At 47.8% G+C, this 68,023-nt stretch overlaps 1 protein-coding gene and 2 pseudogenes across 2 annotated transcripts; 2 read left to right on the forward strand and 1 right to left on the reverse strand.

Moving 5' to 3' along the window:
* Nucleotides 1-13,268: 13,268 nt before the first annotated feature.
* Nucleotides 13,269-35,402, reverse strand: Smtnl2 (smoothelin-like 2). 2 transcript variants are annotated; one of them, XM_005399680.2, is made up of 8 exons: nucleotides 34,923-35,402; nucleotides 27,166-27,253; nucleotides 26,484-26,723; nucleotides 25,739-25,814; nucleotides 23,957-24,136; nucleotides 22,801-22,918; nucleotides 22,321-22,472; nucleotides 13,269-14,455 (listed from the first exon to the last, which is right to left on the reverse strand). In XM_005399680.2, the coding sequence occupies exons 1-8, from the start codon at nucleotides 35,310-35,312 to the stop codon at nucleotides 14,329-14,331; spliced, it is 1,371 nt and encodes a 456-aa protein (XP_005399737.1). In that variant the 5' UTR covers nucleotides 35,313-35,402; the 3' UTR covers nucleotides 13,269-14,328. The 2 variants fall into 2 exon arrangements, with proteins under 2 accessions (XP_005399737.1, XP_005399738.1); XM_005399681.2 differs by lacking the exon at nucleotides 34,923-35,402 and adding an exon at nucleotides 33,902-34,077.
* Nucleotides 35,403-36,912: 1,510 nt separating this feature from the next.
* LOC102011101 lies at nucleotides 36,913-45,645 on the forward strand (annotated as a pseudogene).
* A 1,188-nt stretch (nucleotides 45,646-46,833) lies between these two features.
* LOC102014125 lies at nucleotides 46,834-50,135 on the forward strand (annotated as a pseudogene).
* Nucleotides 50,136-68,023: the final 17,888 nt, after the last annotated feature.

Genomic DNA, 68,023 nt, shown 5'->3' on the forward strand with positions numbered 1-68,023 from the left:
AGTTCCTGATAGTGTTTATATTGTTTGACCAATGTTACATGCCTATGTCTGGTAAACTGAGCAACTACTTTGAAGATAACAATATGTAATACAATAACCATTGTTTATTTCTTATCATCTTGTTTTGAAATTCTATATTGTTTTTAATTGGATTTTTATTCTTTTTAAAATAAAAAAAAGCTGGTTTGCTGCCTGATACAGTTGAGATCTGAAATGTCCCCAAGACCCATGTGTTAACAAGGCTTTGTCCCCAGCCTGCGATACTATTGTAAAGTAGCGGAATCTTTAATAGGCAGGGCCTAGTGGGAAAAGGTTGGGTCACAGGGACTTGCCCTTGAAGGGGATATTACAGCTGTGGCCACTTCTTGTCCCTCTTTCTGTCACCTAGCTGCCATGAGGTGAGTAATCCTCCTCTGCCACACACTCCCACCATGACGTACTGTGCTGCCGTAGGCCTGAGGCAACAGAGTCCAGTGACCCTGGACTGAAACCCCTGAAACTGTGAGGCAAAATAAACCTTCCCTCCTTATAAATTAATAATCTCAGAGGTTTTGTTACGGTAAAGGAAAGCTAACACAGTGCCCAAAAAACTTACAATAGAAATTTTAAAATATAGATTGAGTATGCCTTATTTTAAATTCCTTATTTTGAATGCCCTGAATCAGAACTATATCAGGGTTTTTTAGATTTTGAAATATTTGCATAGACTTCACTGGTTGAGCATCCTGAATCTCAAAATACAAAATCTGAAACTGTCCAAAGTCAGGAATTTTTGTGGTATCATTCCAGCATTCAAAAAGTTTCAGACTTCGGAGCATTTGAGATTTAAAATGTTCAGATTAGGTCTTTCAACTTGTAATAATAACTGATGAAATAGAACAATGAGGACTGGTTCTGGAAGTCCAAATGCCAGCTAATAAGAATTCTGTAAGGAGAGAAGAAGGAAAAGTGAAAATGGAAGGAAACTATAACAAAAACAATGCCATTTCCCAGAGCTGAAGGAAATGAGGCTCCAGCTTGACAGCCTCACTAAGTACCAAATATACCTAAAGACCCATACAAGGCCGGACATGGTGGCTCGTGCCTGTAACCCTGCCCTTGGGCAGCTGAGGCAGAAAGATTGTTGTGAGCTTAAGGCCAGCCTGAACTACAGAGTGAGACCCTGTCTCAAAAAACAAAACAAAACAAAACAAAAGACCCACACCAAGAGATATCACAAACTCCAGAATACCCAAAATAAAGAAAAAATTTTCAAAGCTTCCAGAGGGAACAAGCCACACAAAAGATCAAGTCTCAGATTATATTGCACTTCTCAATAGCCATGCCAAAAATTAGAAAATGATGCCTTCTTGGAAGGCAAAAAAAAAAACAAAAAAAACAAAACAAAAAAAAACCATATATATATATGGGATAACTGTACTGCTGATGTCTGATGGTATATTGAAAGGAACAGTTAATGCTTAAAATTTTTTATATTTTGACCAATTTTCCATGCTTATATCTGGTACTTTGAGCAACTGATTTGAAGACAGCAATATGCAATGGAACAAGCACTGGTGAATTCCTACCATCTTGTCTAGTGAAACTGTATTGTCTCTAATGTCTTTTTAAATTATTGTGTTCTTATTCTCTTTAATGGTTTGATCAGTCTTCCATTCTTACATCTGGTAATCTGAGCAATGCAGTTGAAGATAACAATGTGTACTATAACAAGCACTGTTAATTCCTATCATTTTGTTTTGAAACCCTGTGTCACTTTTAATGTTCTTGATTTGTTTTATTTATGTCTGTGATGTTGGTATGTTGCTTTTGTTGTTGTTCTTTTTACTGCTCTCTTTAAAATAAAAAAAAAAAAAATGATGCCTTCTAACCTAACTGTAAAGATGATTTTCAGCCTAGAATATTTGTAACCAGATGATCAACATCATATGAAAGTGGAATAAAAGCATTTCAGACAAAGACTCAAATTTTACCTCACAGGTAAAATTAACCCACTTAAGTAGTTACTGCAGTATATGTACCAACAAAAAGAGATAGTAAATAATAAGGATGATGCAAAACTTGGATTTATGGGATACCACAGAGGAGAGCAATGACACAAACTTCAAGAATGCCAGCAGATGGAGAGTGCAGGGCAGAGCAAAAGCATGGCAGGCATCCGGAGGGAGGCACGCACTGAGTCAAAGAAAGTGATGTGATTGAGGACATAGCAAATTGCATCCAGAAACATCGACGCACTGGGTGGGAGAGGGGGAGAAACTGATTAAGAGACAACTAAGCAAATATAAAGCAAAAAACAATGATTAGCTCCAGGAAATGAGAGAGTGACTCATACTAGGAGCCTAATGTAGAAGTGAGCCTAGAGCATTCAAGGATTTGTGAGACGAGGGAAAGTGGAACTAAGGAGAAAGAAAGATTAGGCAGTGAAGTCAGAGAAAAAGGAAGGGCCCGGCCATGGAGGCCTTATGGACCGCTGTGAGACGTGGGCATTTTCTCTGAGTGAAACAGGAGCTGCTACAGGGTTTAAGCAGAGAGGTGATGTGACCTAACTTGCCTCTTATCAATACTGTTTTGTCCCCGATGTGTTGAGAGTAAAGTATAGGAGGGAATAGGAGGAAGCAAGTTACTATTGTGGTTGGGAGGTGGCTCCACCAGGGATTAGTGGACCAGGGAGCTAGCACTGCAGGTGGCAAAGTGATCAGATTCCAGATTAACTTTGAAGGCAGAGCCAAAATATTTCTAGACATGTTTGATGTGAGGTATGAAAGAGAGAAGATTCAAAAGTGCTCTGAGCAAAGCCAAGGGTGAAGTTGCAGTCGCATGTGATGGGGACACCACAGCTGGACCAATGTTGCTGAACCAATCTGAACAGAGTGGTATCAAACAAGAATCGGTTATAGTTATTAGCTTTGGGGTCCCAGCAGTTGACTGGGCTCAGCAAGGTGGTTCTCACTTGGCGGCTGGTAATAGAGTCATCTCGAAGCCCTCCTCACATGTCTGGTGCCTCTGCCAGAGATTCAGAGTTGGGGCTGGACCAGCTCAGGCTCCCGGGACTTCTCTCTATATCTTATGTAAACTTTCCAGCCTGGCAACTTCAGAATAGCTAGATTTCTCTTGTGGAGGCTCAAGAATCCAAAGAGGCAGGTCCCATAAAGAGAGGAAAGCTTTTATGACCCGGCATCAGAAGCAACCCCGCATCACTTCAGTGATGTCACCACGTTGAAGGAGGGAGGGAACCAGATCCGCCCCCCTGATGGGAGAAGAGGCAGAGAATTCGTGACTGTTTTAAAACCCTCCAACAGCAGGTTTGGAGGGAGAAGATAAACTTCCAGATGGGGGGCATGACGAGTTGAACACTGTTTGCATAGTCCTAATAAAGTAAACATTCACTATCAATTTAACCACGGTTGTGATAAGACCACACTGCAGGGCAATTGAGCGGAAGGAAGCGGTGGGGTCACTGTATGGAGAGCCAAGTTTTCATCCCCTGTAGCAGGAAACCAATGGGCGTATGCAAAGGAAAAGCCATGAAAGAAGAACAAAGCATTGTCAATTAAAAATAAAGATAAACCAGGTATGGCATCCCAGCACATGGGAGGCGGGGGCAGGAGGATCTGCAAGTTCAAGGCCAGCACAGGCTACACAGTGAGTTCAAGACTAGCCTGAACTACACAGCAAGACCTTGTCTCAAAGAAACTAAAGAAAAGAAATCTGAGATAAATACAAAGGGAAATACTACACAAAAGAGGTAAGGATGGTTCCTTCTAGGAGAAAGATGGGAGGAATATGAAGAAAAGGGAAGGGAATTAGTGTTTTTTAATACTATTGGAGAGAGAGAGAGAGAGAGAGAGAGAGAGTGTGTGTGTGTGTGTGTGTGTGTGTGTGTGTGTGTGCCTGTGTGAGACTGAGGATTGAATCCAAGGCCTTCCCACTGAGCTCCATCCCCAGAGTGCTCAGATTGTGGGAGGACACCATGCCCATCAGATCAACCCGCCCCTTCAGATCAACCCGCCAGGACCAGTGCAGCTTTTCCAGCTTCCCATGCATCTTGCTAAGCCTCTCCCCAGTCCTTGGAAGCCGGTGGGGCAGGGCTGATGCAAAGGAAACTATGGTCTGGCGGTTTACATACTCATTAAAATGTAAAGTGGAGACAAGAAGCCAGGCCTCCCGGCTTTCAGTTTTACGGTCTCTCAACAATAAAAAAGGTGGCCGCTGTCACTGAGGATGATAGTGTTGGGATGGGATGGAGGCCGAGGCAGGGGAGGGTCAGGTTCCCGGAAGAAAAGTCCATCCTTCTAAATTAAGTGCATTATTTTTCCTGAATAAAAACACACCTGTCATGAAATCCACTACACCAAAAAGATACTTGATACAGCAACTATGACGGCCCCTGGCTGAAAATACTCCATTTCTCCTTAGTCACCCTCCAACAGGACAGTGTAAGCTTGCTGGATAAAGTAACAGAAAGAAACAAGCATATGTCTTGTGAAATGACCCCCTCGGCTAGGAGGAAAGTTGCTGCCAGGGGCAGGGGCAAGGGGACAAGGTCTGGACAGAACCAGGGTTTCTCCTGTCCTCAGAGTGACCTAGAGAATCAGACCCTAAGGGGGAGGCCTGGGAGAATAGGGGGAAACGCCGCTGTGGAAAGCCGGATGAGCCTTTTGCAGCCTGCAGAGAATGTGGTTATGTATGTACAAAGTCCTGCTCTGGTTATGTCAAAGCCCATTTAAAGTGATTTCAGTGGCCGGCAGTCCCCAAACTTGCCAACGTACAATGACACAGTTGCCATAACGTTGGAGCAATTTCCATGGTGGGCAAAATAATCCTGTGGCAGCCGGGTCCTCAGGATCCTCCACACACACCCCCCAGAGAAATGCTGTCCAAGACTTTGAGAGCAGCAGGAAGAGACCCAAGCAAAGTCCTTCTTTGGACCTAGGATAACAGAGTGGACTCCACAAACCACCGCATCCTCTCCTGCTCTGTGACTCTGCCGCGTGCCCCATGGCTAATCCCATCCGCTTTGCTGGGCTACTCTAGGACCCACCTATTTATTCTGCTGGGGTGGTGTTTTGTTCATCAAGAAGGAATGTTCATCAATAGAACATTCCTTGGCTCCCAAAACAAGTGGAGGGGAAGCTGTGTTCTGCCTCCCTCTCATGGGCCTTGCTGTTTGACAAATCACAGCAGCTTCCAATGGGGCCTCTGGCCTGCCTTCTCTCCAAGCCTCAGCATTCTAACCTAACTGCGATTTCCTTTCTTTCTTTTCCAGTTTCATCATAATGACTGAAGGGAGGAGACTGGTGCTTTCCCGTGACACAATTAGTATTTGTTGTCCGTGAAGTGATGCTGTCCCTTGGGGCTGAAATCTGAACCTTTTAACCACTAGGGGTTCTAGTGGAGCCTCAAGAAGCTAAGTAACAGCTTGCTGCCCTTGGCTTCATATATTCACATCTGCTAAATAAAGGAATGCCACCTGGAGCGCGACCCCAAGCCCCAACAGCTCCTTCCCACTGACTGATTCTGAAAATTCTAGAAGTGAAGCAATCTTTTGGTTTTTTGAGACAGGGTCTCACTGTGTAGCCCAAGCCGGCCTCAAACTCAATCCTCTTGCTTCAGCCTCTTGAGTGCTGAGACTGCAGATGTGTGCAACCTCACCCCAGTGAAAGTGAAGCAATCTTGAATAAGAAGGCCAAACTGGAAACAAACTCAACAGCATCTTCGAGAGCTCCTGTCTCAGCCTTCCAGAGTTCTGGGATGACAGGTAGGCACTATGATGCCCGGCTCTACGGCTGAAAGTAAGCACTTGACCTTCGGAAAGTAGGACTGGCCAGCCATTTCTTCCTGCCTTTAGCGGATTCCTAGCAATCTGCTGACAGCAGCATCAGCCCTCCATTCAGAACAGGACCTGGAGCACCTGCCAGACCAAGCAGCAAGCCTGTAGTCCAGGGTTAAACGAGACCAGTGAGTAACAGTGCCCTGGAAACAGCCGGTAGAGGGGTATCAGTGAAGGCTTCCCCAAGGAAATGATGTTTACACTGAACTCTGACTAACAAGTAGGAGGGATACAAGTGAAAGGAACAGAGGAAACAGGTGAGAGCTGGGCTGGAGAAACCTGGCCAGGTTAAGTGGCCTTCAGCGCACCACTAAGAAATTGCTTGTCCCTAGGACAATTGAAACGCATTCAATAGAGAGGGTGCCAGGACCTTCAGAGGGTCTTTCACTCTAGTTCCCACAGAGTGAACGGTTAGAGGACAAGGACTGCAGGCCTAGAGGCCAGATCAGAAGTGAGTGATTCTAACTCAGGTGAGAAGGGATAGGCACTGGATAAGGCACCAGGCAGTGTAGATGGATGGAGGGCCACAGAAATCTTCCTAGTATATGAAGGGCTCTCAAAAATCAAGGGAAGACAGAAAATGGGCCAAAGACAAAAGGCTCCAGAGAAAAAGATATGTGAGTAGACCATACACATGAGAATTCGCTCATCCACACTCAAGAGAAATACAAATTGAAACTACACTGACAAAACTCAGAAGTCTGACACTTGCCATGGGGAAAAGCAGACATTCTCGTGGGACTGCAAAATGGTACATCTTCTATGAAGAGGAATTTGACAATACCTAACAAAATTATATATATACTTTAACCTAGCAGTGTCATTTCTGGGAGATGACCCTGAAGTTACACCCCACAAATGCAAAACAACATATGCATGAAGCTGTTAACCAGCACTATTTGTCATAGTGAGATACTGGAAATTACCTAGTTGCCCTTGCATGGGAGACTGGCTGAATAAACTGTGAACTATCCTACAGGGGAGTGCTGTGCATGCATTTTGCAAAGATAAGGAAGATCCCTGTGAAATGGTTTCACATGTTAATATAAATAAAAGATGCTAGGCTGGGGATATATATCAGGGACAGAGTGCTTGCTTGGCACATGTAAGGTCCTAGGTTTGACTCCCAGAACCACCAAAAAATAAAATAAAAAGTAGTGCTATACCTTGGATCTGGAATGTCCCCCAATGCCCCATGTGTCAAAAGCGTGGTCTGCACCCCATGCCACTATTGGGAGGCGGCAGAACCTGTGAAAGGCGGGGTCTGGTGGGAAGGTGTGGCCTCTAAAGGGATGGCAGAACCCTGGGCTCTCCCGCTCCCTCACCTCCTTGCCATGCGGTCAGTGATGTTTTGCTCCACCACCATGATAAGCTGCCCCACCAAAGGCCCAAAAGCAATGTGCCCAACCAGCAAAGGACTAAAATTTCCAAAGCTGGATACTAGAATAGACCTGTCTTCTTTATAAGTACATTTATCTCAGGTTATTTGTTATAGCAACAGCAGGGTGACTAACACAGTGAGGTAAAGAGTTTAGTCATTTCCTGGATCCATACAGGATTGGTTCCAGGATTCTCTTCAGCTGCCAGAATCTGCAGATACTCAAGTCTCTTATGTGAAATGGCACAGTGTTTGCACAGGACCTGTGCCCCTCCTCCCATATATTTTAAGTCATCTCTAAACTACTTCTACTAACTAGTGCAGCATTACATAAATAGTTGTGATGCTCCTTTGTTTAGGAGACAATGACAAGGAAAGGTCTGTACTTGTGTAGCATAGGTATACTTTTTTTCCAAATATTTTCAACCTATGGTTGGTTGAATCCACAGATGGAGAAGCCATGGGTGTGGTGGGCCAACTGTGTATCTTTTGCTGTGCTATCTTTTGTGTAAGAAAGAAAGGAAAATAAAAACATAGGTGTGTATTTTAGCTATGGTTGTGGAAAGAAGGGAGGAAGAAAGAGGGAAAGAAGAAAGACACATAAGCGGAGATAAACCAGAAAGGGACTATGAATGGGAGTATACCTTTTTATATCATTTTGACTTTCATACTGGGTAAAGAATTTGCATATTCAAAAATAAACTAAAATGATGGAAATAAACCTCCAATTGAACACAAACAGAAACAAATGAACATAGCTTCAGATAAAGTTCATAACAAGACTTCTAAGAGAAAAAATAATGCAGCTAATTATTTGTTTGTTTGCTTGTTGTTTGAGACAGGGTCACACTATGTAGTGCAGGCTGGCCTTGAACTCAACTCACTATGTAGCCCAGGTTGGCCTCAAATTCATGATAATCCTCCTGCCTCTACCTCCCGAATGCTGAGATTACAGGCAAGTGCCACCACACCTAGCCACAGGTAACTTGGATCTACCCTGTGCACTCTTGCTGAAGATATTCTAAGGGCATGGTGGCAGACACCTATAATCTCAGCACTTTGGAGGCTGAGGCAGGAGGACTGCAAGTTCAAATCCTCCACCTGGGCTACATAGCAAGTTCAAAGCTGGTCTAGACTACATAGCCAAACCCTGTCTCAAGAGAAGGAGGAGAAAGAGAAAGAGGAAGAAGAGGGAGGGGAGGAAGAAGAGGAGGAGGGGCAGGAGGAGGAGTTTTAGAAGTTGTTATTTTTGTTGTTCTGGGGGTGGGAGGTGGTGCAAAGAAGTCCCAAACCCTACTGGGTTTGTTCTTAGCAGTGGTATCAGTTTAAAAATTCTGAAACTATTTTCTGTGTATTGTAGTATGGAAGAAATTCAGAAATACATTGAAATTGTTTCAAATCAGTATTAGAGGAGAAAAGGTGAAATAAACACTGCAGGGTGAAGCTTGTGGTGCTGAGTTTAAATGGGAGATATCTGTAAAGTCCCCTCCATATAAAATTCCTGAGCACTATTCACTGAAGAACATGATACCCAGTTGTAATGGGTACACCTAGTTCTTGGATCTTGATTGAGAAATACTACTCCTCACTATAAGAGACTAGTATTGCCTGAGGAAATGGCTGATTCCAAAGTTGGGGCAAGAAAAGTCAAAGGTCAGTCTGGGGCATCCGTACCAGAAATCAAGGAAGAGCTCAAAAACTCCTGAGGCCATGGAAAGCACACAAGGGCTGTCTTCTCTCACAGGACAAACCACACTTTGAGCATCAAAAAGAATGGACAATATGGGATCGCAACACATCAACTTTTTAAAAAGTCCATGAATCCATAGCAACACTCAAAAACCAAAGTTCAGGGAGGGGAAGAAAGATCTTTACAGAAGAATACCAGCTATAAATATAAAAGAAATTATAGGATTTGTAAATTCATCCCTTGATATACAGATTTAGGTGAAAATCATCAACTGACACCCCTATGGGTACAGGAGGAAAGGCTGTTGGGTGTGTTAGCTTTCTGTCACTGTGACAAAATACCTGAAGAAGTCAATTCAGTGAAAGAACAGTTTACTTTGGCTCACGGTTTCAGGGGTCTGTGTCCACGGTCAGCTGGATCCACAGCAGAAATGTCATGGTGGGAGATCGTTGGGGAGGAATGATGTGTACCTCACCACACCAAGGAAGTAGAGAGAAAAGGAAGATCCAGAGATGAAGGAACTGGGACTCAGATACTGTCCCCAAGCTCAATCCCTATGATCCACCCCCTTCAACTAGGTCCCACCTCCCCATAATGCCATCAAATTGTTCTTTCATCAATGTATTAATTCACTTACTGAAGTTAGAGCCCTCATGAGACAGTTAGTTGCCCAAGCCCATCACCAGCCAAGCCTTCAACACAATGAGTCTTTCGAGGTACATATATCCAAACCATAATATGGGGGAACAAGAGCATCACAGAATGGTCTCAAGAGCATCACAGAATTCTCATTACAGTGGGAAAGGATGCAATGAGTGGTCCGGTGAACACCAGCTGACCACAGGGCTACCAAGAGGTGATCCCACTGCCTTGTTCCTCCTGTGATACTACATAAATATCCATCCACCAAGATAGCATCTATGTCTGATGTGATTCATCAGAATTTATTCAGAATGAAATAGGCTTATTGATATTGAATGTATTATTCATCACAACTGGTTCTGGTCAGCTGAAGTCAACCAATGACCAAGCAATGTGAGAAACTAGTAATTGATCTTATTGATCAGTCTAAATATTTTTTCTAAACCAACAAAACTTAATACTTTTAGAACTGCGAAAAAAATATAGACTGTAGGATCATCTGCAAGGCAACTGGCTGGGCTCCCCAAAATAGTGCTGTGGATAATAGATAATAAATACAAAGAAGGGACTGTTCTAGACTTTAAAAAAACTAAAAGGGGAAGTAAAAATGATTAAGACTTTATATATATACTATGTATATACTATATATATAAAGTATATATATCTATTCCCCAAGAATATAATTATTATCTATTACAAACACATACTAAGAATTTTAAATAAAATAAAAGAAACTAAAGACCTATCACAACCAAATGCACTGTGTGAACTTTGTGCGTGTGGGAACAATTGGGGGAATTTTAATAGATGGATCATGCATCAGAAGACTGAATGTTTAATTCTTAGATGTGCTAACATATTGCTCATGAAAGAGGATGCTCCTATTCTTGGAAGATCCTTGCTAAAGTATGCGGGGGTGATTTTCATGATTATCTGTGCCTTCTAAATGGCTCAGAAATAAAGAGAAAAACAATTTTATTACGAAGGGAGAACACCAACCAACAAAATGTTAACAAAGGGATACAGATGTTCATGGAACTACTGTTGCCACATTTCTGTAAATTGAAAATTTTTTTCAAATTGAAACCTTGGAAAAAACTAATAGCTCTGACGCTTCAGGACAGTTAATAGAAAAGAAATCTACAGCTCCTGTTGGCAAGGGTCTTGTGTGTGCCCTCTTCCTAATACATGGAGGGAAGCAAGGGAACTGCTTTTGGAGCAGGGATCCCAGTGCCCAAGTGACGGGGTAGGGGCGAGGAAGACTTCCAAGTGTCCAGCATGGGCAACCAGGTGGTGATGGTGCTGCCATTTACTGAAGTCAAACGCCTGAGGAGACAAGGTTTTGTGGGGGGGCAGGGGGGAAGGGACAAAATATTCAATTTTGGACATGCACAGACTTCCCCCACCTCCCACACAAGACTTGGGTTACAAAGCCCGCTTCTCCCACTTGCTCCCTGGAGACTACAGTCTGTGACCTTATTGGGTTGAGTCTGCCCAAGTGCTTTTTCTTATTTGGAGCTTGTTAGGGAGGAGGCAGGACTTAGAGAAATTTTTTTCAGTACCGGAATCCAGGACCTCATGCCAGCGTTTGCCACGCAAGCGCTCTACCGCTGAGCTCCATCGCCAGTACCTTAGGAATTCTTAACACGCTCTTTCAAAGGACGGTGATAAGATCAAAGGCGATAAAAAGAAACCCAATCCAAATTTTAAAAGCAGGAGAGATGAGATAGCTCAAAAACGATCACAACAACCAGGCGCAATAGCACACACTTGTAATCCCAGCTACTTGGGAGGTTGAGGCAGAAGGACTGTAAATTCTAGGCTAGCCTGGACAGCTAGATACAGTATGTCTCCAAAAGAAAAAAGTCTTTTTAAAGGGCTGGTGGTGTGACTCAGCGACAGAGTGCTTGCCGAGCATGCAAGAGGCCATTGGTTTAACTCCTAATAGTGCAGGGGCAAAAAAAGGCAAAAAGAATGAATCATATCAAGTACAGTTATCATTTAGCTGAAGCTGATTCTTAAGATGAGGGAGCATAGGTAAGAGAGGGGGACAGTAGGAATCCAGTTGATCCCCTCAGTGAGTATCATCAAGTCATCAGAATGAGTTGCTTGCCTGTCACTAGGCAGAGAAACCCAAAGCCAGAGTCAGTTCTGCTGCACTGGTATATGTCCCACCCAAACTAACCAACTGAATCAGCATTTTCAGCAATAATGTGGCGTCATATAGACCGGCCATAATGGCAGAAAATAAAGTGTTCCCTCATGCTGGTCTCCTCTAGTTACAGAGTCCTGACCACTGCCATAGGGAAAGCTGAGAACTTTTCATCATCCAACACATTTGCAAAATTCATTGGCTTTAACAAACTGTTCCCCAAACACCTGGCCTGTACGTTCTCCTCTAACCAGCCTGGGCTATATCATATTCAGAGGGCACTTATAGGCTCTCGTGTGCCTGGAAAAATATCCACCAGCTGTCAGAATAGCTTACACCCATCTCAGCTCTGGTGAAACGTTCACTTCAGGGAAACACAGTGACCTGTTTGGTCAGATTTAGTAAGTTTTAACAAAATCCAGGCAAAGGAATGAATCTATCTGGAAAAACAGAAGTTTTACAAGCAGCTCCAAGAAATAATTATCTCAGAAGAAGTTAAAAAAAAAAAAAAAAAAAAAAAAAGATGTGAAACCCTCCATATCATTGTAGAAGGCAAGGAGGGATCAGCTTCCCCAAATAGGGAACTTTCTGGTGATCCCAGCTGAAAAATTTCCAAATTTGTCTTGAGATTGTAAGGTCTTCCTGCACCCCTCCCCGCAGTGCCCCGAACCTTGATGCTTTGTGTTAAGAGGTTTAAAATTCATTAACTTTCATCATCCCTTGTACGATCCACCCAAAGACCAAGACTAGAACATCAAGGAGCCAGCTTATCTAGTGCATGTCTTTCTGAAGGTAAAACACAAGGGACTTCATAAGTTTGAGGGAACCGTCCCTCATTCCAGCAAGATCTGCTGTATTTTGTGTGCAGAGGTTCAAGGCCATCTCTGCAAGTCAGAGGAGCTCCATTCAACATGTGTGAGTACTCTGTAACATATAGGCGTGCTTTTTATAGGGGCCTTGCATTCCCACACTGGCTTTAGGTTTGAAACCCTAAGCCCCAGAATGTGTCTCTGCTAATAATAGGGCTCACCTTCCCAAGCCTGCAAGCAGCTAGAGAGCTAGAAAGAGAATGGTTCCCACCGTGGAAGAATCCAAAAAATGGGGCAAGGCTACAGCCTGAACAAACAAATCCACTGAAACTTTTGTTCACCCCCTTGCAAGCTCTGCCATGGAGTCCTGACTCCCCAAGGAGCTTCTGCCCCCTGACTCCCAACACAAAGGCACAGGAGCACAGTGTTCAGAGCCCAGTGCATGAGATGAAGACCTTAAAGGGATGTTTTAGAAGTCTGGCAAAAACCCAATCCAATCCAATTATAAAGAGATTCAGAGTAAGCAGCTGTAGCTTTACAGAACCTGAAGATTTCTCTATTAAAACTCTACCACCAAACAACTGCGAAATGAATCCAGCACATCTCAATATGCTTCTATCAAAGGGACCACCCCAGGGGCAGGCCGGGGAGGGTGGGGGGCTCAGTCGTAGAGCACTCGCCCCATCTGCACAAGGCCCTGACTTTTGTCCCCAGTGCTGCAAGAGGGAAAAAAAAAAAAAAAAAAAAAGGACCACTCCAAAATCTTCTGTTGTGGGCCACTTTTTAATCATAAAACATTTGTCAGCCTCCAAGGGACGGATGTATAAGAAGGAACTTTCTGTTCACACTCCTTCGACATGAAGATGGGCAGCTGACAGATAAATTTGGACACAGCAAATGTCATTTTCAACTTCCTGCGCAAGTGATTTAAGCACAAGAGCATTAAAGGTAGGATGTAGGTAGATCTTCATTCGAACATGTACAAAGTCTCTTATTCTCAATACCCATATCTCTCAAACAGAAATAAACAAATCTCACGCCAAGTTTGACACATTTTTTATGTACACATAAAAGGGTCAGTGATACAGATGGAATTACGTTATAAATACCTTCAGCGAGTCCCCTAAAAAAAGATGTGAATTTAAAACTCTCTCAGCACAGGGCCTGTCACTTCCCAAGAGTGTGACCTTCTGTAGAGAGAGGGAAGAAGAGCCCTTTAGAACCATCTCCTCAGGCGGCAGAGGTGACTTGAAGGTGACTTTAATCACACCAGGACTTGGGTGTGATTAAACTGTTTCTTCCCAAGCCCTGGGTCTTCTTTGTCAGGCTGCTGATTAAACGGTCTCTGTTTCCTGGCAACGGCCCAGAGGGAGGGAGGAAGGGACCTACAATAGTGTGAGGAAGTAAAAGACTCTGGGTATTTTGATTAAAAAAAAAAAAACAAAAAAACACTTGGTAATCAATGGAACACTGTCGGCCAATGTATCAAATTCACCAGAGGGAAAACCCGTAATTCAGCATTCCGTAATCTACACAGGCGAGCAAGTCTTTAGGAAAACCATTACTTAGCACCAATTTCTGTCTCTCTGGGAATTTTCCCATTTCCTTTGAGCCCTTAGCTGTGACAGGGCCATCAGGGCACTCGGCCATACTTTTCATCAGTAACACAGCCGGGCGTGGAGGGGCACAGAGTCACCACCAGAGGACAAACAGCCAGCTCACACCACAGGCAACCCTTCTAGAGGGTCACCCTGACTTGGGGAACACAAGCAGCCCCACAGTCTCCTCCTTGAGGGGCTTTTTGGCTCTCCAGACCCCTGGGCTTTACTCAAAGCGACGCAGGTGGTTGTACAGCGACTGGACGTAGGTGAAGACGCACATGGGGTCCGGCTTGCGGCCCATCACCATCATGTCCTCCACTTCGATGAGCCGCTCGCAGTTGGCCAGGTTCCTGGAGCAGAGAAGCCGCCATCAGAATACGGTCCCACCCACAGCCACCCAACCACAACAAGACCAGATCCCTGTTCCCAAAGGAGACTCCTCTACCCATGCACCACCTATAAAGTTCACACAGTTCCTTTGCTTTTGCTTTTGTTTAGAGACAAGGTCTTGCTATATAGTTCAGGCTGCTCTTGAATTAACTATATAGCGCAGGCTGGCCTGGAACTTGCAGCAATCCTCCTGCCTCAGCCTCCTGACTGCTAGGATTACAGGCATGTGCCACCACGCCTGGTAATTTTTTGATTTACATAGACTTACCTTTTTCTTCTTCAGTACTGGTAATTGAACACGAGGATGCTCTGCCTCTGTGCTATATCCCCAGGCCCTTTTTATTTTGAGACAGGTTTCCCTAAACTGTCCAGCTTAGGTTCAAATTTGTAATCCTCCTGCCTCAGGCTCCCAGAGGGCTAGGATCATACCATGCCCAGCTTACAATTGATATTTTGACTGAAATACTTACTTTATTTAAATTTTCAGTGAAATCAAGCTTATGTAACAAAATTAAATACACATCAACTTCATACAGAAAATCAGCGTGATTTATAAAAAAAATATAAGTAATTAAGCAAAAAATAAAGTCAACTATTTGCCTCCTATAACAGCATTTTTAAACTTTTTAAAAAACTACAACCTTCAGCCAGGTGTGGCGGCACACGCCTGTAATCCCAGCACTCAGGAGGCTGAGGCAGGAGGATCACCATGAGTTCAAGGCCAGCCTAGGCTACATAGTAAGTTCAAGGCCAGGCAACATAACATAGCGAGATCTTGCCTCAAAAAGCAAAATGTAAATAAATAAATAAATAAATATAAATAAAATTATGGCCTTCAGTAAGGAAGATACTTTCCAACATGTTTTAGTACACACCTACATACACATATACACACACTCAACCTGTCTTAAATTGAAAATATTAAGGAAAAACTGCATCTACAGTGAACATGTACAGACTTTTTTTTTTTTTTTGCCTCTAATTGTTCCCCAAACCATAATGGATAACAACCATTTACATTGAATTTACATTGCATCAGGTATTGTAAGTCACCTAGAGGTGATTGAAAGTACATAGGAAGATGTACATAGGTTACAGGTAATCTATGCTATTTTATATAAGGGACTTGAGCATCTGTGGATTTTGTGGGGGTCCTGAACCAGTCTCCTGTGAATAATGAAGGATGACTGTATGCAGAGATAAACCATCAAAGAAATTCTAACCTTTACAACTGCCAGTATTTTCTCTATATTTCATATTTATCTCCCTCCCCCTTTTATAAATATTGGTCATGAACCGCTAAGCTGATAGGTCAGAACTAGCGGTTGAAAAAATTGCTCAAAATTGCCTTGTCGCCAACCTCCAGCACTGAGGTCCTGGGATACACTGGTTTAACTTTCAGCCCACAGGCACAGACCTGTATGTAAACCACGAGCATCTCTGTCTTTGGGCGCAGAAGGAGGGAGGCTGGCAACCTCCAGGAGGTGGGAGGATGAACATCAACAGTCAAGACCTGCAGCCCTGCACAGCTCAGCACTGAGTTCTAACCTAACAGTGGGTGTCCACTCAAATGCAAGCAATGCCCACCACATCCTCTGCTCTGTTTACCACGTCCCTGGGCCTCCGGGGTGCAGACACAGCCAGCCAACGCCACACAGAACCAAACAGGCAACACAACTGCCTTGGTGTGCTCATCAGAACCAGCCTCTCTGCAGCTATATGCACTTCCCTTCCGAGGACTCCTTGGTCTTTTTTCCCCCAAGGTTAATGAGTTGATGAGTGTCATGGTTCAAATCCCACCTGCATCTCTTATACTTGAATTCCAGGAGCCTCAGTTTCCCCATCTTGTATAACAGCCACCTCACAGAGTGATATGAGGATTAATGAGCTAGTCCATGAAAATCAGTTGAAAGAGCTCCGTGGACTTCGAGATGATTATGATTAATGTTTTTATGACTATGCCCTGCTTTAAGAAGCAGGGTGGCTCATGGAGGGCAGACGCTGAACGTAAAATCTAAACAGCTGGTCTCAGATCCTGACCCTGCCAAACACCTACTTCACCTTTCTGTGCCCATTTCCTGGACAGGAAATCAGAGCACATCTCTGTTCTCGCTCCCAGTGGGTTTGTTGTCAGCTGTGCTTCTGCAGCGTGTCCTTATACGCCCTGTTTCCCCAGAGAGCTCCGCCAGAGAAGAGAGCCCAGCAAGCAGCCCAGACTCCTTGGGCTGCCCCAGAGCTTTCAGCATAACTCAAGCTGCACTTTCTACCAGGACACCGCACCGGGCAGCTCCCAGGGCTGTGCGATCCTGAGACAAAGCCTGTAATATTACCACTGGCCCTGCTCTGCGGCGCTGGCCAGAGGCCAGGCCCCCTATCAGAAAGCAAATGTCAAGGCGAAATGGAGACATCTGTCCCGGATCCTGTCCCCGCCTCCCCTTCGGAGTTAGAGCGGGCAGTCTGTAAGGGAATCCAATGGCTTCCTGTGGTAACAGCGGGTTTGGCCCCATCACTGGACACCCTTTCTCCCAGGAAAAGGCTGTGGCAGGGTTCAGTATCAGAGAAGCCAGCCCTCTGACCAGGGCACGCACACAGAGGAGCTTGTGGACAGAGACTAAGAAATCTGAGTTCTTCAGAGAGCCTGGGGAGCTCTGCCCACCGTATAGAGCCCTCACTAGGTATCTGGTGCCCTCCTGCTCACCTGTGTCCCAGGAGAACCTCTTCTCACTCGTTCTCTCCCCCCTCCTGCCCTCAAAAGCCCTCTCTTCTCAGAGAACCTCAGATGTGGACAAGAAGGCCCCGTGTGAACCCAGGTTACCACCACCCCATGGTAGCCTCAGTTGTCGCCCAAGTTAGGCAAAGACAGCATTAGAATCCTAGGACCTCTGCCTTGGAAAAGAACTCAAATATCATCCCATCCAAACACCCTGATCAAAAGCACATCACCTCTAGAGACCCTACCTCAGCTTGCTCACCTCTAGGTATGGGAAAAAAACCAAAAAGTTCTTCCAAGGATCATTCCAACCCCTCTGCAAATGGCTCGGCCATGAGAAAATTGTCCGTTATGTTACTGATGCTATTTTTGCCTCTGTACTTTCTACCTGTAATTCTACAAGGTTATTCTCAGTGTACTTTGTTTTTTCCCTACAAAAAAGCCCTTTACACAGTGGAAGAGAACCTTCATATCCATGTCTGTCTGAAATGAAATCCCTCGGCTGTTCTCATCCTGGTCTCTCTAGTGCCCTTCATGAAGGCACAGAGCTGTTGGCATTTTCTAGGTTCACCCAGCCTATGCAAAGGAAAACCGGTAGACACCTCCCCAACCTCATCCTAGCAGCTGCATGCACCTTCCAACCAACGACCCCCTGCCCTGTCAAGGCAGCAAGTTTTGGAAATCTGGATGGTCACCGGGATAGCAGCAAAGGTCATAAACTGGTGTCACCCTCCACTACCCAGACAACAAGCCATGATCAAAGTTGCCCAGCAGGCAACCAGGAGACTGGGCCACAATCCAGCTGGTTCCTACTCCACAGCTATTTTTAAATCAAGCAGATGAGAGTATGGGGGTCCTTGAGAAGGGGGGGTCACAGCATGTACCACACAGCCACAATCTCTCTGTTCCCTCTTTTCCTTGCCCCATGCTCCCTCTGCCCTGCACCCCTTCTCCTGGGGAGCTCTGAGTTCTCCTTCTGATAGGACAGTATCTCTGTCTTAGAGGCCTCTGCACGGCCCATGCCACAGCCTTGGGGACATCTGCCTTCTACCTCTGCTTGTTGCTGCAGACAGAGCAGTCTCCCTCAAAGACAGGTGCCAGCCACAATGGAAACAAGATTCCTAGAAGCTACAGACCTAGGCTGAACACGAGTCCAGGGACAGGATATGAGAAAAAGGAAATGACAGCAACCACTGACTTTGGTCAAAATATTTAAATCTCAAAATATCAGCAGCCCCCTATAATCCCAGTACTCTGGCGCAGAAGGACTACAAGTTCAAGCCCAAGTCCAAACTGAACAACTTAGCGAGACACCATCTCGAAATAATAAATTTTTTAAAAAGGGGTAGGGGTCTAGCTCAGTGTAAAGGTCCTGAGTTTAATCCCCAGTACTGAAAACAAACAAACAAAAAAGAAAACTCCTGCCCCAATTGCCTTTCATAATTTTTTAAAAAGCCTTCATAAAAATGATTCAAGTTTGTTTTAAACAATTCAAACTTCACAGTGAAGTCCAAAAGAGAAGGTGCAAATCACTTCCAGTACAACAGAGCAAGAGCCAAGGTTAACACTGCCATACTGTCACGGACGTGCTTAAACCCTACCTTATGGGGGCTGGGACAGGCGTTTACAGAATTCTCTACTATTCCCATCTATTGTGATTTTCAGCTACTATAGGGCCGGCCTGCAAGGAACATGAAGGAGGGGCTTGGGGGTTATTTTTATTTTTTTTTAAGCCTGCTCTAAATGCAGTCCAGGATACCAGGGCTTGGACTGCTGCCTCCTGTCTTGTTTTAGACCAAGACACATGGGTACTACAAATAGCCTGGAAGCCCCGTCTGCTGGGGCAGAACCCAAGAGCAGGACACATTCCATGCAGGGCAAGCGTGAAGCCTCAGGTCAGGCTCCACGTCCCATGTCCTGTGCTCTGCGCTGGGAGAAGTAGGAGGAAAGGTACAGAGGGGTCAGCGTCCACCTGGCTCAGCCCCTTCCATAAAAGGGGCTGGTTCTCCCTAGTTCCAGGCCCTGAACACCTGGCAGGCCAGGGAAGCTCACCCTGCTGTCAACACCACATCACTCACACAGATTAGGCCACAAGGAATCTCTCGGCCCAGAAACGACAGGGGGGAGGGGCAGCGCCATTTTACTCCAAAGTTTCCACATAAGTCTTTGTGCCTGGAAGGCACCTGTTCACGGGTTTTGGCCAAATTTCCTTCCTGATGCTGGGTGGATGCACAGTTTGGAGACCTCGTGTCTTCCTCTTCCTTCCAAAGTTCGTGCCTTGACCGGATCCCAGGTTCTTCTCATCTGCTGCTTACTCCTAAAACTGCCATTCTTAGCTCAGTCCTCTGCCTGCCTGGCTCTTGATGGGTTTCACCAGCCCCACGTATGTGCTCAGGTTTTGCTGGCAAACCTAAGAACCATATCCTGAAGATGCCGATCACCAAGATCCTCAAGCAGGTGTTCCTGTGCCTTCTTGCCTTTCCCAACCAGCCAATTATCCAAGAAACCAGGAGATCCAAGCAGCTGTCCTCCCAAGAGGCCTCAGATAGGCAGGCTGTCTTCCCACCCTTCTCTGCCCCATTACCTGGGAGATAATCTCAGGGATGACTCATAAAGGGAGGTACACCCCCCAGGCTCTGAGCAAGCTCCCCACACAGGCCTGCAGTGGATGCCCCTCCCTACACCCTGGAGTCAGCAAAAAAGCCAGACCTCAGCTCAATAGCCCCATCACACCCTCCGCTCTTCCCCAGCCGGGAGCAGGTTCAGGCACAGGGAGGCACAGGCAAGGTTTCACCCGTTTGCTCTGGGAGGAAGGAAGGCAAAGCCTGGACCAGCCTCCAGCACACCCCACCCCCAGGCTGGGAATGGAAGAAACATCTGTTTAGAGTCTGGAGGCTCCGTGGACTCAAACCTCATGTTGGGAAAACACAGCCTTGGAACCACTCTGGTTCTGGCTGCCAAGGGAGGCTGTGCTCCCTGCAAGCTGGGGAAAGAGGTCACCACCCGATGGCCCATGGTATCCCTCCCCTTTGTCCACAGTTGACGGTGACCAAGCTAGCCAGGGCATGAACTTGCCCTGCTTAGCCCACCGGACTGCGAGGGTAAAGAACTCTGAAAGCGCAGCATGGCCTCCCCCAGCTGGGTGGGCCTTGGGTGCCCGCGTGGGAGCCCTGATCCTGCACATTCTAACAGTCTGGTTTTTGACAGTTGCCATTTCTGAGTTCCAAGCAGCTGGGCCTCCTCCTGTGAGCCCCGCCTCCATCATGCCTCGACGCTTGGCGCGACTCCACCATCGTCTGGATCCAGTTGCATAACACACTCAGCCAAAGCTGTTTCTGCTATTAGGATGACAACTAATCCCAAGCAGCCAAGAGAGAGAAGGCTTTTAAAGTATACAAGGAGTTCTTATGACCCCAAGGGGGCTGAGAGTCCCAGTGCGTCACCGGAGACAACACAATGGGCCAACACTGATATTCCAAATCCTCAGGCCCAGGAGCTTAGAGCCAGACACTCCATTCTGCGCCCAAAGCATGAGCTATCCAGGCTACAGGCAGGCTCACAATACCAAGTGTGGGTTACCATACCCCAAGCATGACCCCTTCCCCGGCCAGACTCGGGGCCTGGCATAGGGGCCAGGAATGGAATGAGCAGGGCAGGCAAGGCCTCAGGCGAGGCTTCTTTCACCCCAAAGGGCCCATGAGGAGCACACGAGCACTCAGGCCGGAATCAAACACGGTCCCTCGAGGACAGACTCGGTCTGACAACACGCAGCACAAAGGCAGCGGAGAAGATGAACACTCCCTGGGAAACTCAGCTTTGGAGTCCACCTGCCTGCTGTCTGACCCGTGGACAACTCAGCACCACTTGCCTGTCTGTGCCTGCTCTGGGGACTGTGAGGGCCACCGTGATGGCTCCCCTGCCCTCTCTCTTCTGCCAGGGTCAGCCAGCAAGAGGCCCCGGTGAGAGGGCAGGAGGAGAGTGAAGTTAGAGCACATGGCCGGTGGCTCCCTCTCTACCAGCACTGCGGCTGTGTCCATTTGCCAAAGCCATCAGAAGGCCTCTGCACGATGCCCGTGTCCTCTCCAGCTCTGGCAGCTGCAGGCAGGGGCCTGGTGACTGCTGCACACACGCTGCTGTGACCCCAGGGCTGCTGCTGCTGCCCTGCCCTGCCGCACTTCTCTCACTGCGGCCCACATCTCTGTGAAGAGTCCCTTTATGAAACTCTCCACCCAGGTGGGATGCACACCCATCCCCTGCCAGGGCCCTGCTGGACAGATCTCGCTTGGCCAACACTCCTGATGCTCTAGGGGTTGCCCCTGGATAATAACCTACTCCCAAATGGGTTTCCCAAGCACAGCCTGATCCCAGAACTCGTTCCTCCTCCCCATGCCGCCTTTTGTCCTGAGGCCTGGCCCTTGGGATAATGGTGCTGAGAGGCAGTAAGTCTGTAATAGGCATTGGGATCATGTGGGACCCGCCCTTATGAAGGGGTTAATGTAGTTCCCACAAGAGTGGACCAGTTGTCTTGAGAACAGGTTGCTGAAAAATACACAGCTCTCTTCCCCGCTCCATGGGCAGAGCCCGCTGGCCCTTCCACTTCCCACCATGAGCTGAAGCAGCACAAGGGCCTCGCCAGATGAGCAGATGCCACCACCATGATTTTGGGCTTCCAGTCCCCAGAACTGTGAGCTAGAATAAACCTGTTTTCTTTATAAATTACCTAGTATCAGCTATTCTGTTATAGCAATAGGAAACACACTAAGATAGGCAATTTCATTGTAAATGCTAGAACAGTGTTTAGGGAAGAAAAATCTATTTTTGAAATGTCCCAGATACCATCTGGTTTCTTGCTGGGCAGCAGTTGGGCTCTTCCAAGCAACACATCTTTCCACCAGCCTGAGAAGAAGACCCATTTCCCTGGGGACCCTGTCCTTCTGGCCCATCACACCCTGTCTATGAATGGTCTCCTAGACTGCAGACACAGGAAGGCAGACCTATGGCCTCAAGGTCCCTCAGCTCTTTGGACAGTTGCTTATGTCCTAGATCCCACCTGGGCAGGAGTCAGGCTCAGGGTCTGAGCTACGGCTAGGGACCAGCAGGATTTGCCACACTCACTCAGCCATGGTGAAGGCCAGCTCAAAGTTCTTTTGCCGCTGTGTGGGGCTCAGGGCATTGTAGTCAAAGGCGTCAGGGAAGAAGGAGTGCACCAGGGCACAGAAAGCCATTCCGTCGCTCCAGCTGGAGGAGAAGTTCTGCAGGTCCACGTGCTGTGAGCAGAGCAAGTGGGCATCGGTGGGGATGATGACCTCAGCTCCCCACACCCAATTCAGTCCCACAAGCAGATTCTCCTAGGCCTTCCCTAAGGCCCACCATCCACCCTGCCCAGCAGCAGATGTCATCACCAGACTCCATCCCTTCAGGTGTGCTACACTGGTCTGCTTGGGACTAAATCTGGATTCTTTGTATTTCTAACTACTTGTGGCGGGTGGCTAGGATGATTTCTCTGGCTCCTGCCTTATCCCTCGAGCCTTGGGCAGCCCAGAGGCATAAAGGCAAGGCGCAATAATGTCTGGTCTGACCGTGGGCTGGGCTTACCTGGTAGCCCAGGGTCTTGCTGCGGCACCACTCCAGCAGGATCTGCTTGATGCTGCTGGCACTGGCCACACCAAAGCTCTGTGACCGCTTCAGCTTAGCCCGAGCTTCACCTTTGCCCCTGTGGAGAGAAGGCAGCCCTGCTGTGGGGGCCAAAGGGAGCATATTCCCATGCCACCCAAGAAGACGTCCCTGGTGTGCTCGCTCAAGGCGGACATTGGTCAGCGCCAGTCACCACCCACACAGCCCCCTTTGACACTGGCTGGCAGGAGAGTCCTCCCCCTTCCAGGCCTCCAAGACCCTGTGTGTCTCCCATAGCAGGAGGCAGGGGTCACTGGGGAACCCTGAGACACAGGACCTGAGCCAGCATGGCCTCATCCTGGACCACTTTCTTTCTCCCGTCCTCCTCTGCACCTCCCGCAGATAACGACCTCCCTTCTGGATGGCTCTCTCTTAGCCAGATGGGTGATCTCTTCCTTGGGGCCCTACGACACTTCTTAATGGCCTTGGTCAGGTTGCCTGGGGTTGGGGGAAGCTTCTTGGATCTGACTCCCTCACTGCAGTCCAGCTGTCATCCGTCATCACATAAAACCTGGGTCGCAATCTGCACACAGCAGGTGCCAATAGCATGAAGTGCCAAGATGACTAGATAAATATGCAAAGGCAGGCTGTAGCCCAAGGACACCTTTGCTAAAAGAGCAGGTAGTAACCAATAAGGTCCTGCTGGTGTCACATCTTAAATCCTCAGGCAAGTCCAGCCCCTCAGTGGAGCACCCAGCACCAGCTAGGACCCCCAACCCCTGTAGGTTCCCCCAGTTATCCCCCAAAACTGGAGGAGCCACAGCCCACAAGGAGTTCAGGTGAGGAGGCTTGGGAACACCCGGGGCGCTGAGGACCAGGGTGCCACAGAATGGACAGGAGAGGTCCTCACCAGGCCTGTTCTGGCTCCCTGCCCCACAACCCTCACCTCCCCACAACTAGGGCCCCCCCGACCCACCTCCAGCCCACCCTGTGATCCAGACCTGACCTCGATTTTACCAGAGAGGTCCGATCCTGGGGAACAGGACAGGGCCCGGCCTTCCTATGCCTGCCTATCCGCCCCGAGGCTGGGTTGGGCCTACTCTGGGGCACAAGCTTGATGGGTGCGGCAGATCCATACTTGCCCACTGTATCCTGCTCCCACTTCTCAAACAACGCCTTCCGGGCCTGTGCCCCCGAGGTGCGGGGCAGCGTCTGTGACCTCACCAGCTCCCTTCGACGCTCCCCCTGGTGAGGGGCCTGAGTTGTGGCCGGCAGCTGTGGGGACAAAGGCGACTGGGGTGGCGTCACCAACGGTGGGCTAAGGAGAGAAGCACCAAGTCAGAAACACAGAGTCAGGCATCCCTGGCTTCCCCGAGCCTCGATCTGGCCCCGCACTCTGTGTGAGGGACTGGAGCCTTTTACCCCGGTGTCCAACTGGTTTGGCAGGTTTCTGAACCGAGCTACTGTCTGAAGCCACCAGGCCCAGTGGGGAGGAAGGGTGGGCCCCCCTCTGGGCATAACCCCCCTTTGGTGGGTGTCAGTGCCTGGGGAGGCAGGGGGACAGCCTTCTCATGCAAGAGGTGCACCCAGAGCCAGCCCTGCCAGGACAGGCCTCCCTCCTCGCTACCACTCCATAACACCCCCTTTGTTTCCCCCTGGAAACAGGGTCACAATTCTTCTTTTATTATTAACAGGGAGAGGGAGCCCACCCCACCATCCCACCCCCAGTTTCACCCACAGTTCAGCGGGTCTGGGGAGCACAGGAGGTCTGCACCATAGGGAAGCCCTGCACCATGGGGAAGCCCTGCTGCCTGCCCCAGCCCACAGGCCTCTACAGGCACCTGCTCAGAGAAAGTAGAAGGTCCTCCCACCCTACTTCCTTCCCTGGAAGCTAACACACACACACACACACACACACACACACACACAACACTGCAATCTTCTCTTTTTTAAATGCTAGGGGTCAAACCCAGGGCCTCATGCATTCTAGGAAAATGCTCTATCATGAGCTATATCCTAGCTGGGTTTGTTTGTTTGTTTGTTTACTTGTTTGGAACCCAGGACCTGCACTATGCCACAACCCTAGCTCTTTTTTTTTAATTTTAATTTTTATTTTTATTTTAATTTTGAGACAGGGTCTCACTATGTTACACAGGCTATCCTCAGCCTTGCAGTCTCCTGCTTCAGCTTCCCCAGTAGCTGGGACTGCACATCTGCAATCTTTTTTTAAATGGCAGCAAGGTTTTTACATTTTATTAAAGGTAGGAAAATAAAAGTGCTCTGCAGAGTGCAGACCAATTAAAGGTAGGAACAGAAGTACACCTGGCAGAGTGCAGAGTGGGTCACTGACAAAGAGAGAACACAGAAGTAATGAGGTTAATGGTGACTCTCTTTTGTGTCCTCCATTCTGACATCAGATCCAGGCCATCCTATCAAAAACCTGCCTGATTTTGCAGCAGAAGAGTTAAAAATAGCATTTTCTGATTGGTCCCAGGTGCAGGACTTGCAACCATTTTTCTGTGCATGTGTCCTGGATTTCTGTGATTGACACATCATGCCTACTTGACCAGATGGCCAACCATGCCCTAATCTCCTGCCTCATTTTACCTTAAGAGACATAAGTTCCCATGATTCTTCAAAAGATGCCAAGGGTCTACACCTGCAATCTTTTAACTGGCTTGCTTCAAAGGGCCCACAGGGAAGTGAGGCTGGAGCCACGCTTCTCTAAACAAACCTCTCCACCAAGCCAGTGGCCTCACTTCACCCTCAGCCTCAACTTGCTCCTACCCTATCCACTAACCCAGCTGCCTTAGCTCTCCAGAGCCCCAACTTCCAGGAAGCCAGGGAGCTTCCTGCAGGGGATCTGGACAGCCCAGCCCCAGGCAATGCAGGGAGCCCCCCTGGGGAGCAAGGAACTCACCTGTCCTTGCACTTGCCTGCTGTCACTCCCCTGTAGCCAAAGCTTGGCAAAGACCGAGTGAAGGAAGAATTCTTCTCTGCAGGATGAAAGAAGGAAACAACACACATAGCCTCGGAAGGCCAGCCACAGCTCCCTGCCTTTGGCCAAGCCCTGCTCCATTTACCCAGAATCACTTGGGGAACAAGAAGGAACCCCTAGGCTAAGCTAGCCCTGCCTCAGAGAACTGAGGAGAAAGAAGGATGGAGACATACAGCAGTGACATCAAAGAGGTCTCTAAATTGTCAGTTACCCTGTTTCAGGGTACAGACCCCAAGGCCTCTTATGCTGTGTGACCAGCAGACACTGTCTCCAAACTGTCCTTTGGAACCCCATATCACTCCAGGCCAGGACACATCACTGAGGCTGATCACAGGCCTGAGACAGGCCAGGGAGCTGAGGGGCCATGGTACTTGGGAAGGGGACTGTGCCAATGTGCAAGGTAACCAGGGCCTTGACCGTTCATGAAAGCCATAGCCATCCCACAGAGGATGACCCCACTTCACGGTATCTCTGAAAGGGAATTTGGCAAGGTCAGACCCCCCTGCTCCATCAGAGCAGGTGGAGTAAAGGAAGGGGTCACAGTGATAGGCAGAGGTGGGCTGGGGCTTGGCCTGGGTTTCCTGAGTCTCCTGCACCCCCCAGCCCCTGCCCTCCCTCTCCCACCGTGAGGTGGGCAGACCCCCATGCCGTGCTCTCTTGTTCATACCAGTGGTACTGGGAGTCCACGGGTTGGTGTCCTCCTTGGTGCTGGGGCTAAAGCCCCCCAGAATGGCAGCAGATGTGGGTGACAGAGCAGCCACTGAGGTTTCCCCAGAGAACTTCTCAGAGACACGGGTGACAGCTGTGACCGGCTGGTGGGGCAACTGCAAGGGGAGGCTCACAGGGCGAGGCTTGGGAGACTCTGGTGCTGAGGTTTGGGCTCCCTCGGTGGGGCCATCGCCTGGACCTGGAATGTGGGACCAGGAGAGGTAGGTCAACTGTGGGGGCCACAGGAGCCTCAGACCCACCACCCAGGAGGGCTCCAGCTCTCTGAGCCCTTCTCTTCCAGGAAGACCTCCCTGACTGTTCCAGCTTCCTGACCTCCCTTACTGAGGACATCTTGCTGCTCTAGCTGGAGAGGTACTAGTTGGCTTATCAGTCCACTTGCTTTAATATTTGGACAACGCCTCAGCCCCTGCTTGTTTTTCTCCACAAATAGGGAGCCTCACTACCTTCTAAGCTCTCCCATTTCCCTTTGTTTAAAAAGTTGTGCTATACCCTGACTGAGGCTACTATCCTAGAATCCTCTCTGCCTGCTGGGGTTTACACTCACGTTCCCCACCACCCTCAGCCAAAGGATGGCTAGCACAAATGCCTGGCTGAGACCCCGACCCCCCCTTAGCCCCTACCTGCACCTGGCTGGTGTCCATTCTCAATGACGCATGAGTTTGAAGTTTGTCTCCTCTCAGGATCACTGGCTTCATCATGATCCACACTCTGCAGGCACAGAGATGCCACTGGGGTCCCATCAACAGGGACCAGCTTCCCGCCCCAAAACCACTTCCCAAAGCCCCTTCTGGTTCTGGCAGGGTGAACCTCACTCATTTTGAGAACAGTCCCCAGCAGGTACAATGAATGGTACAAGCCAAGGTCAAGAGCAAGTTGGGATAAACACACCCAGCTACAGAGCTTTGCATACTGAAAGGCAAACACCTCTCCTGGGCTCATCCCAGAGCCCAAAACAGCTGAGGACAAAGGCCAAGGTTGAGCAGTGTGTCAGGTGGCTGGAGCAGATGATGGGTGGGGAGAGCCTGGCTCCTTTTCCTCCCAGCTGGGCCAGGCCGGCAGGGCTGCCCACACGGGAGCAGCAGGGACTTGGAGGCACAAGGTATTTTGGGGCAAAGGATGAACAATAGAGCCCCTCACACAGACACCATGCAAGGACAGACTTCCCAGGTATACAGCGGCCTCACTGGCTCCATGTCACCCCTCCTTCCCCACTAGGCTGCAGCAGAGGTGGGGCCAGCAGGAGTCGGACAGAAAGCAGAGACCAAGAGTGGGTGGGGGAGCCTGGGGCCCTGGCTGAGCTGCCGGGTGATATCACATCCCGTCTGGGTCTCATCTTGAAAAACAGAAGAAGGCTACACACATGTCATCTGGACATCCCCAAACATGAGGCCCATTTTCCAGACAGGACTCACTACATAGGGCTCCAAGAGGGGACACACACTGTCCAGGGCTGTAAGTGAAAATCAACCGGGATTGTGGCAGCTCACCATGCATCCTGCTTCCTCTCAGTTGGGGTATGTCAGGCTGAGTGTCAGTGCAGCTGGGGTACCAGCCTGGCAAGAGGGAACAATAGCAGACCTCAACCAGGGTCTCTACTGAGAGGCCATGCCGGGCAGCTTGAGGGATTGGCCTCTCTTCTCCTAACGATCTCTAGCCTGGTGCCCTGGTCAACAAGCTTCCCAGCCCCAGATGGCTCAGGTCTTTTGTAACCGTGCTGTACATGCCCACCCTGCCAGGGGTGAATTAGGCTGGCAGGTGTGCAGATGGTGCAAGCCAGCATGGAGATACCTAAGACGGACTCCACCCAGGGGCCGGGGAGGGCTTCCCAAGGGCAGGGGTGCCTAAGCCAAGTCCAGAGTGAGCCAGGTGCGTGAGTAGAAGAGGCCATTCCCAGTAGCACGACTGGTGACTGCAAAAGCAAAGAGCCATCAAGGCCCAGGCATTCTGATCCCACATGACTCTGCAGCCCAAGCTGCCAACCCAGAGTACTTGGACTTGACTCCTTAGATAAGAAGGAGCCAGAGTTGTGTTCTAGGGACATCCTTTAGAAGCCAGTGCTTCCAACGTGGCATGCAAAGGAGACACCAAACAACCAGTCAACTCACTAGTCCCAGGCAGGGATGATGTGGGGGGTGATATGGGACCGGGACTCAGAGCTTTGGGGAGAAAGGGATCCAACTGGAAGAGTGAATGGATGTGGTGCCACTTCCAGTGACTCACGCCCAAGCAATGAAGGAGGTTTTGAGGAGACGGCAAGGATTTCTGTTCTGGACAAGAAGGGTATCCCTGGGACATCAGGGAGCTGAGGATATTTGAGTCCGAAGTGTAAAAGAAAGGAAGGATGGACAATGGGGAAACAGGAGCCACCACACCCACAGGGTCCTGGGAGCCCAGCAGAGGAAGAGCACAGTGCCAGGGGGGACCAGGAAAGAGGCAACCCCATCTGGGGAAGCAGAAGAGGTGAGAGGTGTCTGTGGTGGAGGAGGGAAGGGACAGCCAGGGAGGAAGGAATGGATGCAGCAGGATGTTGAGAAAGCCAGGGGGGAAGTCAATCAGAAGGCAGTGTGCCCAAAGGCAGCCTGAGGTCAAGGAAAAGAAGGTCAAGGGGAGATGGAAATCACACCCATCGCATTTTGCCAAAAAGATGTTATGAGCGATGGCTGTAGAAATGGAATCGGAAGCATGGGATGATGGGGGGCAGGAGACAGCCTGGGGAGCAGCGAGGCGAAGGGCAGGTGGTGTGGGCTTCAGGGAGCTTCTCCAGCCGTCCAAATCCTAGTCAAGTGAGCGGAGCCAGGGAAAGAGGCCTGAGGAGTTTTTCCAGATGGAAGAGGCAGGACCATGTTGACAGGTTACAAGAAACTGACTGCAAAGGTGAGGCAATCATCTGCAGAATGGGACCCTGCAGAGGTGACAAAAGACAGGCCCCAGAGCCTGAGGACAGTCTGGCCTTGGAGAGGAGACAACCCCTCAACTTCCAGAGGGTGGAGAAGAGAGGCCAGACCCATGGGGAGGACTACTGCAAAAGGGTAGGAATGTGCCGGCGCTCCAAGCAGGTGTCCCTAGAAACATAAAGCCAACCGGCAAGGGTCAAGAACCAGCCAGTCCAGATGGGACCCCCTCCTCCACCTCACCACGGCCAAGTCAGCTTTGGGGTCTCCATTTGTACTCTGCCCCTGCGCTGGCCCAACAGGTTCCACAGGTCCAGGCAAGGGCCTGGAGGAATAGGCCAGTGGTGAAATCATTTTCCCAGGAATGTAGGTCTTGGGGAAGTGGGGGGTCAAATGCTCATCCCTACACACTATATACGTTACATTGCATGCCCCCCACCCCTGAGACCCCCGGAGACAAAACAGGAAGTAGGCTCTGCAACTCTCATGAGTTGGGTTCCTCAAAGCGGTCCCTCACACAGGGCACAGGGAAAGAACTAACTCAGGTTGGGAAGGCTGCAGCAGCTGGGGTGTGGGAGTTGAGTGTAGACTCCCACCTTCCCCTGCCTCTCACTCACCCCAGTTCCAGACTACAGCCACTCCTCACCTGCCCGTGCTTCAGGAGATCATCCTCAAGCCTGTGGCCACACAGATGGGGAAACCAACCTGAAGCAGGGCAGGCCGCCCTTAAACGCACACTGGCTGGAAACAGTGGCCACACCAAGATTTGGGACTAGGATCTTCCTTCCCAACCCAGAGCTGTACCTACAAAGTGCTCTGGACTGCCAGAGGGCAGAGAGGACAACACAAGACAAACTTGTTTCCCAGGACCTGGGTCAGGCTGGGTCCTGGCCCCACGGGCCGTGTCCTAGCCGGAAAACTGGAATGCAAAGGCAACTCCAGCAGGATCTTCACAGGACAGGAGCACCAACACCAAAGGGCCAGGCCCGGCTAGGTTAGAGCCACAGGACTAAGTCTATTCCTGGAGGCCTCTGGCATGTTCCCCAGCAGGCACCTCTCTTCTCTGGGTGGGAGCAATCTGCCCTAGCCATGAGTAAGGGAACCAAGGGACCCTCTGTGTGCTTGGGCCAGGGCAGAAGTCACTGCAGAGCCCTGGGGCTGTGGACAGGTCCTGCTGAGCTGGCCAGCACCCCAAGATTCCCCATGTCATTCTTTTAGGAAAGGGGAGGTGTCCCGTGAGGAAGCCCAGGCCTGGGAACTCCAGAGGACAGGCAGACATGAGATAAATCCAATTTCAAGGACTGGGAGATGAGACCCTCTTACTAGGGGCGTTTCTGAAAACATTTTGCAGGGGAAAACATAGTATTTCAGGTCTTCTCAGTGCTGCCTGATCCACGTGGGCTCACACATGGGCACTGGAGCCCATACATGTGCCTGGCACAGCCCATGCCAGGCAGCAACCCATGCTAACCCCATTAACCTTGCTGCCCCCACCCGCCTCCACTCACACTACAGTTTTAAAACACTCAGCTCAGACTTCTCCCGAAAGCATTAAACTCTGTTATCACACAGTGCCTCTGGGAAAGGAAGGCAGATAAGGGAGTCTGGTTTCTCTCATGGTCAGGCCTCTGACACCCGGCTCCTGGCACTTGTTCCTAGGAGACTGTGCTACTTTGGCCATGGGGACCCAGTGGCTCCAGCTTAACTGAGGATGACATTTCCAGGAAACAACTCTGGGCCAGCCTCCTGGGACCTGGGCCTGGCCTCAGACTGTCATCATCTACACCGGACCCCCAGCGGGCTCCTGGCTCCCTAATCCTGGCCAGACAACAGCAGTGGCTCCTGGGACACTTTTGTTAACAAGGTCTACTGGCTTCCAACTCCCTTGCCTGCTTAACACAGGGGCCCCACAGAGCCAGTCCAATCCCTCTCAGTCTAGCTATAGGGAAACTGAGGCCTGACTGGAAGAACAGGGCCCCAAGGCCTCAGAGTGAATGTTCCAGAGCTCCCTCCTGCTTGCTCCAGGGTCTCTGGCTTCCTGCAGTGAGTCCACCCGAATTACTCCCACCACAATGCCCTATCCTCCTCCCCCAGCTTCCCTGCCCATTCCTCTGTTGTCCAGCCCCGTGTCCATCCATGCTGTAGCAAGGTCAAAGTTTGTACACTCAGAAGTAGACTAACACCAGGTGTGGTGGCACATGCCTATAATCCCAGCACTCAGGAGGCTGAGGCAGGAGGACTGTTGCAAGTTTGAGGCCAGCCTGGGCTACAAAGTAAGTTCAAGGCCCACCTGAACTGCACAGGGAAACCCTGTCTCAAAAAGAAAATAAATAAATAAATAAAAAGAAGTAGATTACCTGACCAACCCATTCTGCATTGAGTTCAAGGCACATTTATATGCTGAGTACAAGCTACGCCTACACTCCCCAACAACAGGGTTTATAAATCTCTCTAGTCATTACAGAGGGGCAGTGTAACACCAGCCTCCACCAAGCCTGGCCACAAACCAAGTAGCACAACCACCTCTGGCTCCTGCACATGGGATGAGACCCTCACACCCAGACCCCACCACAGACAGCCACCAGCCCAGCACCCAGCTGTGACTCTGTCCATTGGTCACACTCATTTGTCATCGTCACTGTTGTTGTTGTTTGGTTATTTTGAGTTAAGGTCTATATAGCTCAGATTGGCCTCAAACTCATGTAATCCTCCTGTCCCAGCCTCCCAAGTGCTGGGATTATAGGCATGTGCCACCATGCCCAGCCCACACTCCAGTTTCTCCCTTAAAGCCCTGAGTCCTTGCTTATGACCAGGCACCTGATCACAAGCTGCTTGCTGGTCATAGCTCATGAGCCAGAGTGTGTGCATGGCTCTGCCGAGCCCCTCTCACCACTGGAAACTGGGCTGGCGCTCCTGAGAGGGTGAGCTGCGAGAGAACTGAGACTGTACCTTTGGGGTCAGACAGGGGGAGCTGCCTCCAGCCAAGGGAGCCAGGGCTCCAGGGCTGTGCAGCCTCTGACCCAGCTGGAGGCAAGTCATCCTCCACCCACCATGCTCAACTATTCTTGCTAATCACGGCCCGGGGTCTTTTCTGAAGTCCAAAACCTACTCCTCAACAGGGTCTCCATCCTCAACCCCAACAGACTGCAGCATCCCTGTTCTTCCAGATGTTTTCCCTCTGCATTTCTTGTATGCTTGTTTGTTTGTTTAGACAGGGTCTCACTATGTAGTTCAGGTTGGCCTTGAACTCATTATATAGCCCAGGCTGGCCTCAAACTCATGGCAATTCTCCTGCCTCATCCTCCTGAGCACTGAGATTACTGGTGTGAACCGCCATGCCTAGCTTTCCCCTCTGCCTTTCTTAAAGTGGGCACTATAGGTCCTCCTTGCTCTCTTGCAGTTCCTTGGCCTGGCTGTGCTTCCTTCAAACTCCTCTGCCTCTGCACAGGGTTCTTTCTCTCCTGTTGCTCTGAAGACCACACCTATTCTAGGATTTCAACCACCCACTCTGCCTCAACCACTCCTTAACCACCAGCCTTAATCACTCTCTGGAGCACCGACCCAGGAATCTACCTGTTTTTTCACAGCTTTACCGGGAAATCTCACAGTCGCCTCACTCGAAGCATGTCCTTCCCGGACCATTGATCCAGTTATCTCCCAAGGCAAGATTCCTCTCCGCCTCCATTCTCACATCCAAAGACTACCCGGCCTGTTGAGTCCTCCTCTGAAGCCCCCAGCCAAGGCAGCCCCATCCACACAGCACTGGCCCAGCTCAGACCCATCCTGTCTCCTTGGGCCGTGACAGTCAAGTCATTCATCTCCAAACACCAACCCTAACCCTAACCCTAAGGTCCACTCACCTTCTAACCACCAGCCAATACTTGGGAACTTGCCAGGTACAAGGTGTACCCTGTTTCCCCTTTTTCCAGCTTTCCCGACCCACCACCTCCGTAACCAAGAGGGCTAGCTTGGCCCTGGTAAACAATGGTAAATTCCCACTGAAAAGCCATGACTGGAAAGAATCATTCATATACATACATATATGTGAATATATACATAAACATATACACACACATGATTCTGAAATTATTTTTCTTAAAACTTGGACAGCTGCTTCTATGAGCAGACAAGTAGCAAATGCAAGTTAAAATAAAGCTTTGGAAATGACTGATGACACAGTCTACTTGGCACTTGTGAGCTCATGGTGGTGATTTTACACCAGGGACAAACAGACTGTGGTGCTCATAGGGCAGACTTAAGTACTTACATCCATATTTCCCAACACTTCACACAGAGCACTGGGACACCCAAGGTTCTGTCCCCAGGACAAAGCTCAACTCCTCTGCCCAGCATCCTGGAGGCGTTCACAACTCAGCCCGCCACTCCCATACCTGAGGGCTCCAACCTGGCCAGTGAGTACTTTGTCTTTCTGAGGCTGCATGGGCAGCTCCCCATCCACACCCACCTGCAGCAGCAGCAGCAAGCCCAGGACCTCTAGCACAAAGCCCTCCTGGGATACCCACTTCCAAACGACTACTGTGCTGGAGCAGAACATCCCCACGGCTGACACTGTTGGACTGCTCAGTTTGCAACCACCTCCACCCCAGCTGGGCCCTGTAGAAGGAAGGCCTCCTCCAGAACCTCTGAGGTGCAGCCCAGGCACACAGCAGGAGAGCTAAGCGCTTGAGAGACTGAATGGAGGAGGGGCAACAGGTGCGGACCCTGGAAACCCAACCCCAGAGCACATGGTTGTTCAGGATGGAAAATCCCACCTAAGGGCCACTGCACACACCATGGAAACCTTCTATCCAGGACCTGCCGCTCCAGGAGGCCCAGGATCAAGGTAGTAACCGGTGCACACCGGCCTCTGGCCAGTCACTGACCCCAGGAATCTAGACACCGCTCTATGCTGGTTCCTCCTCTTTCCTTCACGGTAAGGGATTTGCCCTCTACGATGCTGGTTCCCAACCAGCTGCTAAGCAGCCCCAACCTCATTGCAATACACACACACACACACTCAGTGGTGTGAGTTCTCAGCCCGGGTTAATCGATAACCTGAGTGGTCAGGCCTCAATGAACAGCAACACGGGCACGTGAATGGGGGTGGAGGTGGTGGACAGAGGGTGCTGACCATTTCAACCACAGCTGTGGCCCGGGCCGTTCTGAACTGTCAGGGGCTGTGTACCTCAGTGCCCAAGCTGTTGTGTCGTGGGGCCCAGGGAAGACTAAACTCAGGGCACACAGGTCTGGCTCCAAAGAAGGGAGGAGATGAGAAGCTGGTGTAATGGACTGGCAAAGCAGTGTTTCTGAGCTTTCCAACTCTAGACTGGTGGCAGGATCCCAGACGACCAAGTTGCGGCGGCAGGTGGAGGCAGAGGCAAAAGCACGCGCACTCAGAGAGGCCGGCGGCAGTAGACGCTGAACCCCACTCCCCCGCGCAAGCGCACAGGCACCCGCGCCGGTGCGCCGAGCTCCCCCAGGCTCACCTGGCTGCGGCCGGACAGCGAGAAGGTGGCGTGGCTGGAGAAGCGTGCGGTGCCCAGGCGGGGTGCGCGGTTCGGAACCCCAGGCGCGGGCGGGGGGCTGGGAGTGTCGGGCACGGGGGACAGCCCTGTCGCCAAGCCCAGCGCCTCGACCTGGCGCGTCAAGCGCTCGAGCTGCGCCTGCAGCCGCTGATTGTCGCGCTGCAGGTCAGCCACGGTGCGCGCCAGGGGGCCGGCCAGGCTCAGCGCCTCGGCCACGCGCCGCTCCACTCCGCGCTGCAGCCCCTGCATGTCCTCGTGCAGCGCGCGCACCGCGCCCTCCAGCGCCGCCTCGTATCGGCCCAGCGCCTCGCGCACCGTGCGCGCCTCCTCAGCGTCGACGGTTGACTCCATAGCCGAGCAGGGTGTACAGTCCTGCGAGCCGGCGCGGGACCAGAGAGGACCCAAGCTCTTGTGCAGCTACTGGTGGTCCGCAGCGGGATTAACCCGAGGGACGGCCGGAGGGCGGGCGAGGGGCGGGGCGGGGCGGGCCGAGCCCAGGGAATGGCCCTCGCGCGGGGGGCGGGCCGGGGGCGGAGCCTTCTCTCCCCGGGACACTCCGCCTCTGGCGACCTGTGTGATGATGTGGGATGCGGGACCCCACTTGCGGATGAAGAGCGTTCCGGGCTTTCCTCTTCCGGGCTGCAGAGCCGTGGAGGACGTGTAGAGTTCTAGCCCCGCTTGATCCCCGAGGAGCGACGTGTGGCTTTGGGGAGGGGCTGCAGACCCCCGGAGGAAGGTGCCTGCAGTCAAGTGGACGATATTTGGGGACAATGCCCAGGGTTGTGCATTACTCCTGGGCCGTCGCTCGCAGGGTCCGGCCAGATCTGTCAGGCGCGAGGACTTCGCTGCTCAGGAAAACCTGAGAGCAGCAGCGGTGGCCGCCCGCAGAACTGCTGTCCTGACCCTCACCCTGTGCCTGTCACCACTCGGTTCTCACATGAATGCTCTCACCTGTGGGACTTTCGCCTGAAATTTCTTGCACCTGTTAATAAACCTCAGTGAGAAAACAGGTGGTGAAGTCCCCTCCTGTTCTCTGCAACTGTCACACACACACACACACACACACACACACACACACCACTTCCGCCCTGCTCTGTAGCAAAATCTTTGCACTCTTCTCACCAATGTAAGGGCTCCAAGCTCAACCAGGGGACCCTGCTAGGGCACAGAGGCAGGGCTGAGGGCAGACAGGGAGGAAAAGGCGTGCTTGGGCAGAATCTCTAAATCCTGCCATGGGCAGCTTCCAGGCTAATCTCCTCCCCCGCCACCCCCACACACCCACACATACACACACATATACATGTAGCAGCAGCTTGGTCACTGGCCTCTACACACATGTGGAGACTCCTGCCTCTATTCCGTTGTTTCATTCCTGATCCCAAGTAGTCCCTCCTTGCAAACCCCTGCACAAAAACTGTGACCATCACAAGAAAAAGGAAGGATGGGAACAGTTGCCGCTTTAGGATGATGGGATAGTGGACACTGTAAAATGATTTAAAATAAAAACGAAAATATCTCACCCTTTGTGCAAAAAGGCTTTCCTAATTAGCCTTTCTCTTTCCCGGGCCTGGCCCCCTTGAAGAAGGCTGGGAGGCCGGCCGGCACAGCCAGATGGCTCACAGGAAGGGGAAAGCTGAAGAGCTTGTTTCTCCCCTAGTCGTGCTCAGCTCACAGACCCTCCTAGCCTGGCCTTCTCGGCCCCAAAGGAGCTGGATCAGCCTAACCACTGATCACTTCCCCCTCCCTAAGTGGGGACGGGAAGGAACACTGATTAACCTAATCTAAGGAGCCTTCCAGCAATTATTTCATGAGAAAGTCAGTTGCCAAAAGGCGTGCATGTTGCATGTGTTTGTGAGTATGTGTGTGTTCCAAGTAGCCATCTGGACAGAGTGAGCCAAACCACTCCCCGCATTCTTTCTCTGGGTGGAATCTTTGATAGAGACTTCGGGAGCTGCTGCTGTAGCAGTTCTTGCCCGGTAGTGCTCCTAGCCCCTACAGGTCTGAGCCCAGGAGCTCGGAGTTCAGAAATCCTGGCCTCAGCCAGAGAAGCCCACTCCCTTCCCTTGCAGGATCCAGTTACAAATGGAATGCCTTGGAAGGACTGGGCAGGTCAGTTCTTGGTCAGCAGCTATGTACCAGGGCAAGTACCTGTACCAGCAGCACAGGCATGGGGTAGAGGGTGAGCAAGGGTCCAGCCTTTTCTCCCACCCTCCAGAACTCGGCTGGGCCTTTAGGGCAGGAACCCTAACAGGGAGAAGGAGGTGACAGAATGCGGAGGTCTCCAATCTCCAACCACAGGTGAGTTATCTGGTCCCTCCTGGGCCACCCTGAGAATACCTAAGGAAGCCGTTTAGGGGCGGGGCAGGATTTCTTCTGGTGTTGAAGTAGGGACCCTGCCAAGGGCAGAGACTGAGGCTTGCTGTGAGCTCTGGGAAGGCAGATGGTACAAGATTCAAACCATTCTGCTTGGTTCCTTTCTCTTAGTAGTCAGATCACTGAATCAGTAGCTGAGTGAGCCGAGGAGAGGAAAGAGAACCGGGGGAGAGAGAGAGGACAGGTCAGAAGGGGTGGGAGGGAGAGGGGAATTCTGGGATGGGAAGGGGTGGGATGGCACCACCCTAAGGGCTAGCTCCAAGATGGAGCTGTATAGCTCTGCCCCTGCCCCCCAGCCGCTCCCCCACTCTCCTCCAGCTCGGCTCCTGCCCAGGACTGGACTGCAAGGGAGGTGAGGGCTGTTGGGCCTGGCTGAACTCCCTCCGCATTCACCAGCCCTGATGTCAGCAAGCAAGTGGAGGCAGACCTCCCAGCAAGTCAGGGGCTCTGGCGCCTGCACTTCCAGCTCCCCCTCACCTGGCTCTGACCTGGCTTCTGCCTTCGGGTACCTGGCTCAAGTCTGATTCTACGCTTCAAGAAGGATGTGGATAAAACTTCCCAAGTCCCCCTGCCAGTCACCTCACAAATCAAATCCCTGCCAGGCAAAAACCACAAAGTTAAAATCATGAGCCTGACATAGGGAAACTGAGGCCCAGAGTGGGCAAGGACCAGCCAAAGGCCACTCAGCAGGGCATGCAAAAACATTACCGAGACCCAGAATGCTGCCCCAGACTGTGGTACCTCTTTTTCCCACACAACAGTCCCAGCTTTCCAATCAAGGCATCAGTTAGATTTTCCAGTCCAGAGCAGCTCCTCCTTCTCCCCAGCCTAGCTGGACACTCAGCTCGGCTTCTGCTCCTCAGAGGTCTCCTGCCTGGAGCCTTTCCCCCACCTTCTGCACCCTGGATCCCTATGTGTGGGTCACGTATGCACACCTACGTGCACACCTCTGTGCCCTCCACAGAAAGAGGGGCTGCCCATCTCAGCTGTTAGTCACCTGGTATGGGAATTGGCTTAGGTAAGTGTTCCAAAAATGTTGGGTGACTGGATGTCTGGGAAGAGGGGACTCAGTGTTGAGCCAACAGGACCCACAGGACTGGGTGGACCATGGGAGATACAGGGGGAGAGAGGCAAGGGTGCCTCTGAAATTCTGGCTTGGAAATATTGGGGTACCACTCACTCAAATGAGTCACAGAGAAGGTATATTGGGGGGAATATGAGCTGTAGGGGCTCAAAGGCAACTGCTGATCTTATTGGGGGTCCCTCTAAGCCCTGCTGCTAGGAAGGATTCAGATTGGAGGGTCACGGACCAGGGTAGATGTGTTATCCACCAGGTCCTCATTGATCCTGCCTCACTCTCCATGGAAGCCTCAGTTTGCGGGGGCAGCTAACAGGACTGACAGTCAGGCTTCACAACTGCATAGCTCTGTGCAGTCAGCTGAACCCGACTCCTCATGGGATGCAGCTGCAACTGCCCAAAGGGAGCCTGTCAGCAAGCCCTCAGAAGACAAGCACACTCCATCAGCCCTGGCAAGCATACCATCCCCCGCTCCTCCTCCCAAATCCTGAAATCCAGCCTCTGGCCCTAGAAACCATCGCCTCCTTGGAGATCCATGGGGTGGGGACACAGGGTTTACAGTTATCTTTTCCTGCCAGGTTTCTGGCTTCAGGAGCAACGTGAGATAAGAAGGGAGGTAGAAGAGGTGGTGGGGGCTACACAGGAGCTGTTCTGGGAGGCCTCAGACTGGGCAGATCCTAGAGTCCCCAAGTCTCATCTCTAGCCAAGACCCAGAGAAGCACCCGGGAGGGGGACCCTTGGATCTCTGCACTCTTCCCCACAGCTCTGCCTGCTTAACACAGAGTCACAGGAGCCTGAACCCTCAGGGAGTCGGGAAGAGACTCCTGACCCCAGGGGGACACCAACTCCCTCCACCAGACCCTCCTTCACTCGCGTGGACACTCTACCTGACACTTGTGTACGTTTTTAATGTTTACCTTTTTCCCCGAGGGAAATGTCTCGGGGGAAATGCGTGTCTCTGCATGCACTGTATTTGTGCATGCATGTTGGGGTGGGGGTACAAGAAAGAAGCGGGAGTTAGGAAGTCTACCATTGGTGCACAGGCCCACACATATATGTGGTGCTTCGCTATGTGCGTATTCGTCAAGCGCCCACATTTGCAGGAGAGATTTTTAATGCATTTGCTCATAGGTGGTAATGTGTGTTTCTGTGTACACATATGTAGACATGCCTGCAGTAAATAGGTAGTGTAGACCTCAAGATGTGTCCTTCACCGCTGATACCGCCCGTAAGTTTGTATATATGTGTCACAGATGCATACATAGTTTTATATATATTAAATATTTGCATGTGTACCATTGTGTGAATGTGAGTTTGAATATACATATTGCATCCCCATTTCTGGCTGATTAGCCAGACCTAGAAGTGTGTCTAGAAAGCAGAAACTCTGGGTGCCATGAGGTCTGCTCTGCAAAGATTCCTGCACATCAAATTCTAATGGTAGCCTTCCTAAGGGAGGGGGAAATGGAGAGCTGAGCTTCCTGCCTCCTGGATCAGCATGGGGCCCTCCTGATGCCAGCGGAGGAGAAATTTCCCACAGGCCTCTGCCTAGAGAACAAACATTACCATGTCTGCATAGAGGGGCCTACAGTCCTCTCCCCAGAGGTGGGGCTGTGCCGGGTGGAGGGTGGAGACAGCTGCTTCCAGCCCAGATAAGGCTGTTGGGCTCATATTTTCCATTTCCAGGATCCTGCCCTTTGAGTCCCAGCCCCTAACTCCTGAGCCCCTGGCCCGCCCAGGTTTCTGCACTGTCTCACGCCAGCTCTACCAACCATGAGGGCCAAAGAGCCAGGAGGAGAAACTGAGGTACAGAGAGAACAAGCACTTGTCTAAGACCTTTGGCTAGCAGGGCAGAGCAAGCACCCACCTGGATGTGTCCTCAGTCTCTGGGGACCCAGGAAGGGGATTGTGGGACAGGACAGGTCCAGCCTGGGTAGCCCCACAGCTTATAGCCAAGCTCTGGGCCTCCAGAAACCTGCCCAGAGATGGGAAGAAAGAGGCTAGGCCCTCCTCTTGTAATATAGTCCCAGAATGTACACTTCTCTGCCCAGCCCAACCCAGCTGCCCCAGCCCAGAGGATCCCAGACCCAAGGAGCAAGCCATCATGGGTTGGGGGATGAACTAGGCTTCAAACCTTGGCCTCCTCCTCTTCTGCTTCTTCCCACCCTCCTCTACAGCATCTCACCGAAAGGCCTGGGCCTGCTTCCCTTCCCAGAGAAGGGGCTGGGGGAGAGATTATTTATAGGGCCTGGCTCAGTGACCTCCAGGACAAGAGGAGCCAGAGCTCCAGGGTTATGGCTTACCAGGCCTTCCCCAGGGGCCCCACAGGACGGGCAGTGTCCGCTTTCAGCCCAGCAAAAGGCTGTGTCAGTCAGAGTGGGCAGTGGGGGCAGGGAGGCCGGGTCAAAGAAGAGGGCAGGGCTGAGGCCTGAGCTGGGGCCATGTGGAGCTCTTTGATGAGCTAGACCTCCTTAGAAGCATTTTGGAGACTAACTGGGGTTGTGAGCTTGTGAGGGAGGTCTCAGGGCACACTAGTCACACTTAGGAAGGTCTATAGAGATGTCACCAGGAGGCCACCTTGCCTACACGCCCTGACTAAACCCCACCTGGATCCCCCTCTGCCCACAGGGCAATGCCTTAGGAGGCCATTCAAGGCCCTTCCTGGCCAGGCCTTTCCTACTTCCCAGCTACCCTCTCTCAACAAGCACGAAATTCTTCCATACTCAGTGACTTTGTCTGCGCTGCTCACCCTGCCTGAAGCATCCCTTCTACTTGCCAAACTGTCTGATCTTCAGATCCCAGCTTCAAACCTCCCTCCTCTAGGAAGCCTTTCCCACTTCCACTAACCCATGACTCATCCTTTCCCTCTGTCTCCCCCTCCAGGGGAAGGCCCCACCAGGTCTTTGTTTGGAGTGTGGCTATGTAGCTGCCCCTCCTCCCCAGGCTGGGGGCTCCCCGAAGGGTAAGGCCCTGTCTCATCCTTTCCTCTGTTTCCACAGCTCAGCTCCCCATTGCCATCAACTGGTGCTTCCTGGGAAGGGGAAGGGAATGAATGAATGAATGAATGAAGCAGTGAATGAACAGTGAACAGGTGGCTGAGAACACAGGAGGGAAGGAAAGCAGGAAAGAACCTTTCTATGTCCCCTGACACCAGGGTAACTTCTTGGTATCCCAGTGGGCGGGAAGCAGCAAGGGCAGCCCAGGCCAGGTCTCAGTGACACGGCTGAGCCCTGGGCAGCAGCCAGATCGGTCACTCTCATTCTTTCCAGATCAAAGTTCCCCCAGGGAACAGCCCGGAACCTGACACTGGCATGAGGGGGCGGGGAGGGCTGGCCCCATGCAGGGGGAGGGCATAGAAAGCCCAGGCACCTGTCCCCTGCTTCAGGGACACCAACAGCTTGAGGCCAGTGGTGGGGGTGCTGGACACACATAAGCTCACCTACACTAGCCCCACCCCCAGGTTCCAATAAACGACCACACTGTGGGGGTGGTCCTTGGCGCTAGGTCATTCTGAACCAAACTCCTTGAGGACTCCAAGTCCCCAGGGGCTGGGCTCCTTGCACTGCGCACTCTTGTGTCAGTTTTGAGTCAGTCTGTCCCCATCTCCCAGCAGCTTCTCTTGCAGGGACATTCTGGGCACCGCATTCTCTGTCTCTGGTCTCTGTGTGTCTCTCTTGGTGTCTTCCTCTCTCCCCTCTCCATATTTCTACGTTTCTCTGTACTCTTTGTTCTCCCCTGAGTATTTGTGTCTCCCCTTTCTCCATCTCTGCGTCTTTCTGGGCACGAAGAGTAAGAGTGGCATTTTAGCGCTTTGTTTGAAGGCAGAGCCCTTTGTGCGCTCCTCCCTCCTGTGCAGGCCCCAGACCTGTAGTCTGCAGTGAAGGCAGTGGGCTGGGAGCAGGAGGGAGCAGAACCTGTGACCGCTATTGCAGCCCAGGCCTCCTTCGGCCCCTCAGGGCCTGTGACTGAGTCAGGCAGAGAGAACAAGACAGAGCTGGTCTGAGGCAGGTGACCAGCGTCACTGGGCCAGTCCTGAGTCTGCCACTGTCCTTCCTGCTCCCACGCCTACCTGTGGGAAATCATGCCCCCACCCCATGCACAAGCTCGCATGTGCTCATGTACACATACAACAGAGAATGGTGGTGAAGAGCTCAGGACTCAGAATCCCTGTCCTGCTTCACCACTCTGGGTCCCAGCATTTTTATCTGTGAAAATGGGGAACTCCATAATAGTGCCCGCTTCCTAGGATTGTTATGAAGATCAAATTAGCTCATGTTTAAGTCCTTTACAAACAAAGGCCTCTATGTCTTGCTCACAGTGACTTTATACCAGGTCCTCCCCCTCCCTTATCCACGGTCTCACTCTGCAAGGTTTCACTTAACCGTAGTCAAGAAGGAAGACAGGTAAAGTACAGTAAAGTATGAGAGAGAGTAGGTTCACATAAGTCTTATTACAGTATAATAATTATTTTATTTTATTATCATTGTTGTTACTCTCTCATTGTGCCTAATTTACAAGTTAAATTTTATTGTAGGTAATTTACAAGTTTAACTTTAGTGGGGGCTAGGGATTTAGCTCAGCGGCAAAGTGCCTGCCTGGCAAATGCAAGGTTGTGAGTTCAATTCCTGGTACTGGAAGAGAAACAAACAAACAAACAGACAAAAACAAGTAAAACTTTATCGTAGGTATGTACGTATACAAAAAAATACAGTACATATAAAATTCAGTACTATCAGCAGTTTCAGCTACACATCAGAAGTCAATGGAACATATCCCCCACAGATAAGGGAAGACTACTGTATACTTGTATAAAACAAAGTCTGGGATATAGCTCAACTGTAGAGCACTTGCCTAGCATGCTGAGGGCCTGGGTTCCATCCCTAGCACTGGAAAGAGGAAGAAGAAGACGAAGAAGAAAAAGGAGGAGGAGGAGGAGGAGGAGGAGGAGAAACATTAGCTAATGGAAGCTGTATCCCAAGAAGAGAAATCACGTTCCTTCTGGTTAAAGATGATTGAAACCATATACTGCTCCAAACACATAAACATGATATTTTAAAAAGTTGATTATCACAAAACTATTGTTAATAGCAGGAGAAGGAGTTCTTAAACAAAAGGAGATGAGCCCTTGGAGAGAAGACAGGCTGTGTCTAGGAGCTGGGAAGAGAGTGAGGCTGAGTTTGTGGAGTGTGGGCCACAGCAGAGCTCCCCAGCAGGGTATTGACAGCCATACTGCCAGGTGGTGAACATAAACCAGAGCAGCTACATCTGCTCTCTAAGGCCACAGCAAAAACCAAGACACATGCTTGTGGCTGAGCCCTCAGTGGAGCCTCCCATCTCAGCGGAACTGTCTCAGAAATGTAGCACTGACATGAGGTAGAGACCACAGCAGACACTGTAGGGGAAACCCCAATCTGGAACTCAGCCTAACACATACCAAGCTGAGGCCACTAGCAGATGGCCTTGAGTTTTTACAGCATCTCCAGATAACCTCAAAACCAAGAATCACAGAGCCCTGAGGGAGACCAATGCCATAAAAGCAAACAGAAGAACTGCAGACAGAACTGAAGGCTGAGGGGAAAAAAGTCTTAGGGCAATTTGAAAAACATGTTTAAGTATCCTTAAAGTCCCCCAAGGAATAAAGAGGTGATAACAACATCAAAACAAGAAAAGGAGATCATGAAATGAGAACAGGAAAAAAATCCCAAAGACTCCCATTTGACAGCTGGAGAATTAAAATGACAGCAAAAAATAAAACCCAAAAGATGGACTGAATATCTAACTGAAGACAGCTGGAGAAAGAAATAATGAATTAGAAGTTTAAATTGAGAAAATCTCCAGGAACTCAGCACTAAAAGATAAAGAGAGGGAAAATATGGGGGGGGGTTATAAATAGATCCAGCTAAAATAGAAATACCAACTGAGCTGGAGGCAGATACACAAATTGGGCTGAAATGCTACTCTAATTGTCACCATACTTCCATAGAATAAATTGTTTTTTGATGACCAAGACATTGAGTGAAATTGCAATGGACAGATATGAGGTAATTTCTTTAGAATGTTTAGATGCATCAAGTGAATGGAATTCTGACCTACTTATTACTTGAATTTGCTGTCATTTGCTTTTTAGTTTTGCCTCTGTTGCTCAGCTTCATCATCAGAGAGAAAGTATTATACTCCTTGAAAAGAACACAATGATGAGAGCTCCCAAAGGGAAAGATGAAACAACGTCCAAGAAAGTACCAGAATTCCAAGTGGAAGACTCTCCACTATTGGATATTGCAAAGAATATAGATAATGGTGCATCTGGAGGGTCTCTACCAGCCAAAAAAAAAGTGATCTATTCCAAAAATAACAAGATCATCAGGTAGAAGAGTTTGTTAGGGCAGTTTAGTCTGATTCACCACAGGTCCTCTGAAGGAAAAGAAGTAAAACTAAAGGAACTAATCGACTCTATAATTTCCAACATCTTCTTCACAAGGAACCAGATTCCCAAACACCTTGAAAACATGATAACTGAAATTAGGACCCCATGGAGAAAAACTATTGGAATGGAAGACAGCAGAAGTACCCAACCAATGTAAATGGATACCGAGCGGAGAGAGGTATTGCCAGAATCTTTACCTGTGTTGCACAATCAAAGCTAATTTAGCATGGACACCTTGTTCTCAGGATTTTGACCAGTCTTACTTGCCTGAAGAGAGAGTTGTTGCAGACTGCCTCAAGAATGTGTCTCAGGAACCACCAGTCTTATAAAGTAGGAGAACCCCAAAAGAAGATCAGTCAGATTTGTTAAATAAGAAAATAATTTGGAAGCGAGATTTACAGTATACATGAGAAACTAGCCAGAGATATTTTCCTTTTCTGTACACAATAGGATTGATGTGATGGATAGAAGTAAAGACAAATGTATTAAAGCATAAGGCCAGCCGGGCACAGTGGCACACACCTGTAATCTCAGCACTCAGTAAATGGGCTGAGGCAGGAGGATTGCCATGAGTTCAAGGTCAGCCTGAGCTACATAGTGACTTCACGGCCAGTCTGAACTACATAGCGAGACCCTGTCTCAAAATAAATAATTAAATAATCACTCACAAGTTTCTTATAATGAAACTTCCATGCATAATACTACATTATGGGACTCCTCAAATATCAAGTGTAATTAGTTCTAAAAGCCTTAAAGATATGGATATTGGCATATTTGTGACACTCTCCCCAAAGAAGTTAGTCACCTAAGTCTTAAATAGCTCTCCTAGTTCAGAGACCAATTTTAAATTTGAATCAAACAGTCCTGTACACAGTAGCATTTTTCAGGATGATGTTGTTGAAGAAAGACAGACTGTTCTAGAATCAGACTTCAGTTTACAGGCAATTCTCAGCAGTGATGAGGCTCTAAAGAAATCTTTTTTCAAGTAGGGGAAAGAGCTGGGCATGGTGAGAGGCTGAGGCAGGAGGATCACCATGAGTTTGAGCTAGGCCTGGGCTACAGAGTGAGTTCAAGACCAGCGTGAACTACATAATGAGACCCTGTCTCACAAAGAAAAAGGAGAGAGGGGACTCTTACTTCTCTAATCCTAAAACACTTGAAAGACAAAACCAGATTTGAGCCCTACACCCAAAAACACGCAGATACGCTACCTGCCTCACTTTTTTGGACTCTCATGATTTGCTCATTAACTATGCAAAGCTATCTTGATGCATGTCCCTTGCTGATAGAAAATGGTCTCTATCACCACTAATTAAATTTTCTCCAGTGGCACAAAAATTGAATACCATGGTACCATGTAGTTGTGGAGAACCATGTAGTCTTGGGGAACTTCTACACAATTTTAAAAAAGAAGAAATCTTGAATAAAAGCTTCGATACAAAAAAACTCTGACTAGACAAGCCATGTAGTACCCAGTTAATTTAACTGTGATACACTTAAATTGAACTTACAGCACAGAATAGAAATGATTTGTAATTTTTTGGGGGGGTACCAGGAATCGAACTCACAACCTCATGCTTTCCTGGTAGGCACCGCTGAGCTATATTCCCAGTCCCCTGTAATTTAAATAATGTTAGAAGTGTAACAATGTTTCTCAAAGATGTAAAAATCCTAAATATCAAAAAGAAAGAAAGAAAGAAATGACTGAGGACTTTCCAGAAATGAAAAAAAAAAACATAAATCCTTAGATTTGAAATAAAAATCTCTCTACAAGCATGATGAACAAACAAGCAAAAATCTATTTCCAGTTTCACATTTTAGTAAAAGGGTTTGCCTTGGTGGTACATGCCTATAATCCCAGCACTTGGGAGGCTGAGGCAGGAAGATTGCCATAAGTCTGAGGCCAGCCTGGCCTACACAGTGAGTTCTAGGCCAGCCTGAGCTGCATAGTAGACCCTGTCTCAAAAAAAAAAACAAAAAACAACCAAAAAAGGTAGATGACGTAAAACCAAGGATGAAGGATCTGACATCAGAGTCCTTACTGGCAACAATGGAAACCAGAAGAAAATAAAATAATACTTAAAAGAGAAAGAAAACAAACTTGAACCTAGAGTTGTATACATAGCTATACAATCCTTCAAAAGTAATGATAAATTAAATACATTTTCAGACATCACTTCAAAGAAAAAAACTGAACCTAGAAAGAAGCAGTGATTTGAATAAAGCAATAATGAGCAAATAAATCAGTTAAACATTGGAAAAGCTAAATGCCTACTGACTGTGATGATTAATTTTATGTTCAGTTGCTGGTACTAACATTGCAGAACATGGGCGGGGGCGGGCAGGGAGCGGAGGGCAGTCAAGGGCATTGTGCGCTGGGTATTGCTGGTATCCTGACTCACACAGTCTTGGCTTCACCTCTGACTTCAACAAAAGCTGCAGCCAAAGTTCCTCAAGTGCTCACACAACAGGCTTTCGCCTTAGGTGAGATTTCAATTTCAATGTCTGCTCCAGGATTTAGGGAGATAATGCCTCCAGAGGCAGCCCTCAACCAACAGGGATGGCAGCAGAAGGACTCTTCAGGTGGACAATTATGAGAAGTCTTCTATATGTGCTTTAGAAGGTTCCCAGTGGAACTGAGCCCAAACTGGCCACAGTGGAGAACCCAGCAACCCGTTCCTGTTGGCTATCTTCCCATCCCTCACTCTCCCAGACCTTTCTCTAACTTCATACCATTGCTTTTCAGGTGAACTTCCTATGTAAAAGACTGACTCCAACCTTGATTTCAAGAGAATTCTAAGCTTAGACACTCAGGTTCTTGTCTTCTTCAAGAGACAAGAGAGCCCTCGTTCAGTTTTTCTTACTGAGTTGTAATTTGTAACCATTAAATGAATTTTATGAATATAAACCCAAAAGTTTTTAGCATGTCCACAGAACTGTACAACCACCATCTATAACACCAAAACACCTGCATCATTCTGAACAGAAAACTTGTACCCGTCAGCAATCACTTCCCAATTCTACCACCACCCCTTCCAATTTTGACAATCACTGATCTGCTTTCTGGCTTTCTGGGTTTGCCTATTTAGGACTTTTTATATAAATGGAATTATATGATATGTGATCCTATGTGACTGACTTCTTTCACTTGGAATAATGTTTCCAAGGGTCATCCATGTTGTAACATGCTTCAGCACTTTATTTCTTCTCATAGCTGAATAATGTTCCCTTGTATGACAGAGCAAAGTTTTAAAATAAGCATCCACCAGTATTAATCAGTCGTGGATGTGTCAATTATATGTTTAATTGTAGTGAAATACACATAACATACAATCACCATCTCAACCATTTCTAAATGTGTAGTTCAGTAGTTTTCAGTATATTCACGTTGTTGCACGTCTAATCTCTCTAACTTTCTAATCCTGCAAAATGGAAACTCTATACCCATTAAACATCTCCCGTTTTCCTCTCCCTAGCCTCTGGCAACCATCATTCTATTTTCTCTTACTATGAATTTGACCACTCTAGATACTTCAATATTATATATGTGGAGTCTTTTTGTCTTTTTTTCTGCTGGGGATTGAACTCGGGACCTTGAACATGCAAGGAAAACACTCTACCACTGAGCTACACCCTCAGTACTTTTTATCTTGAGGTAGGATCTCACCAAGTTGCCCAGGCTAGCCTCAAATTTACAATTCTCTTGCCTCAGCCTTCAGAGTCCTGGGATTACAGGCATGTGCTGGCATGCCTGACGATATTTGTCCTTTTGTGACTAGTTCATTTTGCTTAGAAAAATGTTCTCAGGTCAGGTGTGGTGGCATATAGCGATAGTCCCAAATCTTTGGAAGCTGAGGCAGAAGGTTCATCTGAACCCAGAAATTTGAAACCAGGCTAGGCGACATAGTGAAACCCCTATTTCAAAAACAACACTAACATTATCCCACTGGGCAGTGTGGGCCCCGTGAGCAACACAAGACTGAATTTGGAGAAGGTCGCTGCTCTGATCCAGAAACTGAATTCTAATCCTCAGTCTGTGCTTACCGAGAATGCTGGAACCATCCACAACCTTCTGGACACCTGCCTGAAGAGGGTCACAGTACAGGATACCCATGTGCTCCAGCGCCTTGGGCCTCAGCAAGGCAAGCCAGCCACCAATCAGAAGAGTGCCAGGTGATGCTGGGCTTTTTCTTGTCTGAATGTTATGAGACTTCCATTCGTGAAAAAATTAAATATTGGAGAATTTGAGTTTAGTCAATCTTACCTCTTTTTGAGGGGACAAGGCTGAATGCTGTTATTTTTTCTTGAATGCTTTTGAGGACACAGCCCAGAAAAAGGAGTTTTGGGACAGGAAGCTGGTGTACTATTTGCTTATGAACCCTACAAATGATGGCAGGCCAGTGGGATATGCTTGACAATATTTTTTTAAATACAGTTTTGTCCCTAAGAAATGCTGCCTTGAATCTCATATAAGGGAGACCAACGAGAAGGAGTGAATATTCTGAATCCCAAGAGGAGAGAATTCTGTATACAACTACAGAACATGGTACATTATGAAGCCACCAAAGGAAAATCCCTGCTACAAAGGATGCCACGGTGGAGGAGGTATTCCGACAGTGTGCATCTATTTGGATAATCCACCAGAGACACTCTACTGGGAGTATTGAGACAAAGACACAAATTATCACAAGACTGGTCCCATAACACCCTTGGAGTTTTACAGGGAAGGTATCAAGCCACTCTGCAATATGGAAGATAAGATTTGTTTTATGAATGATCCATGACCCCAGCACAAGTAAAACAAACTTTTTATCCTGTGGACCACTTGAGCAATATGGTTGGAAGACAAGCTCTCTGTTTAATGACCAGCCCAGTGACTTCTTGAAGAAGATGATTGCTCCTTCCATCAGAGAAGTGTGGTTTGGCTGCGGTGTTGGAAGATACTTCACTGGCAAGCGGGGCCTTGGTGACATGAATGTCTATGACCGTGAGTTAGAGTTTGGTGTCTCTTGAAGAACAGAAATAAAGCCACATCACTTATGATCCACAACATGATCTTCGCTGCTGTCTCAGAGAAGACTGATCAGGATGGCACATTTCTGAAATGGGGAATGGAGAATTCCTGAGGTGAAGACCACGAACACAAAATCACCAGTGCGTGACTGACAAGTGGTTCTCTGAGTATGTTTACGAGGTGGTGGTGGACAAGAAGCATGTCCCTGAAGAGGTGCTGGCTGTGTTAGAGCAGGAGGCCATTGTCCTCCCAGCTTAGGACCCCATGGGGGCTTTGGCTGAGTGATATCACCTCCAGCTCTTTCCTCCTCCCATGGAACCTGATGTGGCTGCAAAGAACAGCTCCAGAGACTAAAGCCAAAGTTACACGGTGACTGTGTTCCCACAGGACACGGCAGACTCTTGGATTTCCAGTCTCCACCAGGAACCTCTTTGGGGAGGTGTGCTTTACGCTGAAACAAAATATTCATTAAGAAGAAGAAAAGGAAAAATCAGAACATGTTACCTACTCTCCTCATCTCCAACAGCTCAGGATCTCTTAGCATTTTCATCAGATGTAATTGTCTTAACCCCGTCAAAAAGGTCTTCAGTGTCTGTCGTAATAAGGCAGGAGAGGACGAGCAACTGAGGTGTCTGGAGAGGAACAAGCTGAGTGCTTCTGGTTCCTAGAGTAGAGCGGGGAGGTTGCCTAAGACTTGAGCTCTTAGAATTGCATGTGGCCTCACAGATCGCCGTCCTTCTTGGATGGGAGCCGTGGAATTCAGTGTTTTCAAGGCAGTTTCACGTGCTTCTTACAGCCCAAGAACAGGAGGAAACTGAACAAGTCTGACATGTTTCCTTCCTGTTCCGAACTGTGGGCGTGCAGCTCTGCTTGTGTTGGGTTAAACAGAGACTTAGAGAGACTGACAGAGAAGACAACTAAAACCTTATCGTGATCTCAGTTGTAATCATTAGGGGGCGCTCTAGCCAAATGGCTTAACTTGTGTCTCTGCGCTGGGGGTTGAGGAGCAGGAAAAGGTGATGTTCATCCTTTCTAACAACTAGATGGTGCTGAGGAGGTTTTGCTCAATGAGAATTAAAATCAACAACAACAAATTGAACAGAATAATGTCCTCAGTGTTCATCCATGTTGTAGCAAGGGATAGGATATCTTTCCTTTTTAAGGCTAAACAATATACCATTGTATGTCGCTACAACATTTTGTTTGTTCTATTATCAGTCAGTTAACTCTTAGCTTGCTTCTGCATCTCGGTTGTTGTGAATACTGCTTCCATGACCATGGGTATGCATGCATCACACCCAATACCAATCAGCTGGAAATACAAGAATGAGCGAAACAGGTACCCAGGCCTTGAGGAGCTTGCACTCTTGTGCGGGCAGGAAACACATACACAAATGACTGCCACGGGATCTCAGATGCTGATCGGCGACATGAGGAAGATAAACTCAGGCCACACAGTTCAGAGCAACAGATAAGGTAAGACTGCCTTATCTAGGGTGGTCAGAGCAGGCTTGTCCAAAGGATAAAATGCTACACTTAATCTTAGCCAAGAGGCTGAGATGCACAGAGGGTGAGATCTTAGTAGAGACCTGAAGAATAAGATAGAAAAGGCCTGTGGGAAAGGATGCTCAGGCAGGAGCTGCTGCAGGCGACCAGACTCAGTGTGGAGTGTTAAGGAGCAGAAAGGAAGGTGATGCTGGAAGGAAAGAAGAGCTGGGCAGAGGCACAAGGACAGAGAAGGGGCAGGGCCAGTGAGGGCCAGCCTTGAGGGTACGGTGGGGGATATGGGTGCTTTGGAGGGTCAAGCGAGGGACACGCAAAGGGTGGATTTAGTGGGGTCACAGCAGAGGCAGGGACTGCAGATAGATGGGCACCTAACTCAGCTCTGAGATGGGCAGTGCCCAACCAGGAGAGCTACAAAGGAGAAGCTGAGGGGCTGGGGATTTAGCTCAGCGGCAAAGCGCCTGCCTGGCAAGCGCAAAGTCATGAGTTCGGTTCCCGGTACCAGAGAAAAACCAAAAAAAAAAAAAAAAGGAGAAGCTGAGAAATCTATGAGTCATAGTGGGGAGTTTAAGCTGCTAATCAAGAAAGCGTATCTCTCTGTTCCTCCCATGTGGTCCTGTAGCTCCCATTCTTCTCCAAGCCCTCTACAGCCAACTACCCCCTCGGCCCTCTCTGTCCCTCCATTGTCTCTTCTCCTTTCCAGGGTCTTCTAGCTCCTCACAGGCCTGTGTGTCATAGCCAGTGCACCCAGGTCCAGCCAGAACCCAACCTCTGTCCAGGCACCTCCGCCCCCTCATCTCCCCAGGCTCTCCCAGCTCATCGCTCCCTTTCCGCAAGCCCCACCCCTTCCCATCAGTCTCTCTTCCTCCATCCCATTTAGATCCCAGCTCTCCCCACCTCTCTAGCATTCTTCCAGCTCAGTCTTTCTCTGTCAGCTCAAACTCCAAAACCACTCCAGGTTCTATTCACCTGACTCCCCTCATTCCTTCCTCACCCTTCCGAACGCCCGGTCCTTCCTACTCCCAGCCCTCAAGACCGCCAATTCCCTCCCATTTCCCGGCCCCTCCCACTAGTCCCTCTGGCCTATGCTGCTGAGAGACTCATTGTGTGGCGTGTGAGCGGGTCACTTTCCCACTTCCCACTTGAGTGATTCTTTGAGACTGGCAGCAGTATGAGGACCATAGCTGGGGGTCACAGAGAAGGGCTTATTATGTCTCAGAGGGGCTGGGACGTCCTGAGAAGGGCAGCCCTGTGCCACCACCTTGTCATCTGTCCCATCAACACCCAGTGCCCAAACTCCTCTCATTGTAGCCAGGTCCTCCAGGTCTTCCCAGCCCCTCTCCAGACCCCTAAACCCTCCTTTCCCCACCCATCCCCTCCAGAGTGGTTCCCAACCTCCCAGCTTCCCCTGGGACACCCTCCCTTTCTCCCTCCCTGTCCCTGTGCCCCAGATCTCCAGGAGGGACAGGGAGTCACAGCTTAAATATTTCTCTATACAAGACAGACAACAGAATAAAAGTGATGAGGGGCTTAAAGGGAAGATGGAATTCTTATTTAATGAGTACAGAGTTTGCGTTTGGAAGATAAAAATGTGCTGGAAGTGGATAGCAGGGATGGTTGCACAACAATGTGAATACACTCAATGGTGTCAAGTGCATCCATTTTCCTATAAATGACTCACTTATCCTTCTTTGTGGGAGAGTAGTACTCCACTGTGTATAAATACCATGTTTTTAAAAAATATTAGTAGTTCATGTCTGCAGTTCATGCAATTCACAATCATCTTGTGGAGTGGTTACAAGTACGTAGCACAGCTTGTTTCTTTTTTGTTGTTGTTAATCCCCTTCTCCTTCCCTCCCCCTCCCTCCTCTTCCAATTCCCTTCAGACTAAGAAGCTTTTGTACAGCAAAAGAATCAATCGATAGAATGAAGACAACCTACAGAACGGGAAAAATTTTTGCCAACTACTCTCCAGGTAGAGGACTAATATCTATATATTAGATAAACAAAAAACTCAAAAAAATTTTTCATTTCTTTTCCCATTTTTCATTCCTGGTGATATTATTGATCTTAGCTCATGTTATGGCATATAATGTTTACACTAATTGAGATTATTAGGTTCCTGTACATGGCATACCTTTATATTTCTCCTTCCCTTCCTCCTCACCCCACATGTTTTTTTTCCTTGGAATCACTTTCTTATTATAAGAGATCCATCTCCTGGTCTCCTTCTACCCATCCTTTATTATTCTTTTTGTTTGTACTTTGCCTTACTCAAATGAAAGGCATCAAACAGTATTTAAACTTATGTGTCTGGTTTATTTCACTCAACATTATATTTCCCAGCTGCATCCATTTTCCTACAAAAGTCTCAAATCTGTCATTCTTTATAGCACAGTAGTATTCCATTATATATAGAGGCCACATTTGCTTTACATATACAATCATCTGTTGATGGGTACACAGGCTGCTTCCAGGGTTCAGCTATTACAAGTCATGCTGCTATAAACATTGGTAGGCATGTACCGCTGTAGCATGATGTCTTAAGCTCTTTCAGGAAGAAACCTAGCAGGAGATCACTGGGTCATATGGAATTTCTAATTTCAGTTCTTCAGGAAATCTCTATACTGATTTCCATAATGGTTGGACTAATTTCCATTCCCACCAACAGTGAAGGAGGGCTTCTTTTTCACCACAGTCTCGCCAGCATTTGTTGTTTGATTTCTTAATGATTATCATTCTTTCTGGAGTAAGCTGGAACTTAGCATTGTTTTAATCTACACTTCTTTAATGGTCAGAGATGTTGAGCATTATTTTCTTGGCCATTTGTATTTTCTCCCCTGTGAAGTGTCTGCTCATTTCTCTTGCCCATTTCTTGACTGGATCTTTAATTTCAGATGGTTTAATTTTTTTTTAGTTTTTTGTTTATTCTATATATTAGTCCTCTACCTGGAGAATAGTTGGCAAAAATTTTTCCCATTCTGTAGGTTGTCTTCATTCTATCGATTGATTCTTTTGCTGTACAAAAGCTTCTTAGTCTGATTCAAACCCATGTATTGATTCTTGCTGTTATTTCTTGTGCAGTTAAAGTCCTGTTTAGAAAATTCTTTCCTATATCTATGTCTTCAAGTGGTTTGCTTATTTTATCTTCCAGTAGGTTTAAAGTTTCTGTTTTAATGTTTAGATCTTCTCTTCATTTTTATTTTAATTTAGTATATGGTGAGAGATAAGGACCCAGTTTCAGTCATCTACACATAGATAATCAGTTTTCCAAGCACAGCTTGTTGAATAGGCTGTCTTTCCTCCAGCATATGCTTTTGGCTCCTTTCTTGATGATCAACTAGGTGAATGTGTCTGGAGAAGTTTCTGTATCCTTAATTCTGTTTCACTGATCCATGTATCTGTTTTTGTTCTGATACCATGCCATTTTTATCATTACTGCTTTGTAGTATAGCTTGAAATCAGATATTGCTGTACCTCCAGCTTTTCTCTCATTGTCCAAAATTTCTTTTGATATTCTGGGTATCTTCTGGTTCCATATGAATTTTAGAATTTTTTTCTACATCTGTAAAGTATGCTGTTGACATTTTGATTAGGACTGCATTGAATCTGTATAACAGTTTTGGGAGTGTAGCCAATTTGATGATATTGATTCTGCCTGTCTAGGACTTGAAACATTAGCTAGAGCAATTAGGCAAGAGAAAGAAATAAAAAGGATATATCTAGAAAAGGAAGAACTCAAAATATCATTATTAATGATAGAAGATTATCATTATTAATGATAGAAGACCCAAAGAACTCTACCAAGAAACTCTTAGAATTAATAATGAACTTCAGCAGTGTAGCAGGATACAAGATCAACACACAAAAATCAGTCGTGTTTATGTACACCAACAGTAAATGGGACGAGAAGGAAGTTATGAAAATAATACCATTTGCAGTAGCTTCAAGAAAAATGAAATACCTATGAATTAACCTAACCAAGGAAGTAAAAGACCTCTGCAAAGAAAGATACCGTACTCTGAAAAAGGAGATTGATGTGGACATCAGAGCTTCAATAAAATCACTCAGAAAGCTCAGTATGCATCAGTCAGTCAGTAAACTGCTGACTGTTCCGGGGACTAAGGGGTGACTGAAGATAAAAGGGTCCCCTTTAACTTAGAGAGTATATTAGACTGGTCTCTAACTCATGGCTCAAAATTCTAATAAAGATAACTTCCACTTCTGCCTACCCACGATTAACTACCCCAGAAATTCCCCCTTACTACTATGAGCAATTAGAAATCTAGAAAAAACATATGAAACATATTATACACATAGAACAACAGGTTCTCCTTGAGAGAAGAGCCATAAGTAATGTAAACGCCCTGTTTATAGCTCAGTAGTCTCTCTGAGTGGAGCAGGGAAAGGCTGGAGTTCCAAGTTTAAAACAATTTTCATGACAAAGTATGTACTGGGAGAAAAAAAAAGTCTCACAGAAAAAGGTCCAGATAGATATAGAGAACTATCTTGGCTATTGAGACTAAGAACTGATACTCTCTTGTATGATGAGAAATCACTGAAATCAAGGAAAAAATCACCAGAAAATAGTAGGCCAAATAATTTCTGGAGACCACAATGGACTAGGAATAATTGAAACAGAAAGGACTTGTAATACATTAATCATTGGGCAGAGTCCTCAGAAGGATCATGCATTAGTAGCAGGACTAATTAGTTGCAGAATAGTCTACCTGCAATAACAAAAATTCAAAAAGAGACTGAAGATATCAAAGTGACCCACAAGCACTTAACTGCATGCCAGAAAACAAACCCAACACTTTTTTGTTTTGTTTTATTTTGTTTTGTTTTTTTCCAGTACTGGAAATCAAACTCACAACCTCCCGCTTGCCAGGCAGGTGCTGTGCTGCTGAGCTAAATCCCCAGCCCCTGAAAAGGAATGAAACAAAACTGCACTCAACAGCATAAAATTTACAACATTCAGCACCCATTAAAAAATTACCAAACATGCAAAGAAGCAGAAAAATTTTCCCGTTATTAGGAGAAAAAATGATCATTGGAAACAAATCCAGAAATGACAGAGATGGTAGAATTAATAAAGACCTTGAAACAGTTATTTCTTATCTTATAATCAAGGAAAATATGGACATGAAGAGGACAGAATTGGAAGATATACAAAAGAAATCAAGGCCAGGCATGGTGGTGCACTCCTGTAATCCCAGCACTTGGGAGGCTGAGGCAGAAGGATCACTGCAAGTTTGAGACCAGCCTGGGCTACAAAGTGAGCTCAAGGACAGCCTGAACTGCATAGTGAGACCCTGTCTCAAAAAGACAAAAAAAAGAAAAAGAAAAAAAAAGAAAAAGAAATCAAAATGGAACTTCTAGAGCTTTAATATATAATATGCAAAATGAAAAATACACCAGATAGGATTAAGAGCAGACACAATGCTACTGAAGAAAAGATCAATGAATATGAAGAAATAGAACAATCATTTACCAAAAGTGAAGCGTTAGGAGAGAAGAAACTTAAAAAAAAATAAACAGAGGCACAGTGGGCTGCAGGACAATACCAAACAGTCTAACACAAGTGTAATCGGACTCCTAGAAGGAGAAGAGAAAGTGCACAAACAGTAAAAAATAAAATAAATCATGGCTTAAAATTTTCCAAACTATATGAAAGCTATAGACCCTCAAATTCTAGTATCTTGACAAAATCCAAGCTAAAAATATATATTAAAAAAAAAAGAAAGAAAGAAAACTACGCTAAGCACTGTGTCATAATCAAATTGCTGAAAACCAGAGGTAAAAAGGAAATCTTAAAAGCTGCGAGAGCACTCTCTTTTCTAGTCAAGGTGGAGTAACAGGGAGTAGTATATTTATCTTTGCAAAAGAACAGCCTCCAAATAGACAAAGTATCTGAAATATCTGTTCTCAAGGCACTAGACATCAGGCAACAATGGGTGACGATCTCTGAAAGGTGAGAAATAAATTAGTTCCACAGTGTTCCCAGCTTACTGATTCAACGTACTATTTTGAAGTTTTTATTCTATACATAAAATGGTGACATCTCTTGGAGGTGGATTGTAATGGCTAAAGACATACACTGTAAACTCTAAAGCAGCACCAAAATATGAAAACAAAAAGCTATGGCCAATAAACTAACAAAAGAGTTAAAATGAAATCCTAAATAATATCCAAGGGCTGGGGATATAGCTCAGCGGCACAAGTGCCCACCTGGCAAGCACAACGTCCTGAGTTCGGTTCCCCATTCAAAAAAAAAATGCAATACTAAATAATAGCCAACTGACCTGTAAGAAGTCAGAAAGAAAGAAAAAGGGATTAAATGACAGTAAATATGAAGAAAATAATAAATATAAAAGAATGTAAGAGCAGAATTTAATTCAGTGGGAAAATCATCAGTTTTTAAGAAAATAAAGCCACAGAATTTTAATAGAGAGATATTCTATTGATGACGTTGAGTTTCAAGATCAGTGAACACAGGCTATTACCTTTCCATTTACTTAGTATTTGGCTGGTTGGTTGGTTTGCTTTGCTGGGGGAGGCCTGACTGGGGATCAAAAGCAGAGCTTCAATCACCCCAGGCAAGTGCTTTGCCGCTGAGACAGCTCCCCCAGCCCGACGTCTTTTTTATCTCCACCTCTCAACGGCCTTATACTAAGTAAAAGAAACCGGATATGAAGAAGACTATGTATACTGTATGATTCCATTTACCATGTATAAATCGTCAAAACATGATTCCTTTGGTAAAGGGAAACATAGAGGCATAGAAATAAGATCAGAGGTTGCCAAGGGCTGGAGAGAAGAGGTAAAGCAAGGGTGCACAGGAAACTTTGTTGATGTCAGAAATGTTCTTTGCGAAGATTGTGGTGTTCACTGTTGGCTATATATGACAACTGGTGGATTTTCTTTATGTAAGTTATATCAGAATAAATGTGATATAAATTTGATAAATGTAATATAAATAAATTTGTTAGCCAGGTATGGTGTTGCATGCTTGTAGTCCTAGCACGCATGAGGCTGAGGCAGAGGGATTGCCATGAGTTTGAGGCCAGCCTGGGCTACACAGGATTGCCATGAATGCAAGGCCACGCTGAACTATGTAGCAGGACCCTGTCTCAAAAAAGAACAACAACAAAAAAATCCTGTTTGTGAAAGGCTTTGTTGGCTAATAGTGGTTTTGATAATAAAGTGAAGATAATTAGCTCATTGGAAACTGACTCCCCTAAAACCTATGGGGGAAAAGATGTGTGACTGTTTCCCTAGACCAAGTTTGGGCCTCCGGAGGGATGACCACAGTGGCACAGAAACCTGCCCAGGAGCACCACCTAGAGACAAGATGAGCCCTCAGCCGAAAGAAGTTGAAGTTTGTGAGCCCTGGAGAGGTCACTACACCAAGGAAACCACCGGAGAGAGACCCCAGGGATGATGTGTACTAGAATGTCGTGAAAGAACTTACACAAGCACCCCACTGGACCAGGTGCACACCAGTGATCCCGGCTCTCCGGGCGGCCGAGGCAAGAAGATTGCAAGTTCAAGCCAGTCCTAGACAACTTACTGGTTAACAAGACCTTGCCACAAAATTTTAAAAGGGCTGGAGATGCTCAGTAGTGCAGTGCAAAGACCCTGGGCTTAATCCCCAGTGCCTTCAACCCAAAAAAAAAACAGCCTCAGTGGCTGAAGAGTCAGTTATATACATGTACAAAGTCCAAGGAGCTGCTCTGACAGCGTACAGCTCTCACAAGACAAGTTAAAGTGAAACTTTCATGGCTCCCTCCTCATATAAAACACTTCAATCCTGGAGGAACCAAAGGCAGCCAAGGCAGGAGGGAGGAGGAGGAGGCGCAGGACTCCTCTCTTTTCTCTCTCTTTCCTCTCTTTTCTCTCCTTTCTCTCTTTTCTCACCTCTTTCTCTTTCTCTCCCACTCTCATGCTGGCTCTCTCTGACACACATACACACCTTTTTTCATTTTATACCTGTCTCTTTTCTTGTTGCTAGGACGAAATAGCTGACATCCACAAGTTAAAAGAGGAAAGGTTTGTTTTAGCTCACAATTTGTGGAGGTTTCAGCTGGTTGACTCCAAGGCAGGGTGGCATGGCAGAGAGGAAACGGGGAGGCAAAACAGTCCATGCAGGGTAGGCAGGAAGCAGCGAAGCAGCAGCAGCGACAACCTTCCAATCAGGCTGCAAGCCTTTGGTTGGTGCTGTCTACCTACCCAGCGTGAGCCTTCCTATTATCCACACCCAGAGTTACACTATACTAATCCAGTACCACATGCTCTTCATCCCGGTATCACACACCCATGATCCAGCCACCTCTCAAAAATCCCCTCTATGAGTACATGAGGCTTTGGGGTGACATCTAGATATAAACCATAACAATATCCCACCTTCCCAAACAGATCAAGAAGGTGCAAACAAAAAAATTTATTTGTTTGTTTGGTTGGTTGGTTGTTGTAGCCCAGGCTAACCTTGAACTTGCAATGATCCTCCTGTCTTAGCCTCCCAGGTGCTGGAATTACAGGCATGCACCACTACTCTTGCCACAAAGGAGAAAATTTTAACTTTTAATTGTCTGTTGGGGCCTGGGGATTTCCTGAGTGCTCTTTGTTCTAGGGGTTTTATTTTGGTTTTGCTTGTACTTTTTTACATTTCTTTTTTTTTTTTTTTTTTTTTTTTTTTTTTTTCCCAGTACCAGGAATCAAACACACGATCTTGCACTTGCCAGGCAGGCGCCGTGCCGCTGAGCTAAATCCCCAGCCCCTTGCATTTCTTTATTGTGGTAAAATGTACAAAACATAAAATTTACTATTTTAACCTTTTTAATTGTACAATTCAGTGGCACCAAATATGCTTGCATTATTATTATGCATCCATCTCCAGAACTTTTTCATCATCCCAAATTGAACTGCCACACCCACTAAACAATCACTCCCGTTACCCCCCACCCTTTTGCAACCATGATTTTACCCTTCGCATCCACAAATTTGACCAAATTATATGTTTTTTTTTTTTAATTGCAGTGACTAAAATGAGACTTTTATTACTTGAAGTGGCCCGGGAACTATTTACCAACGGAGAGGTTCCTGAGAAGACATGGGCCTGCCCTACATTAAATTCAAAAGGCTAGTCATGTGGCTGGGGATGGAGCTCAGCACACTTGCCTTGCACACACAGAGGCCCTGTGCCTTGGTTACTTTTCTCTCGTTCCTGAGACAAAATACCCAACACCCAAAATGAAGGTAGGAAAGGTTTATTTAGCTCACAGTTTGTGGAGGTTTCAGTCCACACTTGGCTGGCTCCAAGGCAGAGAGGCACACGGCAGAGGGCAACTGTTCATGGTGGGAGTGGGGGGGTGGGGGGGATAGCAAAGGCAGCAAGAGCAAAAGGGAGGAGCAGCAGCAAACAGCCTCTTTTTCTCCCTTACATATGCAAACTATCTGCCCCAGGGCAGGTGTAGCACTCATACCCATAATCCCAGCATTGGATCATGGATCAATCATAAACCCTAAAAGCCCACCCTGTGACTGCATGAGGCTTTGGGGGGACGTGCAGACACAAACCGTAATGCCCTGAGTTCTATCCCCAGCACTGAGAAGAAAAAGTGTGTGTGTTGGGGGGAGGAGGATTGACCGTGGACCATCCCCTCAAAACACATTTGAATGGAGACTAGGAAATAAAACTAAAGTGCCTTATGTTGACACCTTGTGAATCTTACTTCTTCAGCCTGAACACTGCATGAACAAGGAGCTCATTTTTCCCAGGGCCAAGGAATCTAAAGGTAGAGAGTCAAGGGCTGATACAGCCGGTTTAAAAGTCATCAGAGTCCAGATTCCTTTTAGCTTCTTGCTGAACCATCCTGGGTGTGACCCCAGCAGCCCTATGGTATAGGTCCAGGGTCTGAGTTCCAGGCGGGAAGCAGGAGAACAGGCAAAGATGTCTAGTTACTTTTCTTGTTGCTGAGCGAAAATACCTGACAACCAAAGTTAAAGGAAGAAAGGTTTACTTTAGCTCACAGTCTGCAGAGGTTTCAGTCTATAATTGGCTGCCTGTAAAACAGGGTGGCGTGGCAGAGAGGCATGTAGAGGAAAAACAGTTCATGGCAGGCAGAAAGTAGCAAAGGCAAGAGAGAGAGGACCACGGCTCTTTCTAGCTCTTACATCTTATCTAGGCTACTTAGGGTGGGTTGCACTCACACCCTTGATCCTAGTGCTCTTGACCCTAGCATTGCACCATGAATCAATCGCACACTGTAGATCCAGCCACCTCTGAAAAAAACCCCACCTATGACTGCATGAAGCTTTTGGAGGACATCTAACAAAGGCTTTGTTGGAGACTTGGAGAAACTGTCACTGAAATCATTTCCTTTTCCAGTGATTTAGAAGAGTGACTGGGTTGAAAAACCTGCTGCAAAAATCCAAGAAGCAAGAAGCATGGCGATGTCTCTTGGTGGGGTCAGGCTAGTCGACAATTCTCATCTCCAAATGCCGAAGTTGCGTGCTCAAATCCAAAGGCCCGGCAGCAATGATCTAACAGGTAGAGGATCTGGGCCACATGTTTGGCTATTGGCTGTACCAACAGTGGAGGTTAAGGACAGATCTGTTCCCTCAGCTTCTGTAGAGGGAAATGGTAATAGAAGAAAGGCTGTGGTTATTATTAGCCTATGTCATATACATGGGCTAAAGATGTGTTTACTTTTTCACCATAGAACTGTTAGCTCAAAAGCCCATTAGAGCTCAAGTTTTTACACATCTAATGTAATGTATTACACTGCCACAGCCACTGCTGTCCTGCAGCGTGCTTTGACCCAGAAGCCCTTTCCTCCTCCAGACATGCGTATCCCCTTTCTGATCCCTCTGCCTGGGGAGTTCCCTTAACTTCTTCCCTTTCTTGGCAGAGGCCCTCCAGCCTCTCACAGGCAACACGGAGCACCACCCAAATCAAACTTGTTGTGTGATACTGCCATCTTGTGGTCGTTTTCTTCCTCCTCAGCCCCCCAAGTCCTAGAGCTCACTGGGACTCTAAGGGGTACTCAGGAGCCATAGAAAATCTAGATACTGTTAGGGAAGACATATGCAGCCAAAAACCTGACCAAAACCCACCATAGTAAGCGCGTAAGCTTACGATCCGCAATGTCTGAGAGATACAGTAGCTAATGGCTAGGAGAAATCAGACTCTCAGCACACTGAAAAGGCTGGTGAAACACTCGTGGTGACTTTGAAAACAACGAATAAAGCTGAGCACAGTGCGACACATCTGTGATCCTAGCACTCTGTGAGGCTGAGGCTGAAAGACGGCAAGTTTGAGCCCAGTCTGGGAAACTTAGTGACTTAGCAAGACCCTGCCTCAAAATTAAAAATAAAAAGAAGAAGGTGTGTAGCTCAGTGTGAAAGGCCTGAGTTCAACCCCCAATGCTGCCAAAGAATAAGATGGAGCAGGAGAAAAAAAAAAAAAATGAAGGCACTACATGCTACTGGAGAAAATCCACAGGCACTTCAGAGTTCATCCTTTCTGCCCTAGAAATACTAAGAAAATAAACTGACAAAGCAACAACTTCCTACTGGATTTGAACTTCCCTTACCCTAAGTCTGGGCCTGAGTCACATTTCCTGAGAGTCCGCAGAGTCAGGACAACACTGATGTCCTTCTGTCCCTCTCAAAGTTTTCAGAGGCTCAGAGCCATTGTTGATCTACAGAGCTGCTGCTTCTGCCCAAATTCTACTTTCAGCTGCAGATGACCTTCGCTGCCCTCTAGGGATTCCTGGAAGTAGGGCCATTGGTGTTATTAGCTATAGGCAAAAGATATGGTCTGCCTGGCTTAAATAGAAAAGAAATTCTGTGGGCACAGAAAGTGGATGGTGGGGATGGGGACTGCTGGGGAGCAGGCTTAGAGGTTATGCAGCCAGGACCAGTGCTCAGAATCACACTGCAGAAATGTCTGGTGGGGACACCGCCGTCTGCACCGCTAATAAGGATCAGCGGCCACAGCTTGCAAGCCTGACACTGACAAATGGATACTGTGATGCCATAACTGAGGTGAGATCATGAAGACGTACTGCTGTCCCTACCCCATGCAAACAAATGACTTCTCAGTCCTCAGCTTAGCAGGACAGAGAATAAAATATGTGTCAGGGACTATGTTGATTTTTCCCAATGGAAAAAAAATACTTAGAATAGTAGCTGCTGTTTGAAATATCTCTTTTTATTGTCCCTTTCCAGCACCCATCTGTCTTCTACATTATATCAAACATTACTCAGTTGAAATAAGATAAGAAACCAAAAGGCAGCCGTGGCCTGGGCTGTCTTATAGCCTGAGGGTTTGTCCTCCCTCTGATCAGCAGATATGGGACACAGTTTGTCCCAAGTCCTCAATAGTAACATTCATCTTTGTAATCCCTCCAAGAATGTACAGTGGTACCTCCATTTAGGAACTTGATTTGTTTTATGATTTGGGGAAAGATGGCTGCGTTTGTGTTTGTGTGGGGAAGGTTGCTGTGGTTGTGCTTGTCACCTGATGTGGAGTTTGCAAATGGAAGCAAAATGTTGCCCAGCGCATTTGTTTGCAAACCAAGTTGTTTGCAGACAGAAGCATTCGTGAACCAGGGTATTATGTAGTATTCATGTTGGTTTACTATTGTGCTTACACAAGGAGTACTCCAGAGGCTTCCACCGGGTTCTTACTATGATGAAGTCTTTTTCTGTGAGTCTGAGAAACAATGTGAAGACTGTGATCGCTGCCGGGTATATTTATTCCAACGGCATCCTCAGAAAGTGTGGAAATAGCCACAGGATGAGTCAAGAATTCCATCAAACCTACTATGAAGTATATATAGGTCAAAGTTCCCTTTATCGAACAACCACCAGGGTCCCCATTTTAACTAATGAGCCACAGCAGCACTCAGAAATTATTAGTTCAAAGGGCTAGGGGTATAGCTCAGTGAAGGTGCATTTGCAAGGTCCAAGTTCAATCTCCAGTGAGAGAGTGTTATGGTCTGTGTCTGAATGTCCCCTCAAAGCCTCATGCAGTCATGGGGCAGGCTTCTAGAGTTTATGATTGATTCATGGTCTGATGCTGGGATTATGGGTGTGAGTGCTATACCTGCCCTGGGGCAGGTAGTTTGCACACAATGTCAGGGAGGGAAAAAGACTGCTTGCTGCTCTCCTCCCTTTTGCTCTTGCTGTTTTCTGCCACCATGAACTGTTGCCCTCTGCCATGTTGTCTTGGTCACTTTTCTCTCACTGCTGAGACAAAATACCCAACACCCAAAATGAAGGAAGGAAAGGCTTATTTAGCTCACAGTTTGTGGAGATTTCAGTCTGTAATCAGCTGGCTCCAAGGCAGGGTGCCATGGCACAAGGGCGACAGTTCAAGGTGGAACAAGGCAGCAAAAGCAGCAAGAGTGCAAGGGCGAGGGAAGCAAGCCTCTTTTCCCTCCTTATATTGTATATCAGTATCCACCCACGCCCACACCATCTCCAGGCCCTCCTCTTGCACAGGCTCAGGATGAATGCAAAGTAAGCACCTGGCTCCCTGCTGAACCACACAGTTAACCTTCTAAACTTCTCAAGTTGACACAATGAACAACATCCTAGAGTGGTCAGGGCATGTCCTTTTCCCCAGGATGTAGAACTGCTGAGTTACTTAGTTAAGCTTCTAGATTCCTCAAGCTGACACAATGTATCAACCATAACACATGCACCACCCTGCGTTAAAGCCAGCTGATTATGGACTGAAACCTCTACAAAGTGTGAGCTAAATAAAACTTTCCCTCTTTAATTTGTACATCAGGTATTTTTCTCAGCAAGGAGAGAAAAGTAACTCAGACAGGGGTGGGGGGATTATTAGCTTAAAACTAGCATTCAGTCCCTGAAAGATGTGGGTATTTCCTTCTTCTAAGTCCATACTTATCCTAACAAATAGCACATACTCATTCTTTTTTTCCTGTGTAGTGCTGGATATTGAACCCAGAGTCTTTGCACCAGCCCTCTTTAAAATTATTTTTATTTTAGATAGGGCCTTGCTAAGTCACTAAGTTGCCTGGGCTGAGCTCCAACTTGGGATCCTCCTGCCTCAGCCTCCTGAGCCACTAGGATTAAAGATAAAGATATGGTTAAGTCCCTCACATTGTACCCCACCCAACTTGAAGAGAAAAACTCTGACAGATAACCAGTCTGTTCAAACAGAAACTCTGTCACTCAGCTCAAGAGACTAAAGTAAATCTGTTTATCAGGATGTTCCCAAGCCTAGTTCTCAGGCTTACAGGAAATCTTGTAAGTCTACAGAATGCCAAGCTATACATCAGCAACATGCCAGTGTCCTCCGACACTTCCCTCCCCTAGAGGCACCAGACCCACCAATCACCCCTGAGAAACTTAAGTTCTCCGCCTTCCTCAGTGGAATTTTCCCCTCCCATACCTAAAATAGTGTATAAAGTAGGCCTCCTTCCTTTGTTTGGGGCGGACAGCTTTCCCGCCCTTGGCCAGGGTGCACCCAACCTGAAATAAAGCTATCGCTGTTTGCGTCAGTCTTGCCTATCCTGGTGGTCTCCGTCACTGCTCGGGGTCTCGCCTGACAGATGTGTGCCACCATGCCAGCTAGCACATACTCATTCTAATACCAGCTCCCCTGTGAGTTCTATTCCTAACTTTCCCAAAACTTTGTTTAGTAGTGGGTTTTACAGCTGGAATCACATGGAGTGATTTTTTTAAAATTCTGGTCCTATCACAACGCAGGACACTTTGAAAGGAAAAACCAATTCTTCTATATTGTCTCCAAATCTATAATTAAAGTTCAATCTTAGCCTACCCCAAAAAGGCCAAGTATAAAGTCAACCTGGAGAAAGGGAAACACACACACACACACTCACACACACACACACATACAAAAGCACAGGAATGGCAGATTCTGAGAGCTGAGCCAGAGAGATAATGAACAGAAAAGTCCTGTCCAGAGCTCCGTGGCAGTGTAGAAATGTTGACTGCTGGGCCCTTCTCCTTCCTTGTCCCTGGGGTCCTTTCTAGTTGGCAAGAGCAGTCAGGGCTGCTGCTGGAGGACACACTCTGTGGACCGAGGAACAACTCACCTTCAGCTGTTTCCTGGGCTCCTCACCGTCCTCCCCAGCACAGCTGCCTAAGAGGTTCTCAGCAAGAGTCCGCCATAGGCACCCGTGAGGGCAGCAGCTACAGGCATCAGTTCTCCAGTCTGGCTGTCACAATCGTCAGGGAACATTAGAAGTTATCGTGATGTCCAGGGCTCACTTCCAGACACACTGATTCACTTGGTGTGAAATTGAAGGGCAAGGAAGGACCAGGATACTGGTAACTTTGTAAACCTCTTCAGGTGATTCCGGTTTTAGAAACCAGTAGATTCAGGAGCTAGAAAAGGCAGTGGTTCTCATCCTTGCCTACACACTGAACATACCTAGGAAGCTTTAAAAACCATACTGGTGAATCTCCAAACTAGATATTCTGGCTTAATGATTTAACTGATAGATTTGAGTGTTAGGATTTTGGGTGGGAGGCCAGGTTCTAATGTGAAGTTATTACCATTAGAATAAAAGAATAAACGAAGAAGGAAAATGTATGACAGAATGAAACTACAGTCTTACACTTTAGTCTCAGAGCCACCCTATGAGAATGTGGGAGCAGGGGCTGTGAGTGTGTAGTTGTAGGGGTGGGATTATCCATACCACCTAGCACTGAGGAGACTGAAGCCTGAAGCACAGAAAGAAATTATGAAAGAACTCATTTTTGGAGGGTCTGCTCTATACTGAGCCCTGGCTTAAATGTTTTATTTTCTTATTTAATTCCCACAACCACCCTGGAAGAACAGGTATTGTCATGCCCATTTCACAAGGTGGAGTCAAGACTCCTAGAGGTTAAATGACTTCTCTACCATCAAAAAGCCCATCAATGGCAGCACTGAACCAAACTCAGGTCCCCTAAAACCAACGTCAGCCCTGACTCCACCCCCGTGGCACCAAAATGACTGGCTCCATCCACCCTGGAACTGCCTTGACCCAAGCATCAGTCATCCCCAGAGCACATGCGGCATCAGCTCAGAGCTTAGCTAACAGAGATGGTTAGGGGTGCGGGAATCTGTGCTGTCCAGGTCCAGGGCTGTGGGAATGAGAAAGACCCATAAAGAAAGGTGCCCAGGACCCAATCGGTGGAGGTATCAGTCCCAAACAGCTTGCTTGGACAAGATATAAGAACAGAAGAAGGTTGCCTGGGCAGGGTAGGGCCAAGAATAGTGTCCTGCTGGACAAAGGGATCCTGCGAGAAGAGTCCAGCAGCCAGCTGAGTGAGGCTGGGGTTGGAGATGTAAGCAGTACAGACACTGAGCTTCCAGCTGTCTGTTCTTTTTACTTTTATTTTTAAAAATGTTCCCTTCTAGATAGAAACATCAAAAAATAATCCAACACAAAGATACACCACAGGGAGACAGAATCCAACTAGAGATCTCCATTATAGTAACAGCATTTCTCTACCCTGACTGATCTTCCATCCACAAAGCAAAAACAACAGAGAAATGAGAAAGCAGAGCAATGAGATACTGCTCAAAACCACTAGCTTAGGGCCGGGGATATAGCTCAGTGGTACAAGCGCCTGCCTGGCAAGCGCAAGGTCCCGAGTTCGATTCCCAGTACCAAAAA

This window comes from Chinchilla lanigera, unplaced genomic scaffold, assembly GCF_000276665.1.
Source record: "Chinchilla lanigera isolate Chin_1 unplaced genomic scaffold, ChiLan1.0 scaffold00066, whole genome shotgun sequence".
Taxonomy (NCBI): domain Eukaryota; kingdom Metazoa; phylum Chordata; class Mammalia; order Rodentia; family Chinchillidae; genus Chinchilla; species Chinchilla lanigera.

Coding starts and splice junctions, on each gene's coding strand:
- Smtnl2 (XM_005399680.2), bottom strand. CDS start 35,312: ATGGAGTCAACCGTCGACGCTGAGGAGGCGCGCACGGTGCGCGAGGCG. Junction 22,919..23,956: donor GAGCAGGATACAGTGGGCAA/GTATGGATCTGC, acceptor TTCTCTCCACAG/GGGCAAAGGTGAAGCTCGGG. Junction 22,473..22,800: donor GCAAGACCCTGGGCTACCAG/GTAAGCCCAGCC, acceptor CTCTGCTCACAG/CACGTGGACCTGCAGAACTT.